Below are 72,089 nucleotides of genomic sequence, written 5' to 3'. Positions count from 1 at the left end.
AAAATATTAAGTGACATTCACATTTATATATTCAGCGTGCAAACACACCTGAAGTCGTATAAAGCAAATTTCGCAGTTTAGTCGACAGATTTAGAAAGACTACACACTGAGGTTTTCACAGATAATCCTCTATTAAAGGCTAAAATATATAAAAGCAATATGAAGAGATACTTTCTATGGGTGTGTGCAACCAATCAAATTTTTGTGTGCAACCAATCAGGTTTTTACAAACCTGTCCACTGTTCATACAGCAACAATAGTGAGTTTGTTTTGCCAGTCAGTGGTGATGTAAAAAAATCATTATTTATTTTATTTATTTTATTTTATTTTTTTATTACTCATTTTATTTATTACTCATATTATTTATTACTCATTTTATTTATTCGTATCGACTGTCTCACTGAGCTTTCTGTTATTTTTCTTATTGCCATGCTTTTGCTGCGTTGTCTGTCAAAGCACTTTGCTAAATAAAGTAATTATTATTTTAATAAAATTGCTAACATTTTAGTTTACCAGGCAGCAAAGCCACATTCTGTTCAATCGACTATATTATGTGTTAGATTTGTACCTAGAGAGCACTTTAAAAAATATATCTTCTTTAGTGTCTGTTTAGTCCACTGTTATTGTAAAACAATGAAACACCACAAAAGTCAAGAATACTTTTAAAGATATCATCAATAAGAGACGTTTTCATGGGAAATTGAGTGAAAATCAAATTTGATTTTGGTGGCAGCAGCATGAAAGGGCCCCTTGGCGGTCGGTGGAGGCAGACACAGATATGGTGTTCCGTGTCGGCCTGATAGCAAACGTTAGGAGGTAGGAATACGACTGTGGTCAAGGCTGCTCGTGTCTTCTGCTTTGTGTTCATGTGAGGGTGAACTTTAGGTTTCTGGCTTGGCAACAGAGAGGAAAAGACTGAGCTGGAAAAAGGAGTCGAGCACTCTGCGATTTCGGTGTTGACAAGAAGCAGAACAGGGACAACAAATGTCATTATCTTTGGCGTCGGTGGTGCACAGTGTCTTCATTGTGTAAGAGTGAAGGATCAGGGTCTGCCTGAGAAGAATGTGGCCTTGTTGATAAGGAAAGAACAACGGATAATGAGCAATTTGATGATGGTGATGGTGATGGTAATACTCGACCTGAGAGGGCAACCCACATTCCTGTATTGTGATGGTGTGATGTGGTCGGTCGGCTAATTTTGACTTAAAAAAAAAACCTCCCACCTGCAGATGGTGCTGTTGATAGCGATTTGAGCTGTGATGGGACAGCCAGAGAAGTTCAAGTCTTCTTCTCCTGTTTAATGATCGATCAAACGATCTACTGCAAGCAGAATAATGTCAGGAAATACTCAGCCGGGAAAATAAACACCTAAAAGTCAGCTTGAGCTCTGCTGTTGGGTGCATAATTCATAGTTTCACAAATGTACGTATTATTAATCCAAGTTACTAACCATATTAGTAAATAAATGCATGCACGTAATCCTGAAATCCATATTTCAAATGCGATAATGAGCTAAAATCCAGCCGCAAGCGTCACACTTGAGCCTCTGAATTGATCTCGGGTGTCTTGTTTGTGTTGTTTTTCCTCCAGGCAGCCGCTCAGCTTTGTCTCCCAGCCCGTCAGCTGGTGGCCGGGCTCACAGCGAGGGATCGTCAGACCTGCTGCTGGAGACTTCCTATTACAACTTCTACCAGCCGTCACGCTACCCCGCCTACTACGGCAACCTGTACAACTACCAACAATACCAGGTGACTAACAATAACCACTCCGCTGTTTGTTAATAACAGTCAAACTCTACCTGAAGCCTTTTTTAAAGGGCTCAAAGTACGGTTAACTGTAATGTTTTTATAGCTCAAGGGAGGGTTTGGTGCCACTGCAGGGGAAACGTGTGTGTTTGTGTGTCTGTGGGCCTTAACTGCAATTCACTATCTTGTTTAAATTGTCCTCAAACATGAGCTGTAACTAAGGTCTGTATATTACATTCATCTTTTCGCGTTAAACCTGCCTAAAATATTTTTCAGTATAACTTTATTGTTTTCATGGTGGAAAAACCTCAGAAGCCAAGATCATTATGAACAAAAAAAACGGTATACAGCAACAAAATATTTACAGAAATATTAACGAGCATATACAGGAAAATACTTAAGATGTACAGCAAGAAGTTAATGCTTTTCTGCAACTTTCCAATCGTGTTTTTCCGTAGCTGTGGTCAGGAAGGATTTGATAAAAGACTTGTGTCTGCACTGGGAAATACTGACTTGGTAACAAAAAAAACATTTATGTTTGCTGAAGATTGTTAGAAACGTCTGTTAAACGTCTGTTCTGTCCCAAAGTGATGTTACATACGAGTCTCTCTGCTCTGTGTTAAAGGTGATGGACTGGTGTCAAGTGTGTGTGTGTGTGTGTGTGTGTGTGTGTGTGTGTTAGAGGGGTAACTTTACATCTGAGCTGCTTCATGCCACAGAAACAGGAGATAAGCTGCTTAGCTACGAATCCCCTCAGCATGAACAAGGCTTACTTTCTCTTACCTCGTCAGATAACTTGTCACAGTAATATGAAGCGAGTCGACTGTGTGAAGGCACAGCTGGAAGAGATGGACGTCGCAGAAAATCGTCTGTCACACCAAACTGATTTGTCTCTGGGATGAAAAGTAGTCAACCTCAGACCCCTAAAACAAAGGTCCAGTCCAGTGTGGTCCTAGCCATGAGCTGAAGTGACCTCAAAATATACTTTAAAGTTACGATGAGGAACTTTCATTTTGTGTTTACTTTGGCGGCCCCTGTGGCCTAAAGCGGTAGTGTTTCCTTTAGAAAACCGCTCATTTTACTGCAGCAGGGTCTGACAGTCTGCTCCGCTCGGTCCTGGTCCTGGTTCTCTCGAGCCTCCCTTCCCTCCGAACCGACGGCACCGATGACGAGCATTAAAGAATAACTATATAAAAATAGAAACTGAGCCTGTTTCATAACCAGTTAGATCTGCGACATAAATCAGCACATTTAAGAAGCCGGAGCCAGAAAGTATTTTGCATTTCTGCTTGATAAACTGTTGATCACTTATCAAAATGTATTGTTTTTCTTGTCACATGAATGAATTGACTAATTAAAAGTCATGTGTCCTGTAACAGAAAATAACAGACTTACACAAAAAGAAAGCTAATTTTATTTTAAATAAAAAAAGGGAGGATGTGACAGTGATGTAACTGGTGCATGTGTAGTCAACGTTGTGGGCACTAGAAGTTAATTTTCTTTACTTTTTTTTTTTCCTTCGAGATGGATGAGTGTCTGCTTTAATGTCGGCACTTACGGTACAACGTAGGACACGTCGGGGAGACGGTGCCCAGCGTCCACCTCGTTCACCCGTCTGTGTATTCACACTGATTCATGCGTGAATGTATCTCTATTGTTTCAAACTGGGATGAGCTTGTGCGTGACGCAGATTAGAGCTATAACTCTCAGATGAGGTGGGTTTTTTATTTTTTTTATGAACAACATTTGTCCACCTCTGCTCTCTCCTCTCCACTCGCTCTCTCGGTTTCCCCTCAATAGCAACATCTAGTTTTGGGGTCACTGCCTCCGCTAACCTGCCAGCGCGCAGCACGAGAGCCTGAATTGCAAAGGTTAATGGTATTGTCTGTCGGCGGAGGAACAGACCGCTATGCCTCAGCGCCTGAAGGAGAAAGTGAGCACATTAATGCTAATCAGTTAGCACTCTTTAGCATAATTTAGCCATCCTCCTTTGTGATTTATGATATTTTTAGTGAAGTTGTCAGGTTGAGAGGGCGACGTGCGACGGTTATTCAAATTCAGGGACTACTTTATTTGATTTTTCTTTGCATGAAGAGCTCATTATTTTAAGATGAGTTTCAAAAATTGTGCCACAAACACACAGTTGCACAATTTTTAACTAGAAAGTGAAGTTTTTTTATTGCCTTATCTTCTGGCTAAAAGAAAAAGATTGTCTCCTCTGTCTCCTTTACCCGTCCTAAACCTCCTCAATTTAATGGCTTATATCCACTATTTGCATCCCCAACTGAGGTGATTATCCTTGAGTTACTCAATTTTTATTTTGTCTCCATATTTGCTGTTGAAGCACTTATGTCTGTGGTGTCTCTGCACCATCCGGAGAGCTGTGACGTCTTTTCTCTTTGACTTTCTGTTCACTGGGTTAGTTTCTGAAGGTGTCGCTCTTATCTCCGTCATAACATCAGGTGAAAGTGTAATTTTCATATTTTTAACAAGTATACAATTAATACTAATTTTGTTATTTAAATAGCATTTCTCACCTTCGTTATTTTGAGTTATGTTGCTCTAGAGCCTCCTGCTGGTTTCACTCAAGTGTTAATGATAGAGAGAACCGTAATGGATGTTTAGTTATGTTAATAGTTATAGTTGCTGCCGTTATCTATTATTTTGCAAGTACATCTACAACTCACCGCCATATTGTTAACACTGAAGTTTGCTCATTTATTGACTTGAATACCACAGTACGAATAGTTAATACAACTAAAACAACTGTACAGAATAAAATATAAACATTCGGTTCAAACTATATTACACACAGAGTACAACACTACACTGACTTCTTGCAAGATCTCAATTCATTGTTTCATTTTGCAATTACAGTCGATGGTTTGCAGCAGATTTAGGTTCGTAGTTTGTCATCTTCTGTCAACCTCTTTGAATAAACATTTCCTTTAAATCGTGACCAATCATTCTAATGTTAACGATAGTGATTATCCTAATAAAGTGATCTGTAGGTGTTGGGCTCTTCACGCTACTAAATTAAAAAAAAAACCCACAGGGAAACAGTGTGGTCTTTATCAGTGTAAGGCCATCTACCTCCTCTCCTCTCCTGTGCACTCAGTGGTGCTTGGCTGTCATGCAGGTGGATGATGATAATATAAGGGTGGTGTAGAGCTTCCAGACAGGAGATGGTGCCAGATAAGAAGACCGGCCCCTCTCAGGGAGGTAAGGAAGCCCCCCCAGGAGTCTGCAGGTTAGCCAGTGAGTGTGGAGGGAAGGACTGTGGATGTGTGGCAGCGTTTTACCTCAAGGCCATTTGTTTACCGTCTCATGCTCTGTGCCATGGACGTGCATTTAGAAACGGAGGTCTGAGGGTCTTCATTTTTCAAGTTATCATCAAGTCATCCATGAATCTGACAGCCGGACTGTTGCTTGTGCAGAGAACGCCTCTCAGAATTTATCTCAAGCTAAAATAAAATCCTAAAGATGCAGATATGCCGTCGGACGTTTCTGCCCTAACCACCACCTCTCTGATAATCTGTGTAACACCACACAGAATATAAAAGCTCAGCTTGGTTGTGGGGTTCAGTGGGATTTTGGAAAAGTAAGATTGAATTTCCTTTTTAAAACAACTGAACGGTGACTCACAGGCAGCTCATGGGGTAGAAATAAAGACGCTTAATCAATTGAATGAGGTCGAGAAGTAATCTAAAAGAAAACAAAAGGCAATATGTCAACAACAGTATGCGCACACACGAAACAACATTACTGTAGAGCTCAAGTACTGAGAGGGTGTTATGTGTGTTCTGTAGCATATCTGACGTGATGAACACTCCCTGGAAACTGGTATTGGTTTGGCCTTTGGCTGTTGTGAGGATGGTAGTAATAGGCTCACTTTAGAGGTATTTCCACATAATGTTACCCAACATGTTCAGTGTTGCTGTAATTTACTGGAAAACACATCACCCTCCTGAATAGTGGGTCGTACTGTATGAGAGTGTTGAAGCTTTGACTTCTCACGTGCATTCCTGAGAACCGTTAAAGAAGTACTCAAATCGTTGACTTTTTATCGTGACTTTAAATGGGCCGTCGTATCACAGCTGAGGACAAATCGCGCCAAATCTGGGACGCCTCTTGACGTCCCAACGTTGACCACTAGAAGCACAAAGCGCTCTTAACGTGCACAGCTGTAAACATGGCGAAATGAAAGAGGGCCGACGTTGCTGGTGCTGCTCGGTGGAACCGTGAACTCCGTCAAAGGAGGTTAAGTTTTCTGTTCGGTTTGTTTGTTTGTCAGCAGGATTACAGAAAACCTAATGGCCCGATGTTCATGAAACCTGGTGGAGGGGTGTATCATGGGCCGAGAAAGAATCCATCATATTTAGGAGCGGAACTGAATCACGTGTCAGATTCACAAACTCTTTTTCACTCTCCTTAACTTTACGAGATAGGTCTTTGGGCCTTGGCGGAGGTCTGAGATCATGCAGATCGTGAAAGACACTCTATGATTGGTCGGGGGACCATCATGTAGTTTGACATGGAAATAATTGATGTCTTTTTAATGGTTAATGTCAGTATGGATGGTTGGAAAGGTATATTGGTCAGGGGATGAGAATATGGATCGAATGGTTAAATAACTCTGCTAAAGCTACACATTATAGTTCAAACAGTAATCACCCCACCACGATGCACTGAGAAAGGTTTGGCATCAATACTCTGTGTGGATCTGTCTGTGAACCTTTTCTATAAGCAAACTTTCACTGGGACGGTTTTGTTTTGTCTGTATGTGTCCTGCAAACCGTAAGCTTATCGTGCACTTTCAGGACTCCAGTCCAATCTCTATTGTATTTTTCACGGCCTAATACAAGAGCAGAGTGTAGCTTAAATAACAGTTTATAAAGCTGTCGCGGAATTGATGGTGTGGACAATACGGGTGACATATTGCAGGCTGACAGAAATCAAATTCCATAAAAGTGAAATTGAAAACCCTCCGTGAGGCGGCCTGGCTGCTGAGTAGACGGCTCGTTTTAAAGTTTTCAGAGGGCTGCAGAAAGCCAGCGCTGCGTGTTGCGGCTCATTTTTAGAACAAGCCACGGACGTGTGAACTCAAACCGCTAATATTATTTCATCTCTGTCTTTCTTCTTCCCTGGCAGGTTAGGCTGCAACGTGTTGCCTGTGAATATCTGACAGCTGATTTGGAGGAACGTGCAGTCAAACATATGTGAACAATAGTGTCGGGGGGGTTATGCAGTTTGTTATAAAAGGAATACCCGTATGTTGCAATGTAAGCTAAAAATGGTAAACATTCTCTTCTTCCAGCTTCAACAATGGGAAGATGTGTTGCTTTTCTCTGTCATATGTGATATTAAATTGAAGATTTTGGAGATTTTGGACTGTTGATCAGATCAAACAACACATTTGATGACTTCACCTTGTGTTTTAGGAAATATTTCGCAATTTTCTTGTATTGTTTATGCTTAACAATTGTTTAATTGGTTGATAAAAGCAGATTAATTGATAAAATAAGTGTTAGTTGCAGCCCTATCGTAGTTTCAGTCTTGAAATGACCAAACATAGAGTCACCAAAACCCAACAAGAGTCTTTGTTGGATGTAAGAAGCTCTCCTGGGGCCTGTACTACGAAGCGAGTTCAACATACCCAGGATGTCTTTTGGTTATCTAGTTTAACTAACCCTAAGCGGCTCCTCAAAGCTGGTTATCAACTTGGTACGTCAACCCAGCGCTTCTCCATCTGGTTATGAGCGCGTTCGCATAAAGGTGCAGCATAGAATGAGTAAGAAGGGAACCTCCATCCCAGAGTTAACCCTGATCTTACGTGTCTTGTATGAAGCAGATGCCTCATGCTGACGGCCGCCTGTCCAGCCACAACATGTCCTCTCAGTACCGCATGCATTCCTACTACCCAGCAGCCACCTACCTGACTCAAGGCCTGGGCTCCAGCACCTGCGTGCCGCCCCTCTTCAGCCTGGACGACAACAACAACAACATCAACTGCTCTGAGACCATGGCAGCCTGTGAGTGACACACAGAGACACTCACACACACTTCTCAAGCCCCATAAAGTTTCACCCAGACTTTATCTACAGTGTGGTTAAGTACATTCAAGGGAGGACTGCACTCAAGTTAAGAGCGCCATAAAAGTTGTAAGATGAAATTCATCTAAAGTGAAGCTTTTTCACTTTTACTATACTTACTTTTTTTACTTTACTTCAAATGCACAACTGTGTGCAGCAGGTCTGAAAGTTGAAAGTTGCCCACTTCTTATTTACAGTAATTCATGGTTTAAAAAAGAAAATACATCTTTTGGTCTTTAATTTGAAGTCGTCACAGAAAAACTGCCCTGACAGTGCAGCTCTGTTTGTTGTTGTTGTTGTTTGAAGATGACGTAGATCTGATCTCTTGGCACTCTGCGGCCAACGACCTGAGATTGAGATCTCTGCTGAGCATGGCTGCCTGGATTCTCAGTCGCTGTGAATGGGGGTAAATCAGATTGTGTGCATTGCTTAATACGTTCAATAAAGTATTCGTGGAACTCTGCAAAGAATGTGCGTAAGTGCACGATGAGAGTGAGATAAGAGGGACGATCCTGCACGATGCAGAGACGCACACTGGGGCTGATTGGCAAGCCTGTTCAAGTGCCTTTTCTGTTTTAATTTACACTTCTGGGACACTTTATGTCCGTCTGTGGTGCAGTTACGAACGGTGTCATTCACAAATTGAAGATACATTTGCGAGTAAGAGGAGGAGCTTGACTGCTCATGTACAGTATGGGTTGCAAGTTCTGTGTGGCGTTTTGCTTTGATGAGGGGGAAACAAATCCAATGTTGAAACAGACTCCAGATCATCAGGGAGTCAAACAGTGTGAGTGACGTTGTTGTTTAGGTTTTAAAATAGTCTATAGGTGGCGCTATGTTCTTTGTCTGTGCAGCCTTGTGACGGACGTTGCTGCTCACACAAACTATCCTGCTCTGACTTTGTGTAGCTACTCTGAGTTTTAAAGGGACAGTAAGTGGGATATGGTGAAGTGTAGCGGTGTGGTTGCAGAATGCAAAGACTGTAATGTGAGCCGCCGTTTGGCCTCGCTCAGCATCCTGACCACAATAAAACCAGTTCAGGAGCAACAGGAGTCAGGCGGCTGGGCGATACCACGGTTGTTTTCTCATTCTGTGGCTCACGTTACCGCAGTTTGACAAGCGTGTGTCGGGAGAACTACGGTGGCCTTCAGGTGACACAAAAGCACGAAAGGCTCAGTGTTTGGTTTGTCCGTTCTTGGCTAGCGTAGAAACATGGCGGAACACTATGCTGGTCTTTTTTCACTTTATCCAGTCGTCCTACCCTCCCGACACATTCAGGTGTGCTGAGATATTTTTAAGTTCTGCGGAGCTTTAACTGTATTAAAATCGAGCTTTACTCTTCTTGTTATTAACCAACTCTGTCCGCTGTTACCTGGTTTGTCTTGAACGGGTTGTGATTGACAGAAGACAGGCCAGTTATCGCATGTCGCTTTTCATCTTCTATTCTATTTAGACTTAAATGAGAGTTTAGAAGCCTAAAAGGATTGGATCTTCTCATTTATTATCTTTTAATGATGTTTCTTTAAATACGTTACGGTAATATTCTTTTCAGGAATTAAAAGATGAAGGTGATTAGTTAAAGAGCAGTGGTTTTGTATATTATTACTCATTTGTGAAGAACATAGGGGAAGAGCGTCACGAGCACAACATCAACATCCTTCTTTTGGTGACATAAACTGCTGACACCACCAGCATCACAAACCTAAAGACCCCACAGCTTCCCCTTCTACCTGCATACGTTTATGACTTTCACCTGTACGTTTCCTGTGAGGGTCCCGAGTCAGCGCCCCGCCGTGAGTCTCCACGCTCCATTACAAGATGACAACACTCTCCGCGGGTGGTCCCACAACCGACTCCAAAACCAGAGAAACAAAACACCCAAATCAGTGTTTTTTCTGGCTTGTGACCCTTTAAAAGGACACAATAATTAAGTTGCAACACCTCGTCACAAGTTGCAACATTTTTTTTATTTTTTGTTAAGTGAAGTTTTATTCTAAATATATATCTTTTATTCTTTTCATTCCTGAAGTGTTTATACAATATATAAAGAAAAGGCAACAGAGAGAGAAACTCACTGGTGATAAAACCTCCAAAATAAGTTATTGTGACAATAATCACATCTGATTGTATATGAAAGGACAGTGATAAAGAGTCTTAATTAAGTCTTTGTGGTGGATTGTCCCTCTTACATCTATATTGTAAAACAGGTCAACAGATAGTAAATCAAAATGAATATTATTATTGGACACAAGAGTTTTCTTCTTTGATTTTGCATCAATTATAACTTGGAGACTCTGCGGGATAAAACTTACAGAAATAATACTTTTGAATAATCCATCTTTGGCATTAATTAGAATATTTTTGACGCCTTGAGGGATAAATTTAACTAGTATTTCATAAGAAAAAGGGAAATAATTCAGACACGGTGGAGGAAATAGTCTGTTTTGCAGTAGAAATGTGTTTCTTCTTTCTAATTCTGCTTTGTTTTACCTCCATGAATATCCGTACTGTGTCTAACACTGTAGTAATGTAATCAGAAGTAGGGCCTGCCACACAATGGCATTCCCATAAAACAATTAGTTTTCAGTATCTCTTGTCATTCAGTGAGAGGAAGTTTGTTTGAGGTTTTTATTGAGTCTAAACGTTTGGTGTCTAATTGGTAACATGTCTATTTCAGTGTGTGGGTGTGTGTGTGTCCTATCTAAACAGGAGGCTTCCACCGACTGAAGAAGAACCCTGTTGTTTTACAAGAGCCTCTGTGTCTCAGATGTCTTTTCCTTGTTTGAACAGTTGTGTGTGTGTGTGCGTGTGTGTGTGTGTGTGTGTGTGCGTGTGTGTGTGTGTGTGTGTGTGTGTGTGTGTGCGTGTGCGTGTGTGCGTCAGGAGTCCCGGACTGTGTCCTTGATGTTGTTCCAACTCATATCTTATCAGCCGAGTTTAAATCACTCTGCAGGGTTGTAAGCACGTTGTTCTTGTGAGCTTCACATAATGAACTCCTTATCTTAACTGCACAGAGGCACAGTAGCTTTTTATACTTCATTATTTTGCTACTATTGAGTTATTATAATCTGAATTCCTGTATTTCACGTTGCTTTTATCGGCGCTTATCCAGAGTGACATGGGGATCTATTTTCACATGGAGCTGAAACGGTTTAGTCAGTTAGTAATTAATTGAGTAGTATATTTAAGTAATTAAGTAAATATTCTTTGTTTTCAAAACCTTTGGGGGAGGTTGGACTTGGACTGCAATTTACGATAATTTAGTTTTCAATTAACGATTATTCTGTCGATTATTTCCTTGATTATTAATCAAAAGTTCCCACAACAGTTTGATACCCTAAAAAATATTCAGTTTCCTATCAAGGAAGACAAAAAACCTGCAAATATGAACGTTTGAGAAGCTGTAACAATTACATTTCTGTCATTCTTGTGATTAATCGATCATCAAAACAGTTTCTGATTAATATTCTGTCGATCGACTAGTTGATTAATCGACTAATTGCCTCATTTTGGACTATTGGTTGAATGAAACGAGTAATTTTAAAGACAAAATGACGAATCAGTTAAATCACAGATTAATGAGCAGATTTATTGGTAATGTTTCCAAAGTCACTAAAACAGTTAAAGCAAGGAGAGTAACGTTGATTTAATTTAACGTTTGCTTCGGCCGCATCTCCTTTTTAATCCGTGAATTCTTTCGCTCTGACCGAACATGTCGTGAACGTCCGGATCATCCGAGAGGAGGAACTACCCCGTGAGCTGTGAGCCTACCTGCCCTCCTCCTCCTCCTCTCCTCTCCTCCTCCTCCTCCTCCTCCTCCTCCTCCTCCTCCTCCTCCTCCTCTCCTACCTGGCTGCCAAACAGCGGCCCGTCAGATTTATCTCCCTCCCAGGATACGGCTAATCAGTTGGCCAAATACAGAGATCCAAATAACCTTCAGGAGTGCCACGCTGTCCTTTCTCCCCCCCCCCCATCCCCCCCCCCCCCCCCCCCCCCCCCCGCTGTCTCCGCAAAATTGCCTTCTGGAGTTAGTGAGCGGGAACAGTTAAGATTTACAAACAATGATGAAGCTTGTCATGCGTCTTTCTCCATCCGTCACGGCGGGCCGGGCGGAGCTGTGGGTAGAGCCGTCCCGGTGTTCTTCATAAAAGCCAGCTCTCTGTGAAATACGCCCCCCCGACCGGCCTGTTTACTGCCCCGCGCCCGTCAGCAGCACCGCCGCCGTAAATCGCAGAGCGGGAGGTGACAGCGCAGTCCATCAAACTCACCCCCCACCACCACCTCCACCTCCTCCTTCCTCCCTCCATATATACACACACAGAGACACACACACTGTTTCTCCACAAACACTCACTTGTTCACCATGAGGCTCAGATGAGCTGCCTTGAAAGAGTTATGGCTGTTTCAGTCTTACGGGAGAGACGGTCTGTCGGTGTTTACGTTCTCTCTTTCTTGTCCTTGTCGAGATTCAAAATTCAAAACTGCTCAAAGTTTGTACAGCGCTGCAACTTTCCTTTCACGTACTTCTTTCTTTCTTTCTTTCTTCTTCAAGATTCATACCAATATCAGACCTCTGCTGCTCCGGCTCTACGTTTGTCTTGTTTTGTTATATTGGTGTCAGCACGGCAGCGTACAGTCATTTAAATGCAAATCAGATCGTTGAGGTATTGCAGATGTTAATCCTGCTAATCGATAGACCTGTGTGAGCCCATTAAGTTAGAAATCCATTACTATCTTTCTAGATGATATTCTATTGATTTCTTTTCTTGCTTCAATCTATACTGTACTGTACACCAGAGTGAGTAACTGCGTATGAAGTCTGTCGTTTCGGGTTCTCCGCCTCCTCTGGAAAAAAAAAGGAGTAAAAAAAAAATCAACAAAGTTTCTTTGTTTCGTGTGTAAAATGGGATTTACCTGCTTTCAGATCAGATTACTTCAAACTCACACCCACACGCTCTCTCTCACACTCACACACACACGCACACACACACACACACACACACACACACACACACACACACACACACATACTCGAGGCCACACTCATTCTGGTGATGTCAAAAAGGACTCTCGCTCTTTCGGATTTATTAAACCCGAAACGAATCGGTACTTCCAACTCAAGAGGTGACCTTTTGTAAGGAAGTGCTGTTTCATGTCGTGTAGCAGCAAGAGTTCATTTCCTTTGGTCTCTGACAGGCTGAGAACATCACTCAGCTCACTGCATCTACTCTGTGTCGTGAGGAAAGCAAAGCTTTGGGGTTTGTGGTGTGATGTTTTCTCAGCAATCTCTGCAATTAATACTGTTTTACTACTCATATCATTACGCTGTGGCGTCTCTAGTAGGATGGCAAAGTTTAGATTTAAACACGTTAATGTGACTTATATAGAGACAATCCCTATATATATACTAGTCGTCTAAAAACAAGTCATTTTTCAACCAAACCTAGTCGGATTTTAACTCGTAAACAATCCCTGTGTTCATTGGGATTCATGCATACTAGAGACATACTTGAGATTGGTTTAGTGAGATTTCTGCTCAGTGTTGACTTGAGGAAACAGAAAAGATGCACATGGGAAACACCTTTGTGCACTAAACCACTGGTTCTCTCCCGTTACACAAGAGCTTTTATAAAACGATTCTTATTCATTATAATTCATAATCAATTAATCAATGTTCTTTTGATTTTGAGGACAAAAGAAGACGCTTGGAATTCCTTACAAATTATAAAAGTCTGCAAGTTCTCATGTTGATGAGACGGTGTGGCGGATAAACAGATCACAGTTTTTAGTTTTGAGTGCTTTATATCACCCTTTTCTCAGATAAAGTTCAGTACACAAACCCAAAACCTTTAAAATGAGATTTGTCTCATAGCTTAATAAATCCCAGAAAGTATCCCCAACAAAGGAATGCATTCTGTTTGAGGCAATGACTCGATTCAACCTGTAAATAAGAGCCGGCAGCAGAGAAAGTGACCCTGCTGGGGGCCCGTCGGGGCCTCATTGAGCGTGTGGCATTGAGATTGAGTGTCTCTCCTGGCTCTTGGTTACAGTGGAGAAGTCCTGTGTGGCCCCTCAGATTGTCTTCCCTTCCCTGCTGTGCTGCTAAGTGCCCTGAGAGCCTCCGGGGCCCGTGGATGGACTAAATACCGGTGTAATTGTCTGCTCAGGGCACAAGCACCGGTGTAATGTGTTGTACAACACCACCATTAACGGGGCCTGGGGCTGTACACGCATTAAAGGGCCGGGGCGGTGTAGTTTATGTCCTCTTCCCTTCACTCTCTCTCTCTCTCTCTCTCTCTCTCGCTTACACCCTTTCAGGTCTCTCACAGCTGGACAGTGTGAGAGTGACATGAAACGTGATTCCATTAACTTCTGTTTTATCGTATGGATAAAGTCCCTCCCCTTCCGATGGACCACCATGGGATCTTATTTGGCAAAAGACAATGTACCGTAATTGACGGCGAGAGACGAATATTTATTTTAATCCTGTTTGAATTGTGTCATTAATTACACTTAAGATGTTTGCCGATTTAAAAGATAATTTTGCGCGTCAAGAAAGTCCCAGTTTGTCGTAGATTTGTTGTAGTAACATTTGTTTTTTTGTGAAACTGCTCAGTGAACTACATCTCTCGGCTGCACGGTGCACGTCGCCAACACGGCGGTTCCCTTAGCTATGTTCCACAAACACCAGGCGTGTTTTATCCAGCGACTCTTTTTATCACGTACAAAACACACAGGCATCGTAGCTTCAGCGAGAGACGTCTCTTCCTTGACTTTTGGGCGTGTAGTCTTTCTCATTACATATTTAATATCTTACTCACACAGTTTAAGACAAAATGTGACTTTCGTGACGTGCAAAATTATCTTTTAAATTGACGAACATCATACTTGGCAGGATCAAGAAATGATTCTCTTTGACTATCGTTCATATTTGTTCCCGAAATAAAGTCCCACGTGGTCCACCGGAAGAGGCGGGACTTCGCCTGCTGCTTTTTGTGCAGGCAAAGATAAACCAAACACAGTTATATGTTTGTAGGTACATGTATATTTGTTTACACAAGTAAATAAACATATCTAACCCAGAGCTTAGCTTGAAAACTTCATATTTTTAATGACGCAAGTAAAGCAGAGGGCTCGTTTTAATTAAGATGCAATGTTAATTAAATTAAAATGTAATGGAATTAATTCCCAACCACTATTATGGGAAGTAAAAGAAAACAAATTTAACTGTAACATGTTATTTGCTAATTTGCCAGGTCTGCATCTCTAAACACACATACAGTGGATGTTCCTGACGTCTCTTGTTTAAAACAAACCCTGCTAGTTACGGTGCGTTCCTACCTAATCGTGCTCTCGTAGTCACTTTCCTTGCGTTGCTTTGAGCGCTGAGTGACGGATGGCGTCGCCTTGGCAGCTCTCTGAAACAGCTGAGCGCCTTGGATAAACACATCAGGCAGCGTTAGCCCCCGCGGGACGCGTCCTTCTTTCCATAGCAATATATTTCACTCTTCCTGTGTCCTTTACTTTGGCATTTTTCTTACCCTGTCGACTCAACAATGAATCTCTGCTTTAAAAAAATAATGTAATGATAGAAAAGTCCCGCACACGTATTGATCGGGCCGCCTCAGCTCATTATTGCATATCCATAACTTTTCGACGAGGCGCGTCAAGAAGCCCGGCGATGGACTGACAGGCCATTTTGTGAGTTGATGGGGCACAGTAGCCGAAATGGAGATTTAGCATGGCGACGGGGGGGGGGGGGGCCGTGTCACGCCTCTCCGGCAGTCATCTTCATCGGGGACAGATTGGTTAACAATGCGGGAGCAAAGGTTCCTCTCTGCTTAATTAGCCTTTGACCCCCCCCGACACCGACGCCTTCTGTCAGCCCCGCGTCGGCCCTCCGCTCCACGGCAAACCGATAATGAGCGTTTAAGTGTTTTCTGACCCCAGTAATCGCTGCATAACGGACTGCATCGCTCCGAAAAAACAACTGTCTCAACAGATCTTCATTTGCGAGATGAAAGAATGAGAAATATGTGGAGGATTTAACTCGCACACTACAGTGGAATGAGTCGTCCTTATACATGATAATGCAAAAGCTATTATTTTACTCTTTGTTCTGTTCTCCGATTAAAGTGTTTGATGTTGCTTGAAATGAGTAGAAAGCTCGGACTTCACTGTGCGAGCTCTGTTGCGTTTGCTTTACCAGCAGCAGCAATACGTCAGAAGCCATAACTCGTGAGTAGGAAAAATGCATTTGGTCGGTTTGTAAAACCTCAAGTGGAGATTTTTCTCAAGAAGAAATGTTGCTTCGCACAGCAGCTGAAAACACCAGATCGGATGAAGGTTTCCTTCATGTGACATAGATCATCTTTGACATTTACATTTTAAACCAAGTCAGCGGCGAGCCTGTAGGGATGGCAGTGGTGGTCCTGAACATTGTGTACAGATATTCATGGTACCCAGAGGATGAACTGGAGTGGCTTTGATGATCTCGTCACTCTAGACGTCCGTGGTGATGAATGAATGAATCCTTGGTTGACATTTTGTGGCTGAGGGTGAAATGTCTCCACAGCTGTTGGATGCTTTACTGTGCATATTGTGCATTTATTAAGTGCTTTATTTAGTGTTTTGTATATTGATTTGCATCACCAGCATAATGAGGAAATGCTTTGAATGAATGTTATGAAACTGCAAAATAGTTACACTGAACATATCTGCAAAACTAAATAAAATGTGTAGCAACTAAAGAATAAGACAACAAAGCACTTGTTTGAGATAAGGGAAAGATTATTGTTTTAGTTAAATATTGACAAAAGACGGGTCGTATCTACTTTTACTAACCTAATCTTAAAGAAGAAGAAGTTTTGTAGCTTAAAACCAAAATCTTCTGCGTCAAAGCTCGGTGCTTTATACGACCACCTTTAATCAACTAGAATAAAAGGGACAATAAATCTAATCTCCAAAACCTAATGTATGTGACAAAACATGAGATGCCGTAGTTAATTTAACGCACATACGATAACAGAAACGTGTAGGAAACAATTGAAACCTCCTCTTCTCTGCTTTGCTGCGACTTCACGCTGTTATAAAGACTCGCAGAATTAGTACTCGGCTGTGAGCAGTGATTTGAAACTGAGGGTGAAGGTCTGCGGTGTGAACATCAGCTGAGTGGCATGAGCCTCCGCTGTTCAGCGCTCAGTATTTAAAGCCTGTCTGCTCTTTGACGGAGTTTTCTGGACCATTAAGTCCTGCTGCCGGCCTGATGATGAGCAGCCAGACGCCCGGGTTCGTTTCTGGAGAGGCTGAGCGTCCCTCCGTCGGACACCCGCGGGACCCGCTCACTCTGACCGGGGCTTAGACACACCTCGTATCATTTTAATGGGAGCCATTTAATCTCAGGCCAACCTTGTCATGTGACAGGCAACTCTTCATTCTAAAGATTGAATTTTTTTGTTCCCGTGATGATGGCCTCCAGTAAGTGCTCTCGTCCCTGGACAGCACTGGCAAATTCACACAGGTGATTGCTTTTTGTTTTGGTCGTGCATTGAATATTGTCACACTTAGTAAATTGCGGACTGTGAGACACGGTTGAAAGCTCCAGAAAAGGCGAGTAAATGGTCCTTGAGTTAAGATTACTTTGTCAAACTTTATAATCCCTTTTAATCTGGTTTAACAACGATAACAACACGCAGCCAGCCGTGAAGTGTGTCAGCGTAATGAATTTAAATGAATGAGACTTGATTTCATTAATTTGAAATGACTCAAATTATTATGTTTCATACACTAAATGTCAAAAAGTATACGGACACCTGAGCATTACACCTATGCAAAGATTTGTTAATATATTTATTTTTCTGCAGCTTTAACAGCCTCCATTCTTCTCTCGATGTTTAAACCTTTCTTCTACTCAGACACGAGAGCATTACTGAGTCCATCACGGATGTTTGGTCATGAGTAAAACCATTTCTTTACGGATGTGGCTTTCTTCATGGGGGTATTTGTCGTGTTGGAACAAGTAAACGGCCTTCAACAATGAATGACTTACTAAACTATCATGTTTATGCCGGTGGCAGAATAAATAGTTACATGCTAAACTAAAGGGCTCAGCCCAAATCATGAAAACACTTAAAAAGTAAGCGCTTAAGTAAAGGGGTGTCAATACTCCATGGTGTATGTTTCAGTAAATGAGTTAGAGCTGAAACAATGAGTCGATTCATCCATTACTATTTTGATTATTAATCAAATTAGTCATCGTTGAAGCAAAGTTGCCAAACATTTACTACTTCCTGCTTTTAAACGGTGTTGATTTGCATCTTTTGTAGACCGCCGCACCCACGAGGGTCACTGTGACCTCACAAAACACGCTTTTGGAAAAACCTCAAGAATGAATATGCAAATTCAATTATGACAATTTCACACAAATGTCTAACAGCATAAAATGATGACATTTTGCATTTATCTACGTGGCTGGTGGAGACAAACAACCGCAAGACAATCATTTTACTTTCTGTTTTATTTCCTTCAAATTTGATGTCTTTTGGTTTCAGACTTTGATGTTTTTTTTATGGATTATAACAATTTTCTGACCTTTTTAAGATTAAACAATAAACTGAATAATTAAGAGGATAATCTGCAGATGAATGGAAATGATCGTTAGATGCAGGACAATGAAAATACACATCATGGCTACATATTCATGACTCTGAATGATTGTAATATGTTGAATTTTGACAAGTAAACAGAGCTTTTTAAATGTTCTTCTAGATACTTCAGTAACTCACATCACGTACAGTTTAATGCAGAGTCGTGTGTGTGTGTGTGTGTGTGTGTGTGTGTTTACTTAAGTGTTATCTACCCCTATGACCCTTGTGTACGGTGGATGAGTGTAGAGTATGAAACCCACAGAGAGAGCTTATCCTCGCTGCATCGGACTGAATTACCGTCTCTGCTCTCACATCTGGGCTTTTGTTCCCCTCTTTGGCAGCAGCAGAATGATTGCACCTTCATTCACTCCCTCCCTCCCTCCCTCACTCGCTCACTCCCTCCCTTCCTTCTCTTAACAGGACAAGTGGGAGGTTAAAAAAGCTTCCTTTTGTTATTCCACACAAAGACTGTTTAATAGTTTGGAAATCTTATATAGAGTGCTGAGTGACTGGGAAAAGGGCAAAAGTTCACTCAGCAGAATAAACTCTCTTTCAACATGACCAGCAGGTTAAGTTTGTCTCGTTACGAGCTTCTTCTTCTGTTTGTACACAGTCTGAACCAACCAGTAGACTGTGTTACACGCTCCGTGGTGTGGAGAAGTGCAGTTATTACCTCTCACTGCTGTAACAGGCAGCGTAACAGCTGTCAACTCAAAGATACTCATTTAACTCAGCCTGTACTTTCCAGAATGTGGGTTTTGGCAACAACTTCAAACTGTAAGTGACTTGTCTGCTGAGGGTTTTGTCCCCAAAGACATCGCTGCTTCACTCTGGTTTTAAGTGTCATTGACAGTAGTGGAAGTGTTTTTTACTCAGGTACTTGTACTGTACTTGAGTATTTCCATTGTATGCTACTTTATACTTCTACCCCACTTCATTTCAGATGCAAACATTGTTGAATATTTCCCTCCCTTGAGTGTTTTCAAGAGGTTTTATTGTTGGCACCACTGTCAGCAACACAAATCGTTCTCCTGAGAGCTACAGCAACTAACACAACAACAACAACACAGGACGCACTGCTTTTTGTTTTCCAGCGTAGAGACAGCAAAGAACTTCCATTGATGTTCTTCGGTAACTGCGGATAGCTACCGATAGCAATGGTTGACGCACTTCCTTTGTGTCGTAAATGAAGCCTTCATCGTGCCCATCGGCAGACAGAACCACAGAGTGAAAGTGACGCTTAAAGGGAACCACATTGTGCAATTTACATTAACTTCATGAGGACAAATTAAAGCCCAAATCTTGTCTATTGCCTTTTTAAGATTTTACACATTAAATAAAACAAATGATCAGCTGATAAAATACAGTTAGTTAAAGAGTAAAGTTGTTGTCTGGACTTTCCCCCTCTAAACTGTTCAGATGGTTTCTTCCAAATAACCTAAAGAGATCAATATTTCACAGACATTCAAAGAAAAGAGAGAATAGCCAAAAATATGAATAAACATTTTACTTTACATTCATCAGGTGACCTGAAACACGGCGACTCCAAATAAATGATGTTTCTCCGTAACTGCTGGACGTGTAAATATGCAAACACATTTGCCTTATTCACTTAAAAGATGGAATCACGTGGCTGCTTTTCTTCATTTATATAATTGTAAATTAAATATTTTTTGGACCAAACAAGCCTCACTTAAAAGATCTGAGAACTCTGTTTTCTCTTATTGAAATAGTGATAAATCAAAGATTTACTACGAAATGTAATTGACAATAAAAGTAACTTGTTAATTATCTAATTAGCTGCAGCCATAGCGTCAACAACAGGTGCTCGACGTTGTTTCAGCAACATTAATCTGTATTAAACAGGAGAGCAGAGGACGGCCGGAGGCAGCGGAGAACATGTGTTCCAGCGGTGGGTCGTGATTTAACATCTCCAGTGAGACTAGCGCGTCCAGTTGCTTCCAGCCGTTAATTACACGTCATAGATTTCCTGCTGATGAACAGAGAATTAACAGTGAACGGGGCTAATTCACAGCTGCTGCTCTCCTCTCCACCCACATGCTGTTATTGCCGTACAAGTGGACCGCTGAGAGCCGGCTGCACTTAGCTACACAAACATTAGTATTAACGATTGGGCTGCCAGTTTGGAATTGGTGACAAACTGCAGACGGGCAGGAATTGGAGTCCGAAACCAATCAGGAAGTTAATGGGGAGAAAAATTACTCCTCTTTTTGTCCCCCTCCCACCACTGCTGAGGAGGAGAGAGAGGGAGCGATGGTGGAGGGCGAGGGATGAGGGATGAGGAGGCGAATCAAGAAGTCAAGAGGATTCTGGGAAACGCTGGACGTCAGCTTTTGTTAATGTTGTCTTCATCAGGAGGTTATTCTGAGTAAACATGTATTTGTGAAGGTCTGCAGACACATTTAGATATTTCATGCTTTGACTGGAGCACATTTAGACATTTGTGGGTATCATTTGACAATGTTCATACTCAAATATCTGTAAATACAATTGTTTTAATGTCTTTTGTGAGATAATTCTCCTTAAAACACAATTTCCTTATTTATCTTCTACATTTCTGTCATTGGTCAGCTCTCCTTTTGAGAACTATTTAACTCTCTAATGATCAGGGCTGCAACTTATGATTGTTTTCAAGATTCAATCATCTGCAGATCATTTTCTTGATTCATTGATTAATCATTTGGTCTATTAAAGGTTAGACAGTGAAAACATATGTCTTGGTCTGTTGACCGACAGTCCAAACCCCAAAAGGATTCATTTAAAATGATATGAAACAGAAAAAAACAAGCAAATATTTAAATGTAAAAGCTGAAATCATTATTGTTATTATTTTGCATTTTTGTTTATAAAGTTGCTTCCTTAACACTTTTTTGATCATGGCCACAATTTGTTTTTAGCAAAGTATTTAAATCTAGCATCAAATGTGTTCGTATATTATCGTTTTCTTATTCATTGATCAGATGATTACTGATTTAAATAAAACATTAGCATAGTAGTAATAATAGTAATCATAGTATTGTATTTAATTGAGGCAACGTTCTGGTACGGCTGCTTGTGTTCAGACAATATTTAACATTTGAGAATTTTGGCCTATTTTGTTCAATGGAATTAGTATTTATCATAAAAATAAGCTTTTATTCCTCAATGTAAGGAATCAGTAAGATATTGTTTAGGTATTGATACAGAATCTCAGAGAAAAAGGTCAAAAATTACGTAAATAATAAAACCTTTCTTTGAAAAATAATTGATAGATTAAACAATTTATTGTGTCGCGCATAACATTTCAGAAATAGGAGGAAATAAAGCTGAAGAGATTAGTTGATTCATTAACAATCAATCCACAGAGAATAATTGACAAGCAATTCGCATTTTTAAAGCAAGAAAACCAACAAACAATAATTAGCTGCAGCTCCTCAAACGTGAGGATTTGCTGCGTTTGTGTTTCATATAGCAAACTGAAAATCAATCATGTGACAATATGTTACCTATACGGGTCTTTATCACGACTTTCTGCCTTTATTCTTTGATCTTTGATCGTTAGTTGCAGCTCTACTATTTGTTCTACTAGTCAGAAGTTCTTAGTTGTTTCTCTGGGAGCTTCCACACCTAACATGTTTAGTTCGGTTCAAACAAACTCGTTAAAAACGCGACGACGGTCCGCAGTAGTTATTAAACGTAACACTTGAATGCCTGTACAACCGGCCTGATGTCCTCACACTGTTATATTGGTGTGTGCAGTGGCTGCAGACGAGTGTTAAAACGTCTGGGTGCACACACAGTGTTAACTGTGAAAAGATCTTTTTTGCTTTGTGCTCGGTGTCTTCCCTTTTTGCTGACTGATTCAATTTGCTATAAATCGTGAAGAATCATTTAACCGCGCGGTCATATTTATATCAGGTGAAGACAGAGAGGAGCATCCATTCTGCTGATGATACGACTCTTCTCTGTCTCACTATAGTATTTCTCTTCTCCTTTTTTATTTACTCGCCTTACAGTACGAAGACATCTTTTATTTGATGTGTGCTGCTGCGCCTCCAGAGGCAATATGAATTTATCATATTAATGACTTTGAGGAGTATCCAAGAAAAAAAAGATTTGTTGCTCAATACCTGAAAGGGAAATGAGAGGTTTGAGGTTTATTTACATTTACTTTATGAATACGTAGACATACTTTACCGTAGTGTTTTGCATAATCAAGAAGTAGATATTACCCTAGTGGTGGTATTTTACCCAAAGATATTTCATAATGGCTCAGTTTGTGGTACAAATGTTGCTCTCGCATGGGAGACTTCCTGAGTCCTCCTGTATCTGATGGGGTTCACCAGTTCACTCTAACTGGTGTCTAATACAGCGTGTCCTGTCAGTACCAGCACCAGTACCAGCACCAGTACCAGCACCAGTACCAGCACCAGCACCAGCACCAGTACCAGCACCAGTACGAGGTCTTTATGGGTTTTATGAGAACACGACGGACATGTGACGACTAGAAGTTACTCCGGATATAAAAGTCAAACATAGCCAGTGGATCCTGAGAGACTAAAGTAGTTTCATTGTGCATGAACATTTCAAATTGGGACAAAACTGGTTTAATTTTAATATTCCACATAAACATATGATTTAAGTTTGCTTCAATAGTAATGTCACAACCCTGCTACCAAAATAAAAGCTTTTAAATGCTCTAGTTCCTTTTGGAGGTTTGCCTGTGTAGTGAAGATCAAGTGGCCAAAAAGACAAAAAAACAACACATTACCATTGAGACAACCAGGACAGGATACATGGATCATAAATGTTTCTACAAAATGTGATCACAACACATCCAAAGGTTCTTGAGATATTTAAGTCTAGATAAGCGGTGGAGCGACCGATCGACTGACGTCCATAGAGCCCGGTGATAGCAAGACAAAATGTTCTACTTTTTCAAGATGCGATGAATTGCACAAATCAGACAGTTCTTCGAGGCGTTATTGTACCCGTTTGTTCACATGAAAATTGTAGTAAAAGTAGTTAAATCTCTTCCTACTTTCACACCTCCAATCGTTGAGTGTTGGATTGTCTGTTTCCGAAAGTTAGTTTGAAGCATAGAGGTTTTAAAGGGTCATTTGTCCCCTAAATCAAAAACATGTTTCCTCTTACCTGTAGTGCTATTTATCAATCTAATTGTTTTGGTGTGAGTTGCCGAGTGTTGGAAGTATCGGCCGTAGAGACGTCTGCCTTCTCTCCAATATAATGGGACTATATGGCACCCCAACAAAAATCTACTCCCGGTGACTCAAGACAATCCACAGACCTCGTTGTGAGCAGTTTCACTTCGGAACTATTTTCTTTCTAAACTACACCCACCAATCGTATCACCACGCAGAAATTAGCATCATCTCAACCATCTAACAGTACAGGAGGATACCATTAATGTTTACTTCTGACGCTGTCACATCCTTAGACTCTCGTCCATTGAGAAGATGCACGCGTCCTTCTGCGTTATTCTTCAAGACCGTTGGCGGGTGTAGTTCGGTAGAAAGAAAATAGTTCCTACATGAAACTCCTCACAACGAGGTCTGGGGATCATCTTGACTCACCGGGTCATGATTTCTTAAAAGAGACATTGCTGTTGAGTTTTTAAAATGTATGTTTTAGGCGCTTTGATCACCACAAGTGCCATATAGTCCAATTGATCTCTGATCAGAACTCTGTTGTCTGTCTCGTCCCTGCAGCCTTCTCACCCAGCAGCACCACCACAGGTCACGACTCCTCCATGACCTGCAGGTCCCTCATGGTTAACTCGAATGGCAACGAGTGCAACGCCGAGACGCCAAACTTCTCCGTGGGCTCCATCATCGATGGCGACGCCACCAAATAAGCAAAGCTAAGGACGATATTATACGTAAACTTGGACGTTCTTGGAAAAGCATTTCATGGTTCAGTGTTGCTGAAAGGTTTCCCTGTTTCTGTCCAGGAGGCACGATAACGTCTATGGTTGTCCAGGTTGTTTTTCCTATTTTTAGTTCATTTTTAGCTGTTAAATATTTTTGTTGAGGCCAGTTAAGCAGCATACAAAGGTCTCAGAAAGATACTTAAAGAAAATACATGTACAAGTTCACAAATACCAACATGCACGTACTTGAGAAGCACTTTCCAGAATTTAAAGATGACTAAAAATACCATAAATACGTCTCTTGATTATTAGTTATCAAGATTGGACCAAATTTTTCAAACTAGACGTCGACTTGTTGTGTATTTGTAAAGTATGAAGTGACCCAACATGCAGAATAATGAGATTAAAATCCTTTCTAGCACACAGTGATGTTGACCGCTGCAGTTCTCACACAGTGTGTTTCGTTAGATATTAGTGGAGGATCTTTGGACAATCAGAACACAGGCTTAGTGTTCGCTAAGATATATTTTTTGAGCTGAAAAACTGGAATCACTGTTACATCTCAAGCGCTTATTTAGAAAATGTCGAAGGCGAAATGGAGCGAGTGAGTGCGTGCCCTAGTTTCATGTCATTCTCCCCTTAGTTCACATGCAATACATGAAACAATACATGTATTGTAAGTTATTGTTCGTTTTTATGAGTTTGATATGTGAGGTTTTTAATCACTTTTATGGAACCAGTAGATAAAGTTGAATCCGTCCTTTCCAGTAAACACTGATTTGGTGATTTGCAGGTCAAAAGATGTGGAGGTTGAACATGAACTTAACACTGAAAAGCAGCGTTTAACCGCCCTCCATGATCGAAAGTTTCCTGTGTGTTTCACCTGTGTAGCCACACCCAACTGTGATGTCACGGTGTACCAACACACCCTGGAGTACATCTCTACATCACCGCAGCAAGCTGAGAAGTTAAACCTCCGCAGGTCAGCAAAATAGAGACTTTAGTTACATAGAATAGTTGTTTCAACAGAATTTAGATAACTATACTGTGTTAGAAAACACTAACTTCCCTTTAAATATGTAAATATTACAATTATGGTTTTGTAGAAACTATCGCCCAACAGATACTGGATTTTGGAGGCTGAAATATTGATATTTTAGAGTTTAAAACTCTGATAATTAGACATACGATGTATATATTTTTTCATAGACACATCACTTTCGATTAGCATTCCTTAAATTAGTTTTTAAAAACTTGTGACCAAGGCAAGATAGTTTATTAGACATTAAAAACCTGTTGACGTATTCACCAAAACGAATATATATCTGCTGAAACATCGGCCTGGATTATTTTTTATCGATCTAGCTCTGTTAAAAACTTTTTGCCCAGATTTATGCCTCGATATCTTTTGACCTGCATCTCTGGAATATACAGTACGAACAGCAGTCAGACCCTTTCACACGAGGACGTCCTCCTGCAGGTAGAAACCCGGCCGGTTAGCCATGAATCACTTCTCCCTCCGCTGCGTTGTTGGCGTGTGATGAGCACCGGCTGCTTATTTATGGCACACATCCAGCGGCGTTGTTTATGCCGCATAATTTGCATGTCTATTGTATATTTGACCCGTTCGGGCCGGAGGTTTTTACTATGCACACGGGTTACTGTTGACACGCTTCGGCACGGCCGTGTAGACACAGCGGAAGGCTGAGGAGCTGGATTTGTAGCAGTGATGTGTAGAGCTGAAACAATTAGGTGATTAAGTGATCCAGAAAAAAGCAACCATTTTCATAATAAGTTAAATCATTTTAGGCATTTTTCAAGCAGAAATGCGGAACATTTTAAGGTTTTAGCGTCTGAAATGTTTGGATTTGCAGATTTTTCTGATCTTAAATGAAAGTAAATTGAATATCTTTGTTTTTTGTCACCTTGGGATCTGGGTAATTGCCATTTTTTTGTTGTTTTTCTCAAGCTTTATTCACCAAATAACTAATCCATTAAAAAAAAAAAGGATGAGCAGATTAATTGATGATAAAAAACGATAATTGTTGTGTTTTTTTAACAGATAAAATACCTGTTCACAGTGTTTTTTTGTGCAATTAATTACCCCCGCACGAAGCAGTTTTTTACTTCATGAACTAATGAAAGTAACGTTGTGTTGCCCACTTTTGAGGCATGTTGTTTCAGTGTTAATTAAAAAGAAAACCACTCTGCTGCCTCTGTGAAGTCGACCTGTACGCCCCTGCGCCGCGTACACACCGTTGATGTGTTTTGTGTTTTACGGAGATTCATCTCCAGCTGCATGCTTAGAAAGTGTTTATTTGTGTTTGTGTTTGAATAAGACAGCAACAAAAGTAATTTGGAGTCCTGGAGTTTATGTCGCTACAAGTTTTAGGTGAATAAACCCGCTCTGCAGTGATGGAGTGTAAATGTGATGCTGGAAACAACAATATAAAACAGACAAAAGAAAATTACTTGTATTTTCTTTCTGCTGCGCTGTGGGAACATTCATTGGATTCTGCCCCATCTGTTGTAATCAATAACGTGACCATCTTGTTTTTTTATGAAACGCACTTACTCTTAATTTCATCCACCAGTGGTTTTAGAGAGAAGAATGTGGAGTTACCTATAAGGCGTTGACATTATAAATCACCTCTTGAGACCAGATTGTACGGCAGTATCGATTGATCCTGATATATCACAGAAATTTACTGTCACTTCTGTTTTCAATTAAAGATACAATCAGTCAGATAATGACTTAATTGGATTTTACAGAAGATTGAGTTTTATTGCCGCGTGCTTTACGAGTTTAGTTAAGGAAGGCCATTTTATCACGGCTGTCAGGGGCTCGCTTCGTCCTTCTGTAGCTGCTGCCGGTGTACAGCACAGGGGAGAAAGTGTCACAGGATTGGTTTTCCTTGAGCTGCCTCCGCCTCCCATGAATCACGAACCTCCCCTTAATAGATAAAATCTGCCGGGATCCCACCGTGACACCTCCGGGTGGAGTGATGGCCGCTCGGTACAGGCAGGAAGTGTTGGGAGGAGGACGCGGTGAGCTCAGAGGTAGAAAACTTAAGACTGCTTAGATCATTCTTTTAGATTATGTATTTATATCTGGAGAGTAAAGTACATTTTCTCAGATTGGAGAGTCCGCTCACCTCCTCGTGTGCTAAAGATAATCTGACCCTTTAGGAGGGAAGTAGAGTTCATTTTGTCAGCTATTCTTGAGTTTAGTTTTAAACCCAAATCATAGTTTCCGTGAGTGCGCTACGGTCCGCGTAACCTAACTTTTCATCATCAGAGGATGTCGGCGTAGGCTCTGTTTGGAAGTCTGCGTATAATTTATTGTAACCGTGCGGACTCCAGAAACTAGCATGAACAGAAATACTACGTGTCCACTTGTTAGTATAACTGAAACTTATGTCCTCTGTCAAATGTCCTTGTTAGTTATTTTCATATTTAGTCGACCTCGTCCTTTTTTCATCACGTTTTAGTTGACTAAGAGACATTTTCTGGGCGTCTTAGGCAAAGAAAACTAACTATTTTCACATAGTTTTAGTCAATGAAAACTGTTTCAGTGTTTCTATTTTGTATCTAGTTGAGCCAAAATATCACAGTGTCTTTCTCCCAAACTGTTGCCGGAACAGGACAAAAATAAATAAAATCTTTGATTTGTCTCCTCTGTTTTGTAAAGAACAATAAAGAGAAATTTTGATGAAGATACATTTTAGTCTCGTCTTTTTCCGTCGGCAAACCTGAAAACGACATTTTGACTGGGTGGCACCAACAAGGATTTATTTAATCTAAGATTAGTTATAATCAGAGTTTAGCAAAACTGGGTTTGAAATAAATATTTACAGATTTTAGATTGATCAGAGCTCGGTCGCACAATTAAAAACTAATCTCTGATTCGTAAAAACCAAGTTTAAACCCAAATTAAATGGCGTTTAATCGACATGTAGCTGAAATGAATGAATACATTGAGGTGCTGTTGGTTCTATTAAGTAGAGCTACAAAGAAAAGAAAGGACAAATTATTTACAAGCAAACCGGTTCAGTAGGTGGCGATAGAGTAAATGATACGTCAAATACCAGAGAAGAACCTTATGAGCCTGTGTCGTGAGCTTATTTTATTTTGGCAGTAGTAACTTAAAAACACAAACACAAGTAGCTAATTATTGATTTATTTATAGTTATTTAATACCTATTTCTTCGTCTTTCATTTGTTCTCTTTCTATCGCCTGAAGAAGCCTTTAGCTTTCCTGTTCCTGGAGGTTGGGCAAATATTTTCAATAAGAGAAAATTGATGTGAAAAATGTGTAGCTCAAACAGTCCAGTTCAACAATTTATCTTCTTATCCTCACAAAGATGTGCAGTATAATTACCAGGTTATTTGTGTTTTCTCCCTATTTTTCCTTCAATAATTTGAAGAAGTAAGTTTCCAGAGAAAGCAACTTGTTTTTCATCCATGATGTTGGAAAGCTTTTTATTCAGCGTAGCTGTAGGTGGAGATAAATATGTTCAAAAACACAAACAAAGCTCAAACAATGTAGTTTAACTTTGTCTTGAATCTGCAACACAATTAGCATCTTATTTGCATATTTCCCGGTTTTCTTCTTCATTTAACCTGAAACATTTCTCAGTTTTCATTTGCAGCATGAAACAACTTTTGGATGATGAAGATAGGAAGCAAATCTGTTTAAATCAAAGTCAGTAAATAAAATAAATGTCACCGTAGTTGTGTCCAAACTACAAAAAATAATATACTAATGCAATAAAGTATATGTGACACTATCTTATAATGTTGACAGAAACCTTATTTAGCAGTTAAGAACAATAATTCTCATTAAAATAATTTATTTAACTGAGAGGAAAAAAATACTTTTATATTTTTCAATAATTTATCACTTTATTCAAAAACATAAATTGCTTTTATGAATTTTTACGAAATTTGTAGTTTTTGGGTTGTATTTTTAAAGATGTTTTTTTCCCCCAGTGTGACATCGTGTGTTTGTTCAGATATTAGCCCCAAAACAAATATCACAGGATTCATTTTATCCACATTTAGTGCGACATATTCTGTTGTTGGTTGAAACTAACTTTTCTAAATAGCATGGTTTTGTCATGATGGATTTGTCGGGGTTAAAGAACTTAAATCATCTTCTATATTCAATGTTATCATAAAGAAACACATCATTTGGGTTTGTAAAATGTTCAGTGGTGATTAATTATTGTCAGCACACTAATAGTCCCGGCCTGATTGATCCAGGTGTTGCTAATCTCACCAGGTGATAAAGGAGTGTTTCTGCAGCTCGATCACTAAAGAGGAGCATTGAGGAGAAACGTCGGTTTTCTCTTTGACTTTGAACTTCACTTTCACACTTTGTTGGCTCGTCTGAGTTTAACGTTTTGGTTCAGAAATTTGATAAGCAACTATACTAATAATAAACTTTAAATTATAAAACAGTACATAAGACTGAATAAGTGTCATTTGGTCATACTGTAGCAGCAAATAGAAACACATTTAAATAACAAAGCTCAACTATACGGATCGTGAAATGCCTCATGGGGCTAAAATAGAGATTAAACTTGACAATCACCTTCAGTCTTTGTTGTTGTTTGATCACTGATAGCAGCAACTTAACCAAACTAAATCACTAAAAGGATCTTTTCCACATTGAGATGCAGATTTTTATTCACAAAATGTAATTATTGTCGACATGTTTGAGTGGAATTCAAACATTCTCCTAAAACATCCGTTATCTTTTGCTTTTCTCATTTAAAACCCGTCATTAAAACATCTTAGACCTCCTGTCTGGATACATATTAGGCATCATGTGACCGGATTATTTCGGGGTGATAAACACGTAAATAATTCTAATAACAGCATTTAGTCTGAGCAGTAGTCGAAGGATCGCGGGGCTGTCTGAAGGACGGGCACCAATAAACAGGCTGAACTAGACGGACTAAACCAACTGAACAGGCCGCTGTGACGCTGTGCACCCACCACTACTCTGAGGACGTTACCCATCGTTTGTCTTTACGCCTGATCAGAGAACAGCACAGCGGCCTTCTGGAGGACCACCCTCTTCTCTATAGTTGACTGAGACTTTTAAATTCCTCTTTATGTCCATCGTGACCCCTCAAGAAGGTATATTCTTATAGCTGCACATAAAACCCAACAGAAACAATATAAAACACAAATGGTAATTTGGAGAAGAGTATGCTCGATGTATTAAATCATCCACCGTGTGTTGACAACTCTTATTTCCTCCAATGAATGCAGCTAGGAGCTCCAAAAGTCCCTAAATCTAGCGTGAAAGTCTGCAACACAGGCGTCAACTTCCGCTTCTGAAGAGTGAAGCTCATGCGGAAGTGTCTTGAACGTGCATTCTCTCGACTGGCCAGCAGGGGCGACTCTTCGGGCTGCTAAAAGAAGTCCGATTGTATAGAAGTCTATGAGAAAAGGATATGAGAGAATGTGATCAAAGAGAAATTCGGTGTACAAAAAATGTTTTTTTAAGAACATAACCAACCCTAGCTTTATAATTATGTTGCCATAAACATGTTCTCACTTCCAACACGTCACATAGCGTCACTTTGACAAAAGTAAAACGTGTTTGTCTGCTCTTTCACTCAGGAGACCGACGTTTGTTCGCCATGTGAAACGAGACGTCAACATAGATTTATTTGTCACGTAACTTCCGTACTTAGTTATTTTAATCCAAACAACGATCTGTTCCTAAACCTAACCAAGTAGTTTTGGCTAAACCTAACTACGTTTTTTGCTGTGAAGAAGGAAGTTTATTTTGAAAAGACTTAATAAAACGTAAATAACTTTTTGTAAGATGTCATAAGAACCGTTTTATGAGGATACGTTGAACATTTAACTTTAATCCAGGACACCGCTGTCAAAACTAAGAAGTTTGAACCTGCTTTATCCAATTTTCTGATTTATTTTCTGAAAATGTTTGTAAATTGAGTTAATACCTCATTTACATCTTTAAACATAACAATTTAGAAAACGTGTAATACAAAAGCTAATTGTTTTAATGTAAGTAATCAACTGGGGAGGTTTCATGGTGATATAAGTAAAAATGATTACCCTATTCACCCCCGACTGCCAATTGGTTGAGAAATGTCGCAAAAAAGTGGAAAAACTGCCAAAAACAAGCTTGTATAACGTGTCAAATTAAAAAAATGTAGTAGAATCTTCTTTAAATGGTTCCTTCCTCTTCTTTAGTAGTAGCCTAATAAAACCCAGACTTTCCCTTTTTCCCTGGAGACCGGTGCTCGCTGACTGATGTTCTCACTAATTCAGACGTCGGGTCTAATTCCTCTGTAGGAGCTCAGTTGTCCCACCTCCCCGGGGAGACTTAAATCAGCGTTTCTGTGACAGGACTTCTGAGTGGCGGCACCGCCCCCCAATCAGCGCCTCATAATAACTCCACTCAGCAGAGGTCAGCTCCTCCTCCTGCTCCTCCACCTCCTGAAGAGAGGCCCTGCTGGAGGAGTTCCCTCTGCTCATATATAAACATGAGGCGTTGAGTGAGCGATTGAAATGTCTCTGATCCTTCAAATTAAATGCTAACATGTTGAGCTTATGCTTCTTGCTATATACGGTTCGCTGTAGTCACTGTGTTCCTTTAGCCTGTCAACATGCTAACATGTGCTAACTAGCGCTAAACATGAAGTACAATTGAAGCTGACAGGAAAGTCATCAGTCTGCAGGTTTAAGTTTTGACCTGATGATGGTTCTGGATGAGACGTTAAGGGATCAACACAGTTATTGAAATGTATCCTGAAGGAAACATGAACGTCTGAACCAAATTTCCAGCCAATTCATCCAGTAGTTTGAGATTAGGAATTTTATCTCACATCAGGATAACAAAAACACTCCATTATCGTGATAATGTGGCAGGAGTCCACGGTCCAAATACATCCTCTGAATACACTGGGAGACATTTTCGTCCCGTTAGCGACCAAGCTAACGTTAAGCAAATGAGCTAAAGAGCGTGCTAAATGACCGTTAGCACGATGTTGGCTCAGAGAGCTTTATGTTCCCTATTCTATAACTGTGTTACTGAACTAAATAGTGTACTATTCTGATCAAAAAGTAAATAAACAGAACGTTAACGGGAGAGAAAATACAGAGAAGCTCCAGGAGCTAACGACTGAGCTAACAGTTAGCCAGAAGGTTAATTATGCAGCAGTTGAACACTATGATGATTTATAATGCTTATTCTTGGGAGTGAAATTCCAAAAATCTAAAAGTTTGGGAATAAAAGCTGTAATTTTCAATATTATTCTATTATTGTTATTGTCATCATCATTATTATCCATTTTCTATTATATTTCATTTAAACTTATAGTTTTCACTTTTCTTCCCATTGTACTGAATTCAGATGTCATATGTTTTGATAATAAACCTCTCTATTAAAGTTATGTGTTAATCATACTGTCTTCTAACATCTAATAAAAAACGTGTATTTCTCATAAATTCAAATCTATTTTGTGTTTTATAATAAATGCACATTCAGCATAAGGTATATAAAAGAGTTTTCCTGCCATCAAATCAAAGCCTTATGTCTTGATGCTTCCTGCGGTATAAACTTTTATTTTCCGGTTTGTGTTTTTTTTATCAACGAACAACATGAATAAATTTATTGTGCGTTGTGGTGTGAGGCGTTCACGCGCCGCCTCCCACTCCCCACAGATCTACTCGTCCGGCACAAACTGCAGAGCCACTCTAGTCACCTTGAAATTTCCTCTGCTATTTTCCAATTAAAAGCTTAATAGCCCTGGAGACGGGCTTCACGTGGGGAAGTTTACCGGGCTCTTATTCTCTGTAAGCCGCGCGAGGCTCGGATCCCATTATTTGCTTGAATAAACCTTTTTTTACGGTCAGAAATGGGCCCCGGCTTTGTCCGGTGTTATGTTTCAATGCACCTCTATTAGTCCAGCAGAAGGGACGTATCAGCGTCCTCCACACAGCTCCCAACAGGGCTTTTATACACGTAGAGACCTAATCATCTAAGTTATGTATACGATTGTGTAAAAGGTGCGAGAAGCTGCGAGCACTTTGTCCAAATTAAGTCTTATAGCCTGCGGGGCCTGCAGGCAACGGGGAGGGGGAAACACACACACACACACGTGTCCTGAGTTTTAAAATCTAATTTAAATGATCTTTGAATGTGTTGTGCTGGTGTTACTTCCTAAAAGAAATAAAGATATTTATCTAAAGAGTGTTGGGTCACAAACACATTGTTTGTTTTTAAGTATTTATGATTCTGTTTTCAGGTTAAATGTTTCTTTCATGTTGAATTAAAAGAAACTGACTTGTGCATTAAGTCTTTTTTAAAGTCCTATAAATGTTTAATTGGTTGTTTGATTCACAATTTGGTATTCAGTTGATTTTATGACGACACTTTTACAGTATGGTGTTATTATAAGTTTATATTTCTGACTTAAACGCCGAATTGTTTAAATGAGAAAGGTGCGCTTTATATTTGATAAATCTACATGCGGGTGCCAAAAAGGCATTAAGTCCTGCCGTTTGTCTTTTAAACATTTTTAGCCCTATACATGTTTAAATGGTCATCTTGTTTCCTGCATGAAGATATAATGTCTCATTATGGGACAGTTTTGACAGCTGGGACGGCCAAACTATTGAAGTTTAGATGAGTTTGGACTCAGACTTATACGAATCTTTAACATTCTTAAAGCTGTTTGAGTTTCTTCTTTTTCATGTTGATGATCTGTTACATATTGAGTCACCTTAAGTTTGTTTGTCCTGCATACAATCTATAAAAGGTTTGATTCTATATTACATTAAAGGCTTACACATCTTAACACTATTTTCTGAGTAAATTCCATATTAAGTCTTATATTGAATTATTAAAACTGATCTTTTGAATTGATAAAGCTTATACATTCTCATACAGTCTTATAAAATGTATTTTTCTTTTGTAACTTGTGAAGATAACGTTGCATCTTCTCATGGATGAAGCTGTAATGTGTCTCCTCTCAGCTGCAGGATCAACTCTCTAAATCTCTAAATGCACGGAGAGAATCTGTGTTTCCCTCTTGAATCTTTACAGAAACTGATCGTTCTGTTTCTGAAGGAGACTCTCAGAGAAATATCTGATCCAAATACTGGCAGCTTTATTTTTTGTGGACATTTTTTGCAGCGTGCTTTGACGCGAGTGTCAGCGTTTGGTTACTAGTGGTCTCCATGAGCGTGTCAGCCCTGATGCGTATCTGTGCTGTCAGCTGAGGGGGGAAAGGTGGATCCTCCACAACGAGCCCACACCTCTTCTCCTCGTCCTGTCATGCGTGAGGCAGAGCGGCTCCATCCTGCGCTGCTGCTCACAACCACACTCCCGCCGCGTCCTGGGACACTGACAGAATGAATGGCTACGGGTCCCCGTACCTGTACATGGGGGCTCCGGTGTCTCAGCCCCGGGCCCCGCTGCAGAGGACCCCCAAGTGCGCGCGGTGCCGCAACCACGGCGTGCTGTCGTGGCTGAAAGGTCACAAGCGCTACTGCCGCTTCAAGGACTGCACGTGCGAGAAGTGCATCCTCATCATCGAGCGGCAGCGCGTCATGGCGGCGCAGGTGGCGCTCCGCCGGCAGCAGGCCAACGAGAGTCTGGAGAGCCTCATCCCGGAGTCGCTCAGGGTGCTGCCCGGCATCGGCATAGCCGTAGCCGGCGAGGGGAACCAGGGAGCCCCGCCGAGGACCGAGGAGCTGGAGCTGAGGTGGAGCAGCGCGGAGGCGGTGCAGGCCGGAGCGCAAACATGCACAGGTGGGAGGAGAGAGCTCCGCTTTAAGTTTACATTTCTGATGAATTAAGATTTGTAATTGATGGAAGGAAACATTACATAACTGCTACATTATTACAAGGATACTACTAATAATAAAGAATAATTAATAAATCACAAAGAACAACATTATCACAGGATCATGTTTTCATTCAATCCTGCAGGAAAAACATGGGAACACATATTTAAATTGAAAACATTGCAGTGTTTTCCTAAATAAATGCAAAAACAGGAAAACTGGGATTAAAATGTTTATTTAACATCTTGTAAACTGTTCTTTACCGTCCAAAAAATGTCCAAGATTATGTTATTAGTGTACATATTTAGTTACACAAAAATCACTCAAACACATTTCCTCAAAATGTTGCTTTATGTGGGAATGACACATTTGCTTAATTACAGTTTTTCAAGATAAGATAAGAAAGATGAAACTTTATTTATACAGCAGCACAAGTTAAAGAAAACAGATACATGAACTTGTGATGATATTACAAACAAAAAGACAAGAAGTGTTTGTAATGTGAAATATAATTCACATTTTGTTTTGTGACATTTTTATAAAATGTTTTTTAAATAAGTTGAGGAGGAAAAAAGTTCCATTTGCAGATATTTACGTTTATATTTATTTTTATGAATCATGGTTGTTTTTTTTTTAAATCAAACTGGTTTATTCGTTTTAAGAAAGGCTTTAGAAATTAGCTCCTCGTTCTGGTAATATTTGGATTTGATTAATGTTTTTTATTTATTGAAAATAGCAAGACTTTCTTTTTTTTACAACGAATGATTTTTATTTGGGTTTTCCAAAAATATAAGTTATTCTGTCAGAAAATAAAAGTTGTTTTGCTATTATTTTGAAAAATATCTCAGACATGTGGTCATTTTAAGGCTGTAAAACTACAATAAATAATAATAAACACTTAGATTTTGCTCTTATAGTTTCAGTATTTCTAAGGTTTTCTCCTGTTTGTCGTCGATCAAATGATTGTTTATTTTATTTTATGAAAAGGTAAACTGCTCATCATTCCTCCCCAAATACTGGCGTGATAATTACGGAATTATTGTAATATGTCACAGTGCAGGTTGTTGTGGCTTTTCACTCCTCTCTGGCTGTTTGTGTTTTTTTCTGACACTTAAAACATTTGGACACGAGCCCCGATCAGCTGACTCCACATCAGCTCCATCTCGCGCTGACAGACGGAGCTGAGTGGTGTAAACAGATTACAGGAGCGATCGAATGTAATCGCCATATCTCCTGCAGGAGGTCAGCTCCAGATGAAATGTTACCGAGAAAACAAAGCGAGCTGTTTGCAAACATGTGGTCAAAAGGCATCGACGGTAGATTCCTCACCGACGCGCAGTCAGCACTTTGGAGGGAAGGAAGTCAAGTAAATCCTCACGAGCTCCTCTGTGTTGGAGACAAGTTGACAACACATCAATTGTGTGTTGCGTTTAGAAAAGTGCAGATTTAGTTTCTTTAATTAATTGTTTGCCCTTTTCCTGGAAGATGAGTTTTTTTCTGCCTGTGTTGCAGAACCGACAGATGACGGTCCTGATGAGGGGTCCGGGGCTGAAAACGGGGGGAGCTCCAGTGAGAAGGAGCAGGACCCGGTCAGCTCCCCCGAGGGCTCCAAACCGAACTCCTGCTACACCCCGGAGCCCCCGGAGACCCCCACCCAGCCGGAGAAGAGCTGCTACAGCGTCCCTAAAGCCGGCAGCGCGGAGAAGGAAGCCAAAGCCGAGAGTCCGCAGAAGTATCCCGTCAGCCCCGCGGAGCATCAGGGCGTGCTGATCGAGGGCCTCGCCGGCTCCATCAACCTGCCCTTCAGCCTCCGGGCCAACCGGCCTCCGCTGGAGGTCCTCAAGAAGATCTTCCCCGCTCACAAGCCCCCGGTCCTGGAGCTCATCCTCAGAGGCTGCGGTGGGGATCTGGTGGGGGCCATCGAGGTGCTGCTGTCCAGCCGGAGTTCCGAAGGGAGCGCGCACCCGACGCACGCAGACCCGCACACGGACGCCCTGTTGTTGCCTGCAAACGGACACCTGTTCGAGCACACGCTGGGCTCCTACCACCCGGTGTCCACCTCCGCCAAGTGGTCGGTGGGCTCCGCTTTCCGGGTCCCCGAGTCCCTCCGGTTCACTTCGGACTCCGCCTCGGGCGTGGTGTCCAGCCTGCAGCACCCGTCCTTCCCGCAGCCCACGCGCTACCCGCTCATGCTGCGCAACTCCCTGACGCGCAGCCAGGGCAGCCCCTTCGTGCACAACGACGTGACTCTGTGGAATACCATGGCGCTGCAGCAGCAGTACCAGCTGCGCTCTGCGGCCCAGTACGTGTCGCCGTTCTCCCCCGCGGCCCCCGCCGGCTCCGTGTTCCGAGGGTCCCCCATCCTCCCGTCCAGACCCTCCGAGGAGCAGCAGCAGCGCATCGGCGTCCAGGAGGAGAGCTGCGCGCTGGGAACCAAACCGGGCCTCTACTCCCCCGACGAGGAGTACGAAGAGCGCTCCGACTCCGCAGACTCCCGGACCCTGAACTCATCCAGCTAGAGGAGCTGATGGACTGAGAACAGCAGCGGGACACCAAATATGTATTATTGTGAATGGACATCCGGCGCGCGTGTGTGTGTGTGTGTGTGTGTGTGTGTGTGTGTGTGTGTGTAAAGGGTCTTCTTTTTTCCGTCTTGTTTGAATCGAACTGTGTCAAGCAATCACCCTTTGATAAGGTGACCCGCTCGTGCTCTCAACACGTCACGTGGACACATAACCAAAAACGGATGAATGTAACAGGACTCGTCTTTATTTCCTGCAGCATGTTTAGAACTGTGAACACTTTCGATGTTAAGGATCATCAATGCATGTGAAGAGTCTATGCCAAATAAATCTGAGTTTCCAAAAGGATCAGATTGTTGTCTCTGACTTCTATCATTGAATTCATCATATTGGCTGAATTTATATTTAACAAAGATTATTAATAAATGAAATGCTTGATGCAGCAGGTTGCTCATTGATTAACAGCAGACAGAGAACAGCAGTGATGGAAAAGTAATTAAGTACATTTACTCAAGTCTTTACAGATTTAAGGTACTTGTAGTATTTTCTGCTACTTTATACTTCTACTCTATCTAAGAGAGAAATATTGTACTTTTTACTCTTTAATTGATGTAACACCTTTAGTTACTTTGCAAATTCAGATTAATGATGTAAAACATAAACAACAAATACATGATGTATTATTATTATTATTCTAGATTAAACAGCTGTATATAAAGTAGTTAAAATAAACCCCATTTTTAGTGACGAAACACATGAATGCATCAATAATTATAATGCAGTAAAGTAATATATATGATTAGCCATTCTGCACAATGAGTACGTTTACTTTGATGGTGATGCTTTTGTACTTTTACTTAAGTCAAGTTTTGAATGCATTTACTTTGCTGTAACAGAGTATTTCTACACTGTATTAGTACTTTTACTTATAAGTAAAAGATCAGACTTCCACCACTGGAGACGAGGCAGACGTATAACGTATAAATATAGATTTAACAGTATCTGGTCTTCTTATGCTGCGACTATCTACGAGCAGTTTGCAGAATATCTCAAGTGTAACAGCGTTTCACAGAATCAAACAAAACCTACAAAGACAGGTTTTATAAGGTCCAGTGTGTAAACACGCTGCTCTCATAAACACATCTGAGCATGAAGGATTTGTTAAAGGCCCAAATATTACAACACAATCATAAAAGTATCCATAGATCATCATAAAACCCCCCAAAATGCTGTGAACGGTCTATTTCAGATCTTCTGCTTTATCTGTTTCTATAAAGTGTGAACGTGAATATGTGTCGACATCAATGTTCGGCAGCGCTGGAAGAAGTATTCAGATCCTTTACTGCAGTAGAAGTACTAATACCACTGTGAAAATACTCCACTACTGTATAAAACTTTACTTCAGTAAAAGTATGTATCAGCAAAATGTGAGTGTGGAAAGTAAAAGTTCTCATTGTGCAGTAAAGTGTTTCCTGTTTTAATATTATATGATGTTTCTGGATTGATATGAATGTGTCTTACTGCTGTAGATGTTTCAGGTTTAACTTCTTTACATCCTGTTATTACATCGATGCTTCACATTCTATTAGATCATCATGTTCCATGACCAAGACTGTGATCTGTAAAGTAACTTAAGGTGTCAGATAAATGTAGTAAAAAAGTACAATGTTTACCTCTGAGATGGAGTGGAGTACAAGTATAAAGTTGCCATAGATGTACCTTGAATATGTTTAATACTTGAGTAAATGTACTTACATATATACGTTCCACCACTGATGTTCAGTCTAAAAGAGTCTGTTGTATTAAATAAATATTGTCACATAATTCAGAGTCTGAAGTCATCTGATCAGGTTTTAAAACAGTGATTAAAGAGTTAATAATATATATATATATAGTTTTGTGCTCAAAGGCTGAAGCATCTTTTATTTTATTTTATTTTGCAACATCCTAAATTATAATTATTATTAAAGTATCACGTTTTAGACTATCACTCATTTATTTAACAGGAATTCCTCAATTCAATAAGTACATGTACTCAAGTACAATACTGAAGTACAAGTTTGAGGTAATTGTACTTTACTTGAGTAAAGTTCCATTTTCTACTTTATTCTTGTACTTCAACACTTCTGAGAGGGAAATATTGTACTTTTTACTAAATTTGTTTGATAACTTTAGTACTTTGCAGATTCAAATTAATATACAAAATATAATCAACAAATGAACGATGACGTAATATTATAAAATATAAATCTTTATTGGCCCCCGGGAGGAAATTCACAAGATGTTTTACAGTTTTTAATTTTCTGTGTGTGAGTGAGAAATATAATTTGTGGATTGTAAAACAACAAACTCATCTCTTATAACTTAAAGATAAAATAGTCTGAGACATGCAGCAACACCACATTTTACTGATTATTTGTAAAATGTATATGTTTTAAAGAGGAGCAGAAACTGAGCTGTCCTCTTGTCATAACCTTGTGAATGCTGCCATCTAGTGGTGAAACACATCCACGTCATCTCAGAACTGAACATAAAAACAGGTTTAGAACTGAAAATGTGTTTAAATACAAATATATGTTAGAAATAAAATGTTTCTTTAGCAGTGACATATATATTTATTTCATATCAAATTAAGAAAGCTCTAAAAAAAGCCTAATAAAATACAGAAACACTTTCTAAATACAATCTCTAATCGTTTTCTTTCGTTCATCACTGAAAGCTGCTCAAGTCTGCCCCCCAGTGGCTCAACTGTGTATTGTACCTCATCGTCTCTGGGCTACAGTACAGAATAAACAAACTATTTAATTTCAACATGTTTGTAGCAGCAGCTGGTGAAGCTTCTTTAAATGAAGCAGGAAGTTCATGCCGGGAACATTGTTGATTTGAATTCGGCCAATTCACACGTGCATTTTTCACATAAAACGTGTCTAAACTCAGTTTATTCATTATCTTTTATATGAAGGACTTGTTGCCGGCAAACATTGTATAAATGAGAATATTAAAGATTTTAGGATGAAGCCTAAAGTAATGTCTTCCTGGAAGAGTATTCCATTTGTTTCCCTTTATACTGCCCTCAAATTTACCACAAAATACTGGAAAAATAAGTACATATGTACATATTTGAGGTACTTTTACTTTACTGGAGTATTTCCTTTTCATGTTGTTTTCTAGTTCTACTCCACAACAATTGAGTGAAATATTGTACTTTTTACTTCACTACATTTATTACACAGCTTTGGTTATAAATTAAAATGTTTGCACACAAAACATATGAATAGTTTATAAAATAAAATAAAATAAAACTACTCTACCTAATGATACATGCAATTAGAGCTGATATGATTAGTTGATTGATGGAAAACTAATTGGCAACAATGTTGATAATTGTCATTTTTCCTGCAAAAACGTTTAATGGTTCCAGCTCAACAAATGTGAAGATTTTCTGCTTTTCATTTTGAATTTTTTTATTATTTATTTAAAATAATTTAGAGATTCGGACTAAAAAATTCTTTTACATTTATTGTTTAAAAAACAAAAAAAAAAGTTTATTATTTCCACAAACCAATCAATGAATCGACTAACGTATAAAATAATCAGCAGATGAATCCATAATGAGTTGCAGTCTGATTAGCATACATGCGTGATAATAATCTGATAATATGTGTGATAGGACAACAGTCACAGGGGACGTTTATCTTCATTGAGTACTTCTACTTTTAAGACTTTAAAGCAGGACAGAGTATTTTTTGTACATTGTGGTATTAGTACTTCTAAGTGAAGGATCTGAATACTTCCTCGGCTGGAGGACACGTCCTCCTGTTTGCAGGTCGAGGTGTCAGACAGAGACAAATGTCGTCCCGCCTGGTTTTGTATTCAGCTGCATGTGTTGTCGGTCCATCAGAGGCTAATTAACATAACAGGATCCCCCTCAGTGATCCCAGTGATCCCAGTGATCCCACTCTGCTCTTCTGTCTATACACAGCTCCTGTTACACTTTTACAGCCGGCCCAGCGGGACGCTTCCAACAAGATGCTGTTGTTTCAATCAACCCGGAGAGTAAACTGGACAGCGTGTGAGAAAGTGTCATTGTGTGTCTGTGAGCTCATTAAAAAGGATCAACAGGAGTTAAAGTCCACAGACAGCAGCCTAAATGAACACTAAGGAGCTGATGACACCACGTCTTCAACTGATATACCCTCGTTTAAGAGATATGAAGGGTGGAGCTGTAGGCCTAAATGATAAAACTGTGTAAAGTGTATTTAAAAAGTCACAATAAGAATATCATAGTGGCTCCTTTGGAGATAAAAACTACTGTAAATTCTCAAAATGTTTATTAAATACAGATTTCAGACGATGTCTTGGATCTGTGCAAACTTTCTACCCAACAAGGAGCCTTGAAATTCCTTCAATAATGTCTGGAGCCCCTTGTGGGATCCCTGGAAAATACTCAAGAGTCCCAGGACCCCCCCTTGAAATCACATCAGTAACACCTGGAATCCTTGCAATGATTGAAATACGCCTGCAAAAACTCCTCTAACGTCCATTCAAGGATCCATGATCCCCTAACCCCTTCAAAGTTCCCTGAAACTCTTTTAGGGATGCCTGGAATCCCTTTAAGGACCCATGGACCCCCTCAAGGTTTACTGAATCCTCCTCAAGGATCTCAAGACCCCTGCAAGGACTGCTGCAAGTAGTTCAATGAAGCAATATTTATGGTTACTAATAATACTTATGGTTCCTGTCAGTGACTCCAACTCACTCAGTAATGCCTGGGATCCGTTCAAGGAGCCATGGAAACCCGTTGAGGATTCCTGGACCCCCTTCAGAGACCCTTGAAACTCCCGTTAAGTTCCCTTGAACCCCTGAAAACTTGCAAAAGTTCCCCGACACCAGGAGACTCCTCAAGGATCAACAGACTCTTTCACTCGAAAGTCGCTATCCAGAACCTGGAAAAAAACCTGAAACTCATTCAATAATGCCTGGAATCTATTTCATGATTAAAGGAAACTCCATTGAAAGTCCAATCCTCAAGGATTTCCAGAATTCTAGGAGTCACTTCAAGGAACATTTCAGAATTCCAGGGGCCTTGGGATCTTTTAGAAGTTTCCAGGGTCCTTGAAGAGGTTTCAGAATCCTTGAAGGAGACCCAAGGACCTTTTTAAAGGGTTCCAGGGGCCATTAAAGGTTTTCCAGGCAATAGTGTGTGGGATTTAAGGTCTATGCAGGGGTGTATGGGATCCCAAAGGGTTTGCAGGGATCTTTGAATAGTTCCAGGATTTTAAAGGGGCCCACAAGGAGCTTCCTTGAAAGGATTCCAGGCGGTATTGAATACCCTTGGAACCCCCTTAAATACTCACAACCACCTATGAGCCTCCTGTGTAAAGACCCCCTGACATACCAGACCCCCCTGGATTCCTTCGAGGGACCCTGGACGATTCAGCCCATTCAAGGACCCGTGGACCCGTGGAGCTCCCCCCCCCCCCCCCTTTATCGAGTCGGACACAGACAACACTTTTCACCTGGAGGGTCCCAGCTCCGTGCGGATCCTCCTGTCCGACGGTCCAGCCGGCCCTCGGCTTCAAAGCATTCCTGGTGTGGAAGCGGCGGCCCGGGGTGGCCGCTCGTAACCTCCGCAGTAAATTAAGACGAAGTGGCGAATAAAGCTGCACCTGCAGGCCTGACGTCTTCACCTCCAACACATGGAGGAGCCGTTAAGAGGCACTGTCCTCATCTGGAGAAGGACTTACACGAGGACAAGAAGACACTTTTAGAATATGTGCTTCTCTATTTAATTAAAGTCTAAAACACGCCGTTGTCCTGCCTGAGGGTTAATAAAACATACTGGTATTATAACATAATGTAATTAATAGGGTTTAAATATAAGATCTGAATTGAAGAATATAAAAGTTAGACATTATGCAGTTTTAAAATGTCACATAGGCCTGCAGCACTATACAGTAGCTATAAATTATTATTTCACAGCTTTGACACTAATTTGGAGCCAAGCAGGACAGACAGGTAGCCACCCCTCCCTGACTCTGAACGGAATATACAAAACATCCTCCTTTTAACGTCGCTTTGTTCGTTGATTTCACATCACAAAAGGGTTTGAGTCAACATTATTTCCCAAGCTACAGTGGGGCCATGTGTGTGTGTGCGTCTATTGTCCCGTTGTCAGTCCCCATGGAAGTCAGTTAACACTGAGTAAATGCTGCGAAGCCTCTCTGAGAGTCGAGCTTCAGTCAAACAAAGAGACCAACATAGTTTCAGAGGTCACCAGTCACACCGCGAGGGGGAACTAACGCTGTCACAATCAGGTTTAATTAGACTTTTATTCATTTGTTATATGAGAGACACGAAATAATTCCTTTATTCAGGCGAAATATCATAAACAGTGTTTTCTTGTGCTTTTATTATTATTATTATTGGGTTCGTGTGGTTAAAACAGGATTCAGTGTTTTTAAGCACAATAACAATGGGATAATAATAGGCCCATCATTTTGTAATGTTTTTTGTTTTTAGGAGTTTAAGGTCTGAAATGAGGGTTAAATTAAAGTTGTTTTTTAATTGTATGTTAAACGTGACGCTGTGTATTCTCGGGGTGTTGTGTGTGTGTGTACTCTGCTGACGCGGGGTTTCTTTCTGTCAGGTGTGATTGTTGTGTAAACACTGTATTAATCTGGCAGGACGGACTGTAACAACCTGCAGTACACATTCATCACCTGTTGATCTGCTCCGTTTAATCTGTGACCAGTGTAAACACTGAACCCTGTATGCAGGATGTGATGTGCATCACTGGGATATTCTGCTTTTTTACTTTGTTGTTGTTATAGTAGGCTATTTATTCTAGTTTAACTGTGCAATAAATTAAAAATACATATTTGGGCTTGTGAAATAGGCCTCTAGGCGACATGGAAATCTGATATGAAAGTTTTTTCCCCCCACTCTGTTATTTTAGTTGTGACCTAATTCATGTCTAAATCTAGAGGATAAGGCCTATCATCAGATACAAGTTCAACTCGGCTTTTATTGTGAAGGTATTATCGCTGACTTTTGATTATTTGTCATTTTTAAGTTGTCTCTGCCACATTACTCATCGTTGTTGATCAATATTGTCTATTTTTTCTTTATTATTCACAATTAAGCTGCTTACGCTAATTAAACACAAAATAATAAAGTAGAACAACTCAAGTGTGCTCTTAATCAATAAATAAAACTAGACATCCATCATTCTATATTCATTCATAACAAACAAAGACACTACAAGATATTTGTCATTTAGCTCTGGCATAAATAAACAATGATTTAATAGTTTTTTTGTGATGGAAAAGGAGCTTTAATATAAATGTAGGCTACTCTGTTAAATAAAGTTACAGTAACAATATTTAATTATGTTTTTTTTTACTGTTTTTAACGCTAAAATCAGGCTCAATTACCTACAAGTGAGCTCGTTGCAAAGGAAAAGTAATCAAATTACTGTCACCCGTCCGTTACTGAAGACTCCCCCCTCCCTGCTAACTGCTCGCGATCCTATTGGCCGGCGCGTGTTTGTAAGCAGCCAATCAGAGGACAGAGGACGCAGCCCGGAGCGGTTCATAGCAGCGTCGCTCGGAGTTTCTTGCTCAGAAGAAAACTTAGGTTCGTCCGGAGTGAGACACTCACTCATCCACTCAATTAGCGGTTAATTACGAACCTGTGCTGGACTGCGTGTTTAACTGCGTGTGATTCATCACGGGGCTTAACGACGGCTGTAAAAAAAAAAACTAAAACCTGGACGAGACCGCTGGATCCACCTCTGGAGGTAAACTCAAGTCCTCTCGTGTCTTTATGTAGATTTATGTGGTTTGACCAAATCCATGCATGAAATAACCAATTAAATACCGGACAAGCCAACTGGGCGATGACCGAAGAAGTGTGGTGAGACTCTTCATAGAGTCATGTGATCAATCATAATAATGGTTATTTATTGTAGGCTTCCAATAATAAGCTGTATTTGTTTAAGTCTACTCATTTGTGTTCCTAACATGTGTGGTCTACAAAATTAAATAAAAGTTAAAAGCAATCATATTGATATCTGCCTCTATTGGTATTTCTGCTGCGCACTTTCTAGATTTAAGGAATATTTTTTTCCTCTTTCAATTTTTTATTCAGACCATGTTTTTGCAGATTAATAAATACAAACTAGGCCACTATCTTTATCATCCTCGTGCATGGATCTTTCTCTTGTGCCAACAAATTAAGTTTAGCAAAAAAAATAAAAAATAAATCTCCCGCCAAAGAAGTTAATTTAAATCATCATAAGATTCCAAAAAAAGTTTTTGGTGAATTTATGGAAGAATATAATGAATGAAATCTGCTATTATAGGCTAAACATGGTAGCTTCTGGGAGATCGTGTTGATTGATTATGCTATGTTATTAAGCCACTATTACCGCATAATAACTAGAGACTAATCCTCATATGTGTTCATTCAGAGATAAACTGGGTGTTCAGACAGCCGGCGGAGGACTCGGGCAGACATGTCAGAAAACGCCGTTTGCGAGTTTGAAATCGACGTGGAGAGCCTGGAGACGGAGAGCGACGACCCGGCCGCCGGCCACGCCGCCGCCGAGGACGGAGACGGAGACTGCGACAAGGCCGACGATAAGCCGGCCCCCAGCGGCGTGTGTCCGGGGGACCAGAGGAAGCTGAGCCGGACGCCGAAGTGCGCCCGCTGCCGAAACCACGGCGTGGTGTCCTGCCTGAAGGGACACAAGCGCTTCTGCCGCTGGAGGGACTGCCAGTGCGCCAACTGCCTGCTGGTGGTGGAGAGACAGCGGGTGATGGCGGCGCAGGTGGCCCTGAGGAGGCAGCAAGCCACGGAGGTACAGACCCGGAGTGTGTGAGTGTGTGTGTGTGTGTGTGTGTACAGGCTGTATGGATGTGTGTGAATGCTGTTCTTGAACGTTAAAAGCTGGAGCAAAACCTTGAAAGGTTGTGATGCATTCAAGTGCTTTTATTCAGCAACAGCTAGAGAACCAATTAGACCCCACAGTAAAATGTATTTCACTTTGTTTCTGTAGCGGCCTACTGGTTATTCTAGATATTAACAATAAAACAATCATCACATCCAGTGACTTATCTCTAGTGTATTCCCTCAGACCTCTCTGCTGTGCAGGTTTGTTGTTGTTGTTGTTGCTGTAGCTGTAGGGATTTCCAGGAGATGTTGATCTTGCTTCTCATAAGCCAGGAGCATTTCTTTCCACCACTGCTTTATTTACTCTGTAAATCCAGAGGCTCAGTCACTGCTGTCCTCGGCTTTAAAGGAGAATCCATGTGAAACGTGCAGAACTATGTGTTTAAAACAGTAAATCTGTTGGAAGTTAGACACACATCATCATCAAACAGCATGACATAAATCATACATATTTATTAGCATTAGTGTTGGATTCAAAGTGTAGGTTCATATGTTATTTATGTTTTAATTATGGAATTTCCAACAGCACTCAGACAGTCTGTTGCTCTGATTATTACAATGACTTTTGACCTAAATGTAACTTTAAGATAATGCGCCTGGCTTCATAATCGACCCATTATCTTCATATTCCAGTCAAACTTGTCTTTAATTGCTCTTTTTTATTTATTTGAGCCACAGTGCAACATTAAGGGCCATCGTTTCTGCAACGTGTTTTTCTGACGTATCAGCAGAAACACAATTCTGGTTTCTTAAACTGGCGTATTTATGTAAAAACAATCCGGCCTTCATGTGACCTAAAAAAACCCAACAGATTTTTCAAAGTCAAGTTTGAAGTTAGCCACTTCATACAGTGAATACTGTGACACTAAATACAGTTTAGTTTGTCCAACCAAAGCAGGTCTATGTTTAGTTCTGATCTGGTCTGGTTGTGCACCGGCTCAGATTAAAGGATCGGGTTATTTAATGTGTGCTGCGATCTCTCTTTGTTTGACTGAATGAGCATGAATCAGTGGCGTCCATGAGGAGTTTTTAATGTCTTCCCAGCCAACAAACAATCACTTTAAAATAAAAAGTAAAAGCTTATTTACACAGCTTCATTAGAGATGCATGTCTCACTCTTTCCCCAACGATTAGACATTTACATCTTTACTAGTAAACAAACACAAGTCAGCCTTTTTAGATCTCCTCCTATATATTTCCTATAAGCTCTAATATATGTGTGTGTGTGTGTGTGTGTGCGTGTTTTGACTGTGGTGACATTCAAATATTTGAGAATGTCTGAGGTCAAAATAATGAACCACGTCAGCTGCGGTATTTTAAAGATGATACCAGATGGACATTTTTTTTCAGTTTGAGTGTGAAAACTTAATGTATAACCTTTATTACACAGACTTGTGAGCATATTGCAGTTTGAAGTAACGAAACCAGGCTTAGTTGTAAAACCCTTGTTTAAAATGTCTGTATCTTTTAATACAACGTATTACACTTTTAATCTAGTGTTTAACGGATCCTGCTTTATTTAAAGACAGTCGTTATGACGGTAAAAATCATGAGAAGTTGGACTTGAGCTGTGACAAATCTGGTGTTTTTATTAAAGGACCAAGGAAAACATCCCGACGGCACGTTTTAAAGTCGCTCTTTGTTTTCTCTTTTCATCAGGATAAGAAAGGAATATCTGGGAAACCAATCTCAGCAGAGCGGAGGACGATATATCAGCGGCACATTCGACCGTCCACCATGCTCGCCAAAAGCATCCTGGAAGGTAACGAGGCAACAGGCCTGACAAATAGAAACACGTTTTATTGCTTTCTGATCTTTTGGCTCCTTTAACGCTCAGTTTCTCCTGTAGCTTGTATTGGATTTCTATCTGTTCCCACTAACAACCATAACAGTGACTTGTTAACATTAGTGTGCATGCAGTGACTTGATGAACGTATTTGTCATGTAATAAGTTCACTGATGATCATCTCCAGCATTGTCGCAACATACAAATAGGATTTATTTATTTAGCATGATTTATATTTTCTTCAAACCAGAGTGAAAATTCTTCTTTATTTCATGTTTTGCATGTTTGTCAGCGTGAACATTTCTGCCTGCATGCTTGACTTCAGCTGTAATCCAGAACACATGGACTGTCATAGACCTTTGAATTAAACAGGGGGTTCTTTTGATGGCAGGATACCGTCCGGTGCAGTCCGATCCCTTCCTGGCAGCCAACGCGGCTCTCCCCCCGCCGCTGAGCGATCGCATGAGGAAGAGGAGGGCCTTCGCCGACAAGGAGCTGGAAACCATCATGCTGGAGCGGGAGTACAAAGAGCGAGAGCTGCTGGAGAACAGCCAGGCGGCCTCGCTCATCTTCCCCAACAGCATGGCTCACCACGCCGCCGAGTACAACTACAAGACGTCCTACTCGCCCGCGGCTCCGGCCGAATCGCAGCCCAAAGAGCTGTGCAACTTCCTGGGCCCTAACTGCCTGGATCTGTCCATGCAGTACCCGGCCGGCTCGGCCAACGTGGAGCTCATCTCCTCTAACGTCAGCGTGGCCACCACCTACCGCCACTACCCGCTGCAGCCGTCGCGCGGCGGCTACATGGTGTGGCCCCGCGGAGCGGCCAACCTGGGCGACGCCCTGCTCTACCAGCAGTGCCTGTTCAACGCCACGGCGGTGCAGAACATGAAGCCGGGGGCGGCGTGGGAGCCCAAGGCGGTGCCAGCCGAGAGCCAGCAGCCGGAGCAGGAGGCGGCCGCGGCCAAGCTGGAAGGATCCCGAGCAGCTGCGCTGCCGGACTCGTCGGACCCTCAACGGGCTGATCCCAAACCTCACGGTGTCGCCCAGGGGGGGCAGCGGGAACGCTCGGCCTTCTCTCCACCCAAGAGGAGCTTTGGACAATCCTTCCCCGGCAACCCTCATTCCCAAACCTCCGGCCAGGTTCTGAACAAGCTGAGCAAGGACAGCGCGAAGCTGTCCATGAAACTCAACTCCTTTCACTCCCTCATCCAGCACTCGCTGGGTGAGAAAACCAGCGGCGGGGCCGGGCTGGAGCTCAGGGCTCCGTACTGCAAAGAGCTCCTAGAGGAGGCCGCCCGGAAGTTCAGGGAGGGCTCCGCCAAGGACATTCAGGCCGTGAAAATCACCGACAGGTACGCCAAAGACTTTCTGTCAAAGCCCGTGGGGACCAAGATGGCGTCCAGCGAGTCTTTGTCCTTCTCCGTGGAGGCCATACTGAAGAGGCCCACGCCCGCCATGAGTCGAGCATTCCATTAATTTCCATTAAGTGTCTCTTCTTGCACTATGAATGTGAGGTTTGTCTCAGAAGGCGTCTCGAGTTGTGGTTTTTGGGGTCAAACTTAAATCTTAAACACACAGGCACTGCATTAGAAGCTAGACCAGCTAGGAACAATTTGGTTTCCCGATGTAATATTTATGTACAGTATATTATATTTTCCATGTGCATGTCTTAATAACTTTATTGTGTAGAGTATTTAAACATTATCCCAATGTTTTCCTCATGTCAATAAACTTTAAAAGAATGAACTCTTTCCATAAAAAGTCTTGTATTTTATTTTATGCTCGAGTTATGACATGTTTGACTGTGAGCAGGTTTAGGTTTAGGTCAGAAGTTAGTCTGCACCCACGAATAAATCACGGCAGCTTTTTACATTCATAACAGTTCACAATAAAAAAAATCTGATTTAACTTACACATGAAATACCAGCAGAGAGAAAACAGATTATTAAAAATAAATACTAAATAAATACGGTCTGAGGACATTTTATACCATTTATCATTAAAATAAAAATCAACATTTTACATCTTATTTTGAAAACTTGAATTCTAACACATTTTGTGAATAGTAAGATTTTCAAAATTAGTGCCAAATATTCAGTTTGCATGTGTGTTTTGTTGGAAAAGTGCCAGTTATTAACATCAAGATGATAAATCTAACAACAACTCCTAGAAATCCAACAATATAATAACAACACGCAGTAAATTTAGATTACTAAATATAGGTCAAATGTTTTTGACTTTTCATATTTGCAAATCTTCCAGAAATAAGTGCCTCATCTTTTTATTTTCAATTTTTTATTGTGGGGCTCATTTAAATGTAACTATATGTTGAAACCTGATATTTTAAATAAAATATATAAATTATATATTTAAAAAAAATAAGAGCAGCAGAGAAAACTACAGACTTGGGATTGTATTTCAGATTATTTACAAATCGTTGGGACAATAATTTAAATTAAAATATCTCGATAATAACTCAATAAAACCTAAAGGTGTTTTACATAAATTCAACAAAACAACACAAAGCTATGAACTCAGACTCACTGAGAATCATAAAAGTATTATTGCCGGGTTGTTTTTTATGATATCGTGTATTTGCATAAACACAAATCACACAAACAAAACACATAAATGACGAGTTGATGCGGACTAACCGTGTTCTGCAGGGGTTTGAAACACGATATCAGCTCATAAATCTGTGAGCAGCATCATCTCATCCGTTCAAGATGCATTTCTCCACTCATTCCTTTGCACTTACGGACTCTCAGCGCGCGCGCGCGCGCGCGCGCGCGCGTGTGTGTGTGTGTGTGTGTGTGTGACGACGCTGAAAGACAGCTTCAAACATGGGTTTCACTTGAGCTGCAGAACACTGATCCGTGTAATAATGAACAAGACGAGAGGTTATATAAAATAAATAAAGTCACTAATCTCTTCTTTCTGGCTCAAACGTTCACTTTCCATCGGCGTGAATCTGCAGCCGAACCACTCAAAAGCTTTTCTTCTCACTTTTCTTTGTGCGGACGTGTGATGGTTTCAAAGAGAGGCCTGTTATTGGATTTGGGCTGATGATGACATTTTGTGTCACCAGAGAGAGCAGACGTCATTTTAAATATGGTGTCATATGTTTTTTACAGTGTGTGTGTGTGTGTGTGAGATAGAGAGGCAAAGGAAATAACGTTTATTCACTGTTGATTTGAGTAAAACAAAGTAAATATGAGCTGTCATAACTTTTCATCTGAAATTGTATATTCTACTTTTTATGGTTTTCTTTTTGTCTTTCCGAATAAAAATGTGTATTTCTAAAATCATTTTTCAATTTTTTTTCGGTTTTCTCACTCTTTATGCACTCACTTCCATGAAAATATCTTTTTTTATTTGTTTTTGACTTAATCAATTGTATAAGTACATGACACAACTCACACCTGAGGAGGTCTAATAACACCTGTGAGGGTGTGTGGGGTCTTTTTGTCTACAACAATCTTATAAGTTGATGTTTTCTATAAGGTTGTAAAGTAAAATATAGAATATTTCCCTCTGAAATGTATTGGAGCGGAAGTAAGTAACATATACTTAATTAAATATCTCAAAATTGTACTTAAGTAAAATACTTGAGTACACGTAGCCTACTTTCCGCCGCTGCTGTCCACACCGTATTGTTGGCACGATTAAAATTATAATTGACGCTTTGCGAAGACGCAGACTGGCCAATCGTAGCGTAGCATCAGCGCGCTCCGACCATCACGCAACCGTTTGATATTGTTCTTCATGTTCAGGCTGGTTTAGTGGATTTTGAGCTAGTCGTGTTTAAACGTTGTGTAGCGATACTCGTTAGCCAGAGAGGTTGGAAGAAGTTTCCAAAATAGTTACGTTTCTACGTAAACACCTGTGGCGCTAACATTTAGCAGAGTACGTTAGCACATTTAACTGGCGTTAGCACGTATATGCTACGCTAGCTCCCTGAAGGTACAGGGCAGCGTGACGGAGTAGCAGAAGGGGGCGGGGCTTAGTGACAAACCTAAACATGTATAGCCCTGATGTATCAAATCTTGAGATAAGAGCACAATGAAGACTTTGTTTTTTTTCTGACTTGACTATCTGTGTGTGTGTGTGTGTGTGTGTGTGTGTGTGACAGCAGTTGGCTGTGAGCAGAAGGTGACAGTGTTTGTCTGCACTAACCGCCACTGATAAGTATCTGCTGAGGTCCTCACCGAGGCCTCATTCCCAAAGTGTGAGATTTAACATGTCAGCAGAGTGAACTGGATTGTTGACCCCCCCCTCCTCCCCCCCCCCCCCCCCCCCTCCACAATCCTCCTATAAACAGTTGTAGTTCACACAGTAGCATTTTGTTTGGGGTACGCATGTGTCGTTTGCCATTTAGAGACTTCAATGACTTTCCTTCATGCTGTGATGTTGGGAACACACACGCAAACACACACACACGCACGCACGCTCGCACACACACACGCACACACACACACACGCAGTCTGGGAACTTTGTCTTTCGTGTCTCTTGTTTCAAGGCTCAATAGGGAGACAACAGGAAAGAGGTCAATAATAACAACAAAATCTGTATTTTATCTAATATTCTATGACATGCTGCTGAGCTTCACTATATATTACGATATTCTATCTCATACTATGTTATGTTTATAAGTAAGTATTTCTAAGTATCCTGCTATTATGCATTTATGTCTTTATTTCTTTTTACTTTTCTCTGTTTTTCTGTACTTATTTTGGTCTTTGTGATACTGCGACATCTGACGATCAATATTATCGTATCCTCTTAATTCCATTCAAAGCTTTATTGTATGTACTGTACAGAGAACGTACAGACTAAACATTGATTTGTTTTAGTTTGATGTCATCTCTGAGTGCAAAACAATAAAAAAAAAACGTAACAAATAAAGTTATAACAGGAGATTACACACAGAACAGTAATGATCTGGGGCTGTTTTTGTTTTTAGGTGAATTAGCAAAAATTAGCATGTTAGCAATTCAGCTCAAAGCACAGCTTTAATCTGGTCCTAATCATGTTTATCAGTGAATGCAGAGACCAGTCAGACTGGAGAACAGGTCAACAGTGATCACATGTATTCATTTGTTAAACTTAAAAACAAATGAAAATAAAATGGTGTGATGCCCGCGTAGGTAATTCCCCTGCTACATGACAACAGCTCCATTCTTCTCCTGCCCATATAGTGTCGGGCTGCCCTGCCAGTGACTGTGTGGTTGGTTTATTGCTTTATCGCAGCCCGAGTCATCTCAACCCGTAACACACACACACACACACACACACACACATACACACACACACACACACACACACACACACCTATGATGAACCCTTCTCCAGGTGTTGAATCAAGCCATCCGTTCCACTGTTGCCGTTGTCACGCCAGTAACTTCCCAACACCATCTGATACGCCACAATCCTGTTTGCACATTAAGAATCTATTAAGCACCTCAGACTCAAACACACACACACACACACACACACACACACACACGGTCACAGCAAAGTCCCACGGTGGGTTATTTTGACTCGACAAGTAAATGGCACATGCTGTATTTTGCATCGGCGATCAGCGGGCGTGAAGGAAACGGTGGAGGATCTCTGTTCATGTGTGTGTCTACCAGCAGCAGCAGGCGGAGGAACACCGGCCGGTTCACGCATTCCCTCACATGCACCTTGTAATCCAATAAGAAATGTGTTGCACTGCAGCTTTTTGGACAAGTAGCTCCCACTTAATTACCATGTTGTCAGGGCTGACAGGCCTGGGGGGGGGGGGGGGGGGGGGCCGATAGGGGCGAGAAGGCTGGCGGTTCATGGCTGAAAGGGGCTCTGGGAATATCCTGAAAACACACAGTCACACACACACACACACACACACACACATATACATACATATATATATACACACACTTGTAATGTGTGAGCTGGAATGATTCGACACACACACACTGGTGGTTTTGGTTGTTTAGTTGAGGCAGAAAATGATCTCGTTGTTTTGACTTTAACCTCCATGACCGATATTCTTTGTAGCAAATGTTATCTGAAAGTACAATAGAGAGATAACAGCGAAGGCAGAGACGTGTGTTCAGACATGTGGGAAAATTGTTTTGAGAGTTGAGTTTGTTTCTACACTCTGGTCCCCCATGTTTGAGTGAAACGCAGTAAAAGTGCCCTCTTGGATGCCCCTATTGTAAGACACTTTCACACATGCAGTCTATCCCTGAAGTGTTCGCTTTTGCCATCACGGGGTTCAGGGGAATCTGTACCTCCAGTAACCCGCCTCAAGACCTCGTAACATCGCAGGGAGAACGCCGGTACGTCTGCGGCTGAGTCCAGACCTTCCACCGAGTTCAGAGTCAACGGATTTGTTTTGCATCGTGACATGAAAACAACACTGACGAATAATAGAGAACCGCTACAGACGTCATTAACACGGCTTCAAGATGTACCGAGCAGCACTTTGATGTCTGGAAACATTCATTTTTGTTCTGCTACAAGACGCCGGTTTAAGACTCTGACCGTCGTATCCTCAAACAAAGCCAGCAACACGTGTCAATTTCCGCTCGCTACATGCAGTCTTTTCCAAATAAACCTCCGTCTTCTAAGGAAACTTAGTTAGGTTTAGGCAACCGAACTACATAGTTATGTTTCGGTTAAAACAACCTTGGAAGTCACGTTACTACGTCATGCAAGTTACGTGACACGCGACCGGATCTCTGGCTGAAAGATTGCTGTTTGTTGGACCCATCCTCTTCCCCTCCTGCCATTCGTGGAATATCTACGAATTAAGTTGCACTATTTTTCATATGTGAAGCTCCAAACTCTGGATGAGGTCAACCTGCTCTGGCACATCTTCTTTTCCCGTCTTTGTTGGCGAATCACGGCGCCTCTTCTCAACTCTTCTTTATTTGTGTCCCTAACCGTATAACCGAATAACAGTTTAGATTTTGATATAAAACTCTTGATTCACAAATGAATTTTACATTTACAGCATGTCTTCTCAATCGCAGGCTAGTTCTGTCTTAACTCGCTCTTAACTCCACTCTTAAAACAACGGCAAAAATGTTTTAAATGGCCACACATTACCCGTCGACTTAAAACGACGTTAGAGTCAGGCGGATATGTTGGAATGCTGCAAACCAATCACGAGAATCTGACGGCGTATTTAAATTGCGGGTTTAGCATTTACACCGATGCCTTCGCGGGTCATTTCATAACTAACACATCTCACACACTTTGTCGGATATTTAAAACATTACAAGAACAGTGGCACCTCGCCCCCCCCCCCCCCCCCCCCCCCCCCAGGCTCCTAAAATAAATTCCTGCCTCCAAAGCAGCTGTACCATCGACATGTTTTTATATCTGCTGAGTTTACACAAAGAAACACAACGCTGACACAATGGGTCCATTGTACAGTGTAGCGTTGCCTCCTGAGGCTCGACAACGATTCATTCCACCAGCAGCACCTGTGCTCTTGTGTCTGTTGTTGCGGTAGCTTCCAGCATCGCTCCAAACTTCTGCTCACAGCGTGGGGGGGGGGGGGGGGGAGACACTTCTGCAACACAAACTGACATTTGGAGCACTAAAGAAGACAAATGAACCAGTCAGCTTGTGGCTCAAAGTAAACAGTAAACCTTCACCTCAGGGCCATAAAACAATCAGTGCCCCCCCCAGGGAGAGACGTAAGCAGAGGTTAATATCACGTCTGTTTTGCGGCTTTGTTTCATTCAGCGAAGACTAAATGTAACCAGGGACTCAACTTTAATTTGCAAGTTGAAGCTACTCGAGGGTGTGTCGCGTCTGCTCTCGAGTCATTTTGAAACATTCGCCCAAGGATCGAGGAGAAAGGCAAATGCAGCCACTTTCGACTCCAGATGATAGCCACATTTGCAAGTTAATGCAAATAATTGTAAATCTTTTGAGCAGCCGGAGTTTGAGACGGTGAACCTTGAGAGAAAAAAGAAGACGGAAACAGTCACTTTTTACTTATTGTGACGTCTGTTTGCGATGGCGGTTTGTAACATGTGACGACCCACGCTTCTCATCGCTAAGCTCCTCCCAAAGAGTTCTTGATTTACCCAATTATTGTTGAGACAAATGTCTTTATTTTGTGACTTACACAAACATTGGCGTCTTCTCCACCTGCTGAGCTTTTGCAGGGAATTTGCCAGTCTAAACATTCATGTAAATGCTATGGAAAAACGCTTTGTGTTGCATTGTCGCCCAAAGAAAATATCGTGATTGTCTGCGGCGTACTGTCACACGTGGGGCTTGTGCACAACTTATCACAAATGTTATTTCTGTCAGGGTTGTTGTCTTTGCTGCGTTCTGCAGTAATATCTCTGAGTTTGTTCACAGCTCTTTGTAGCTACAGTACGACTGGCGGAAAAATAAATTAAAAAAAGATCAGTTGGCGGCTTCTGCAGCACCAACGCCGCACGTAGACGCCAGTGCAGCTGTAACTCTGCAGTGATAAATGACCACCGCACCTGGCTCACGCTAACTAGAGTAAACACCAGGATTGCTGACACTTAAAAGCTCTGATTTGCATAAGGCCAATAAAAGTGTATTCAAATGTACACTCCTTATATACAGCCTTCCCTCAGGCAAACAAGAGCGTCTGTGTTTAGACTGAGACGTCTACTTGTTGTCTTTTACTGCTGAGTCAAAAAAAAGGCTGGGTGAGAATGATTGGGTGGAACAGGATCAGGTCGGTGGAGCTCTTCTGTCGAATGACACGTTCCTAGGTCGGGCTGGTCTGATCCTGCATTCCTGGCAAAAGCTACAAAAAAACTATTCGTAGATATCCCACGAAACTATTTTGCATGTTATCCACAGGAATCATGAACGGGAGTGGAGGTGGATCGGCTGTTGGTTCCCCGTGTGAAACGAGAATCCAGTGTTGATGTTTTTGTCATATGTAACTTGCGTACTTCAGTAACGGCACTTACGTTGAACCCAAACAACGCTGATCTCCTAAATCTAACTAAGTAGTTTCCTGTGAAGACGTACATTTATTTTTAGAAACCCGTATGCATGTAAGGAGCAGAAATTGACACGTGTTGCTGGACGTTTTCGGAGGAAAACGCACGAAAAATGAAATCAAACGAACCGCTGTATTGGGTTACTTTGCCTGGACAGAGCAGATGTCAATTTTGAGGGAAACCCAATGAACCGTTGTATAGTCCTTATACATTCTGACTTTTTTTTTTTAACCCTGTGTTCAATATAGAATAATTCCATAATAAAAACACAGTATTACAGTATCCATCATGTGAGCTAACACTCTGGTTTAGAGCCGTTTATAGGCTAAGTTGATGCTGTCGTTGTTGCCTGTGTTTTGAGTACAGTGTAGACTTACATTATAAGTTTCAGAAGACATAGAAAATATATAGTTATAAGAAAAGGGGCTTGAAAATGACAGATCAGCTGACAAAGAGGGGCGTCTTTACAGTGCACTTCTGAACCGTTTCTCAACGCTACCTGTATATTCTACCCAAGTTTAAAGTCCCCCTCCTGTTTTGATTTCTTCACTTGGATGTTTGAGCTTCACTGTGCAGTGATTCATGTGCAGAGTTTGGCACTAGAAGGCTGTTTTCACATTCATCTGACGCAGGAAAGTGTCTCTGAGCTTAAATCTCAGTTTAACATGTGGTTTGGAGCCAGTCATGGTCCAATATGCAACATACACAGGTGTGATGTGTGTGTATATATATATTTATGTATATATATATATATACTAGAAATGTGATCTCCACCAGGTGCATCTGCAACGGCCGCTGCTTTAATGTTTGATGGAATAAATACAACCCACACATTGTTCACCCGCACATCTCACACAACAGATACGCTAAAAACTTTAATCTGTGCGGCTTCAAGACTACTTTTTTCGACAATATTGTTGTAAACGTTAGGTTGGTTCAAGAATAAAAAGGCACAGAATAACTGTGTCTCTGGCCGCAAAGCAGCAGCTGAGCGGCGGCGATGCGCTCAGCTGTGTGTGTAGTTCTGTTAGCTGTTAGCCGTTAGCCGTTAGCCAAACACACCGTCAAAAACAATAAAATTAAGCAAACTGTTTTCCCTCCTCTTTGGCGGCTGAGTAGCGAGCGAGTGTGCCGGCGATGCTCTCAGCTTTGTTCCTACTACCTACAGTCCGGAGTCAAGGTTAAGAATAGTGAGTGATGAGACTGAGCAGTCAATCAACGGCCGCATCGAACACGCAATAAAAAGGTGTTTTGAGAAAACGTGAGTCACTGCAAACCACGAGAGGTCCTCGGACATGCAGCCATAAATGAACACTCAAAATGTTACGCAGTTTAGTGAGGCAGAATGCAAGATTAGCCGCGGACAGACACAGAGATGCACGCACTCACGCACGCACAAAAACGACGTGAACAATAATCAGTGTTTTTCACAATGAGTCTGTTTCTCTTTAAAGGATTCCAGGCGGTTTACTTGCAGCATCTTTTCAGTTGTGAGCGCTGCAGACGGCACCTTGCCTCTTCACGTCGTGCAGCCAGCTGTCTCTGGAGAGCAGCGTGTATTTCCACAGTGAAAGATGGATTTAATAATCTGTCCTCAAACCAGAAAGTCGATCTCCAGACTTGAACTTCCTGCGTCTGCTTGGGCAGAGCGGGACACGTTTTACTGGTCCATCTGGAGGAGCCGACGGTGCTTCACATGTGTTGAACGGAGGGTTGAGACCGGTGGTTTACTGCTACTATTAACACTATCGTTACTTCTTCTTCAGTGAGTGATATCCGGCATGTGTGTGCCTGCTTTAGTACGTGATATTTAATCCAGTTGCATTGTTTCGAGTTTATTGCAGGATTAAGTGTACCGTTTGTGTCGTGTGGCACAAAATAATGATTTGTCTGACGTCTCAGAAAAACAATTTATGTAGCCTTTTTTTTTTGTCAGTTCAGATCCTTCAGATCCACACAGATTTATTGCTCCTATCCGCTCATTGTTTTGGTTTTCAAGTTGGCAGCTTTACTGTTCTGGTTCACTCTCTGCTTGAACGTTACGTAATATAATGACGCGTATAAGAAGCAAGAAAGTCGAGTGATGAAGAGATCAAACAAACACAGGACTTTCACGCAGGAGACCTTTGTTCCCATCAGAAATTCTATTATTTAAATAATATTTATTTACAGTATTTACGTTGTGGCGTTATTATTTTAACACAGACATGATCCTTTTTTTCTAAATTCAACCAAGCAGCTTTATTGCATGTTAACCACGTTGACATTCAACATAAAATGGCAAAACATTTGGGTTGTTACGTCCATGTTTACTTGCTCGCAGTCGTCTTCTTCTTCTCTGCCTTTGCTGGCACATTGCTGCGTATCTCGGGACCTGAAGGTCAGACATGTGCTTGTGTCATCACAAAAGAATAAACAAAACAGGGATCCACTCACAAAACCCATTGCTCTACTAGTCATCACAGAGTCCTTAACTTTCTCATATCTTAAAGACACACCGGTTGTAATTTGCTATTTCCATGTCCTTGACTCCTCTGTTGAGGTGTGAAAACTTGCACTTTTTTACTGCTCTTGTTGTTGCATTGAGTTTTGGTGACCTGACCCTCCAGGTTTTCAGCACAGCTTGGCCCCGTTTTAACCTGAGATAGAGGTCTGCTCAGCAACAATAACTAAAAACACCTGTGCGGGAGCCTCCCCCGCTATTATGTAGCTGCCTCGCCAGAATGTCGTAAAACAAACAAATGAAAAAACATGGGCGCCGAGCGTTCTGCACGCCGAACGTTTCGTTCGCTGACAAAAAGGGATCCGTCCCTCCATTTAGCTGCTTCTGTCCTTATTGAAACAATAACACAGTTTCAGCGTTTTTTTCTTTCTCTTGTGGATGTTACCTGAATAACATTTCACGTCGGTGGGAACCTGCTGACCCGCTGAAGGTTTCAGGGCGAGGCTTTAACCTTGGAGCTGGTCTGACAAAACCTGTTGCCACTGTGACACTTTGGCCCTGTTTAGTCAACACGGCTCTGTGCTATTCTCTCTGTTTTCCCGTCAACACATTTTGTCTCCTGTACAATACAGTGTGAAGAAACTGGTTTCCATTTCTTATCTGGTCCCCCGGTGTTTGAAGAGGGTGTTTACGCTTGTCGCTGGATGGATTTAATTTTTGTTTTCAGACAAGGCGCCGACTCTTATCTGATGAAAGTATTTGTCATGTTGCTGTTTGCTTGAATAAGACAGAATCTGCTCGCCCCAAAAAACTCTCTGTGTGAAGACAGAGAAAGAGATGATCTGATATAAACACAACCTTAATAGGAATAACGCTATTGTAAGGTCCAAAGATCAGGGCTGTTAAAAAGTGTATCTTTACCAATGACGTCATGTTTTTTTGGTTTAGTTTGTTGGTTTTTCAGCAGGATTGCGGAAAAACTCCCGGCTCGATTTTCATGGAAACCTGGCGGAAAGGTGAGCCGAGGAAGAACGCATTAAATGCAGGAGCGGATCTGAATAAATTATATTCCACTTTTGCTAAAATTGCGAGATATGATAGGATAGTCATGAGGGTCGTTACCTTAATTTGGTCGCACCTGTCTCGGCCTCCACCGAGGCTGTGAATGCCCGCCTCTTCTCATTCCCTCTCCTGGGACTCACATGGTCCAGGTTTCTGTTTGGTTTCAAGGTTTTGAAGCCTGCAACAGTTACACATAGATATTCCCCACGCAACTGTCCACTGATGTAATTACTCTCCACACCGCGTGCTCTTTAGTAAAAAAATCTGAAAAGTCACACAGAGCTGAGTTTCTGTAAGTTTGACGCCACAAAACCTTTTTACAAAGTCATGAGATCTGCTGTTGATATAGAAAATAGCGAGCGATGAGCGTAACCAGGACTTGTTTCTCCAAACATGCGGCTTCACTTGCTTCCACACATGAAACCGTTAAAAAGTGTTGTTCGTGATCCATCCAGGCTGAAAGATACTTCGTGCTCCTGCTCACGTAAGTGAATTATTACATAGTTTACACGAGGAAAGTCTCGTCAGCGATACCCGTCCCAGTAGGAGAAACTGAGCGAGTCGGACTCGGGGGTCAAAAATGAAATCCAAAACCTGCAGATGAAAAGCAAAACCCTCCGTACATTTGACTCCACCTTTACATTTTTACAGGACTTTAATTTTTCTTTTTTTTTTACGGTGCAACATGAAAGTGTTTTATGGGGGAACCTGCGTGACACAGGAGGGAGGATACCACCTCTGAAGTAGAGTTTGGACACTCGACTCATCCAATACATCACCTGTAAGTCTATCTTTGGGGAAAGACGGTCAAGCTGCCTTTGATCAGGGCGATTGCAGAGTCAGTGCCTTCAGTTTCAGGAGGGGGGGGGGGGTGTTATTCCATACTGTAGTGCTGTACAATACAAATCACATGTGTCACGTGTTAGTCAGAGTCTGGCCTCACTGTAAACAGAACAGGTAGTTATGAACTTTATGAATGTTCTGTAATCTTCATGTTTAAATTGCTCTTAATCTTTACGTCATTGACGAGACACTTTAATTATAATATGATGTTAACGACGTGGGAAACTGTCTTTGGCTTCATCACTCAGGAGCATAACTTAAAGAATAAAAAGGAAACTGAGGACGGACATTCACAACATTCCTAAAAACAGGAAATGAGTCAGCATTTTTACACTTCTGTTTTTTTTTTTTTTTTATGGCTTTTTGGTGAGATAACAGCCTGAAATAAGGTCTGTGGTCAACACAAGGTGAAGAGATTTAACGGTTTGTTCTGCAATATAAAATGTGTCAGTAAATATCTCACTCCTGAATTTTAGAAGTTTTAACGTGTCCTAAAAAAGGCGGTTGCTAACATGCGGCTAAATGAGACGACAAAACGTCATCACGCCGACTATTCTGTCTTCGGCTTCATCGCGGTGACGTGAAGTCGCGCGGCCGAGCGTTAGATTTGTACTTCTGCCGATTGCATTCACACTTTGAAATGATCATAAAAGTGTTTTTCATTTGCGAAGATGATCTCGCTGAATAAAACGTGTTGCTATCAGAAACGTTTGTTTGCAGAAGAACTTATTTTCTGCAATAATTCAAAATGGAAAAATCGAACCGAGGGAACCAGAGCGATACAAACTTCAGGGTTGGGCCAAAAATATGTCGTCACTCCTCTTTATATATGTGTAAAAGAAAAGTATCAATACAAAGCATGAAGGGGGAAAGCTTAACAATGTGTGAAAGAGACATGTTTGTTTTCAGACCTGCCCGGCAACTCAAAATACTGTTTGGTAATTCTTTTTTTTCTTTGTTTGTTTTATGTTTTTTGCTAAAATGTGTCACTTTTAAAAGACTCGTCAGCTTGATGCAGCAGCTCTCTCGCTACTTTCCATCTTTTTCTTATCTTTTTTTTTTAACTTTCACTTTGTGAATCACAAGCTCTTTATGATTATATTCTTATTTTAGTTCATTATGTCTATTTTACTTTCTCTCTGGGGATCAATGAAGCCTTTTTGTATCTACATACAGAGCAGGGTCTCTTCGCGGAGTCCGCCATGTTTCTACAGTTGCTCAGAATTAACTTATTTAACGCCGGCTCTGGATTGGAAGTTTCAGTCGGTTGCAATCTGCAAACTCACCCCTAGATGCCGCCAAATCCTGCACACTTGGTCTTAAAAAGAAAATAATGTAGAAGTTCCCATTGTGCAGATTAAAGTATTCTATTGTTACGTAGATATCATATTGGAATAATATAACGTTGCATTAACGTGAGCAGCATTTTAATGCTCTAGTTCAGGGGTGGCCAACCCGCGGCTCCCGAGCCGCATGCGGCTCTTTGCCCGGTTTCATGCGGCTCTTACGTTCATATCGAAGTTTGTATTTGTGTTTTTTTAATGTGCGTGTTCGCTTCGCTTGAATTAAATACGGTATTTTCGTCAAACGCGCATGTGCGGCCACAGATTACGTTCCTCGTCGACCCATTTAACGCCGAGACGGACTGTTTGAAAGCCCCGCTAGTCACAGATGAGGATGCGGCTGAGTTGGAGATGATCGATCTTTGTGAGGAGGACCAACTCAAACCTGCTTTAAGGGACGGGACCATTGAGTTCTGGAAAAGTGTGCCAATGAAAAAATACCCCAATGTCAAACGGGCTGCGCTTAAGATACTGTCAATGTTTGGGTCAACATACGTCTGCGAGTCTGTGTTTTCTACCCTGAAACACGTGAAATCAAAGCATCGATCTGTTCTGACTGACACCCATGTGAAAGAATTGCTTCGAGTGGCAACAACGGAATACAAGCCAGATTTGAAGAGGATTGTTCAAGGCAAGAAATGCCAGAAGTCCCACTAAGTAACATTCATAGTAAAAGAAAAACACTATTGTAAATTATTATATTTTTGTTTGTGGACTTGGTTGAACTGAGAGTTTGTCTGTGTGACAGTGCACACAATGTTCATTGTTGAAAATGACTGGCCTGTGGTCTTAGGAGTCAATTTCTGTCATTATCATATTGGTGTGTGACATTTACAATAAATCTGGCTGAGCAAAGGTATGTGTGTGTGTGAGGAAGGGATAGGGTGATGTTCATGTGTGCCCATGTGTATGATGTGGCTCTTTGCGGTAACACAGTAAAAAATGTGGCTCTTGGTCTTTGACTGGTTGGCCACCCCTGCTCTAGTTGGTCAAAATGGAGCCAATCTTAACAAACGCATGTAGTTTAAAGTATAACTTTGTAGCAGTTATCAGAATCTATAGCTGTGAGATGAATGTAGTGAGTTCAACATTTATCTTTAAAATGTAGTTGAGTCGAAGTATGAAGTAGAATAACATGGAAACACTCAAGTTCACTACGATATTTGAGTAAATCTCTTTTTAGATCAGGATTTGATCTCTTATTGAACTGTCCGTTTTACTTAAAAAGTGCCGTTTAACTGAAAGTTTCATTTAGTATTTCGCTCTTTAATGTAAAACAGATGAGCAAAAACACCTGACAAAAAACTTGCAGTGCAGAATATTAACACTGAAACAGGATCTTCAGTTTCCTGTCCAGCACGGCGTTTAACAGGAGGTGTGATGTGGATTCACGCTGCAGAACTCATTATCAAGAACCAATGAGGCTTAAAAATATTCTCACCTTGTGACAACTTGGACTCATTTTTCCTGCAGAACCTTTTTATTTTTTTAACTTTTGAGTGCATATGAGAACAAACAAGGAAGAATAAAATGACATACAAACATTATTTATCCACAAATTTGCTGGAAATGAGCAGAAGTCAGGCTGACCATCAAGTTGACTCTCTAAAATGCCATAAAGTGTACGTTTGGTAAACCGTTCCACCTGTAGGAAATTCATCAAGCGGGTCTTTGGAGGACCGCAGGAGGTCTTTCAACATGTGCAACTCAGCTGCTCTCCTCATGGAGGAAAACCTGCTGCACACGTTACAATAATGGAAGGCAAGATTTACGTCTCTGCTCGGACGCAAAAAAAGGAAAAAAACAACAACCTCCAAGCCACAAAATCCTACGGGGTGATTATTGCTCCGAGTGTATTGTACTCACTGATGTAACAGTATATATCTGTAATACTAATGACTCTTGTGCTTTGCGTGTGGAACAACTTCCCAAAGTCCTAAACTTCTCAGGTAGCAGAAACCTGCTGCTGCGGTGGAACATATCGCCGCTCCATCACTAGTAATATATGTGTGTACAGAGGAAAACCTAGAGGCAGGAAAAACCTCCGCTTCCTCAGGGCCCGAGAGGGAAGTGTCGACAGCGGAGGCCCTCGTGTGAACAGGCGGCTGCTTTTACTTCTCCAGTGAAAGATGTAAAAAGAAAAAAAAGGCCCTCTGAGGTAAAATATGTACTTTTGAAAAACGCTATTAGGTGACGGCGTGTTGATGCGCTTAATAACTCCTCGTCTTGTGGATCGGTTTAGAAAGAAGTGAAGCCTCGAAATGTGAAGCGTTTTGATACGACAACTCAACGCCGGGATCATTCACCAGCGTGTCAAAGAAGTGTTTCCTGTCTGCAGGTGTTGCTTCAAGTATTTATTTTATTTAATCACAAATACAATAAACCCATTTCTGAAAAATAAAATAAATAAAAAGTAAAATATTACACATAAAGGTTCACCAAAGAATTATTCAGAGATCAGTCAGTGATATTGTTTGTAGTTCAAGGTGTCACCAGTTTTACCAACTTTAGAGGTGAAAAGTAACAAAGTACGTTTACTCAAGTAAAAATTTACTCAAAATTTACTAAATTTTGACTTACTTGTACTTGTACTTTACTACATTTGAGGGGTAAATATTGTACTTTTTAATTCACTACATTTATTTAATAGCTTAACTTGTTACTTTGTGGATTTAGAGTATTTATACACAATATAAATCAACTAATACATTATTTTATATTATCATTTTAAGTATAAAATGTAGTTAAAATTAGCTTCACCTTTACCAGCTGCAACATTCAAGTGATGAACATATGATATATATTATTCGACTTTTACTTTTGGTACATTAAGTATATTTTGATGCTAATGCTCTTGTACTTTTCTTGTCAAACATATTTGTGTACTTTTAGTAGGTAAGGCAGGTTTATTTATTCAGCACATTTGAGTAACAAGGCAATTCAATGTGCAAAAGACATCAGAAGACAATAGATAAAGCGCAAAAAAACACCTTTATAATTCAAATACAATTTAAAATCCGTCATCAAAGGAGATTATCAACAATTAAAGCAAGCTGAAATAGAATAAGACATGTTTGAAATACAAGAATAAAGTGCAGCGTAAGAAATTATTTAGTAAAATCATTAGCAGAAACGTCTTCAGCCTTGATTTTAAAGGAGCGAGAGTCGCAGCAGACCTGCAGATTTCTGGAAGTTTGTTCCAGATATATGGAGCATAGAAAGTGAACGCTGACTCTCCGTGTTTAGTTTTGACTCTGGTGGACAGAAAGCAGATTTGTCACAGACCACCTGAGGCGTCCGGATGGTTTTATGATGTAGCAGGAGATCACAAATAAGCCAATCAGTGCTTTATACACCAGCGGTAGTATTTTAGGAGCCAGTTTAGGACATCTACTTCTTCCACCAGGGGTGGTCAACGGGGACAAAGCTTTTTGGCTGGTTTCAGTATCGCTATTATTATTATATTAATACGTCCATGACAGAGTCAGCTCCTGTTGCAGCAGTGATTACTGTAGAAGAGGTCCATCATGAAACTAGGCTTCCACGCAGAGAATTATAAAGGTTTTAACTGCTCGTATTACTCGAGTACTCGAATGATTTCTTATCTTTTGTCCACCTGTTACATTTATTAAATTGTCCCATGCGGTCCATGCTACATGAGACTGGAAATGTTTAATATAATTTAGCAACATGGCTCCATGTGGACCAGTTTGAGAGCCCGGGGAGGCAGGAGCTCTGATTTCCTCTCCTCTATAAGCGTTACCTTATTGCCTCGTTCCCCCTCTGAGCCTCAGGTGAGCTGAGCTTCGTGTCCCGCCTCCGCCGCACACTCACAACAGCTGCAGGTTTCACGTACGAACACTTGATATGAAAAATGGAAATAATCTGATCTTGAGCCCCGTCGGCGCAGTAAAGACTCCCAACGTGGAACCTTCAAAGATTTATCTGGATTAGGAACGAGCTGTAATGGTATTCATATTAGTCGACAGAAGCACATGCTGTGTTGTGTCAGCCATGTGTTGAACAGGTCATGATTACTGGATGACTTTTATTGGCAATGTTTCCTTTGTGGAAAGAGAATGTACACAAACAAAAGCAGCATTGGAAGTAGTACTTGTACCTAGTACCAACATCAAAATGTAAAAAATACTCTATTACGAGTAAAAGTCCTGCATTCAAAATCCTACTTTCTACCTTAAGTGTCAAAAGTAAAAGTACTGGTTCTGCAGTAACATGTCACATGTGACTGATACTCCATTATATCTGCCATTATTAGACTGTTATAATACTGATGCATTAGTGTGTAAGTATGAAAAGACACATTGTAGAATTCGACCTCTTTGGGCCTCTGAACCGTTATTTAAATAAAAATAATTCACTTTGTTGAAACTGTTAACGTCTCATGTGTACATCTAGACAAAACCTACTTAAACCTAAATGACAACAAGTAAATCCATTATACTCTATGACTCTTAAAGCAGTGGTGGAAAGTTACAAAGAATATTAACTCAAGTGCTATACTTAGGTGTGTAGATTTTGGTGGCAGCTAGCGGTGAGTTTTGCAGATTAAAACCAACTGAAACTTCTCCCGTGTGTCAAGAATGCAGGAGACCTACAATGGCCGACGTGAAAACACGAATGGTTTGTCCATCCTGGGCTACTGTAGGAACACGGCGGACTCATTCTAAAGGTAACAAAAACAAATCTATTGATATTTGCAGGTGATTATTCACCTTAATCATAATACGTTCCATTTCTGCAAATACATCCCCCTAAATTCTACACACTGTACCTTCTAAGTAAAAGTTAAATGCAGTACTTTTACTATGTAACTATGTATTTCTATACTGTGGAACTGCTTCCTTTTACTTTGAGTGCTTCTTCCACCTCTGTCTTGACGTGACAGCATTGTTGAGTACCGGACCCGGAGCCACCGGGGTGTCCGTCCACAAGGATTTGATGGGAAACCCAGACAGCATGTGTGGTGTTTTACTGTGAGCTGCTCTTCTGTTTTCTTGCGGAAACCCCCCCCCCCCCCCCCAAAAAACCCCCCTCACATCCATGAAACACACGTTTTTTAGCTGCCCGGCCGACCAGGAAAGGGGACTATATAGGCTATAGCATGACATGTGTAAGCAGATCTCGCTGCATTTGAAGTTTTAAAAGCTTCTGCCTGAAAGATTTAGTATTAAGAGAGGGGAACTGTATACGACACCGTCCGCAGGACCCCTTATAAATTGGAATCAATTTTTCAAAGGAAACAATAAAATCCCTTTTTTCCTTTTCCTCTCTGGCCGGGGCCATGCTATCCACATTCTTCCATCATTACTGCTAAGCATCCGCCTCGAGCTTCACCTTCACTGACAGAGCTCAGGTTAGAGTTGGAAGTTTTAACGGCCCAATTTGAGCCATTTTTACATTACATCAGGATATGTTGTGGTATTGTTTGGGGCGGGGGGGGGGGGGAGAATAATACGGGGCCGTGGAGAACGGCAAAGCCAGTGACTTCCTGCAAAATTGACCCGGCCTGATGATGAGAAAAGCAAAGCTCCCATATGTTTAAAGAGGATGGTTTCTAGTCCCGTCACGCTTCACTGAGAGAGCTTGTAACAAAAAGAAGAAAGGGGGGGGGGGGGGGGGGTCGCTCTGGAGGTATTGGTGACGCAAGCGGCTCCCGTTCGCTCTTCACCTCCAGTCATCGCCGCTTTTCATCGAGATCCACAAAGTTCGTCCAATAACGTTTATCGCTTCGGTTTATTGTTTCGGCTATTCCTTGTTGAGAAAATGTCACAGCGTTGTGTAAAACTCTCACATGAAAGGGAGGCTTCAGGGGGACAGGCGACCCTTCTTTATTTTAATGGGCTTCAGTTTCGGTTTCCCCGTCATCCATGAACTGTATATGCTCTGGTTGTGACATCCACAGTGTCACAAAGCTACATCACTGAAAACTGTGAGTTCACGTCAAAGTCACAGCTGCACTGCATGAGTGATACGTAGAAACACAAGTTTACAACATTGGTTTAGATGTTTTTAACGTTGTTTTTTGTTGATGAGGAGAGGACAGTGGTGGAAAAAGTACTCAAATCCTTACTGTAGTCTGAAAATACTGAAAATTATACTTATATACAAATACAAAAGTATCATCTGCATAATGTATTAACGTAGCAAAAGTAAAAGTACACATGCAGAATTCTTCAGTTTCATCACTAACAATTACATATTAAGAGTATTTTATATACTTTGTTTGATTAGTAGTTTCTTACTGCATCATATCATGTAAGCATAAACTGCATCATGTTTATTTATGTTATGTATCTTCAGTACCTAAGTAACGCCACCTCCGTAGTTATTTTAACCCAAACAACGATCTCATCCTAAACTTAACCAAGTAGTTTTGTTGTCTAAACCTAAATGAGTTTCCTGTGAAGACGGAAATGTATTTTTAAAAGCATGTAACTAGCGAAAATTGACACGTGTCGCTGGACTTTCTCAGGAAAATGTATAAGAAACGAGGCGTTACTTCTTCATAAGAGATCATACAAACCGTTGGATGAGGGATTAACTCTTTAATGAAGTTGGTCCTTCTTGCCCTTTTTTCCTGCAAAGCAAAGCAAAACTTGCACCTTATGCATTTTTTTTAAACTATTCATATTTTTGCATTCGTATTCAGAGCAGACGACAGTCATAGTGGCGTGAAATCCCTGCATTATTACAGTACGGAGAGTCTTATTACAGACATCTTCTGGTGTTTTAAGTACTCAGAAAAAGGTCAGTCTCCTCATTTCCCTCCTGTTCTCGTTCCCAGAGGGACGTACCAGTTAAATGAGGCAGACGATGAGCTTCACCTCCCTGTAAAGTGTGTTAGTGAGATGACTCGAGGGTGGTCTCTGGAGGGCCCGGGTCCTTGTAAAGACGAGGACCTCCCCATCTGTACGCCGCCCTCTTTCTGGGTCTGGTCTCTCTTTCGGCTTGATGACCCGCCCAGCTGGAGCTCTCGTTGCGTTAACATTTACTTCAATGGAAAGTTCAGAGAGGGAAATATATTCACGTTTTAAATAAACCGTCTCGCTTCAGATCAACTCGAGTGCTTTCACGTTATCAGGGACTTTTGTTTCCACAAGGTTTTGCAGATTTCGAGACACAGCAAACACTTCATAAAACCTTCTAAAAATAGAGTTATTAATTTTCCCCTGAAAGAGAGTTCACGTTCACATCTGGGAGCTTCTTAGTGCAGCTAATCTTCTGCTGCTGGACATCAAAGAGCTCCGCTGGAGCAGCAGATGTTTAAATACTGCAACTCATTTCTGCACTTTGACGTAGAACTCATACGTTCTAATTGCGTATTCACATGAAACACAGTGGTGCCCCAAATCAACCGTTTACTTTTGGCTTCACAAGGGACATGGACAGCGACCTCTTGGGTGAAAGTCCTGTGTTTGTTTGGCCCGTCCAACACCCCTCCTCCCACCTGCTCTTTTTGGACATTCTCACACTTTAAACGTATTATTATATCACATTTCAATAACGGGATTTCAATGCTCCATATGCTTCCTCACTTGCTCTGCGCGTGGCTCGTTGTAATGCGCAACCTGCTCTGCGTTACTGATTAAAACGTGGGATGTTGCTGGTCTACATTCTACTGATATTTACTGGGTTTGTGTTTAATAAAACTGGACGTTTGCAGGGAAGTCTGACTTCAGACCAAATTAAATCGAAATACTTGTTTCGCTGCAGCTGTGATTTGAAAACCACAGCCCTCAGACATTCACTCCTCCTCTCTTCTCATCAGATGAAGGATATCTCCTCTTCTCTCGCTCTCTCAGACTCACATACTTTCCAGCGTGACTCCCTGAGGTGCCCAGCATGGTGCCAACAGATCTGACCAGTATGGGCTGATGGTAACCAGACCTCGGTCTCTCTCCTCCTCCCTCATTTTCCTCAATCTCTGTATCGCATCTGTCAGTTCTGCTCATCCTTCAGTCTTTTTTTGTCTCAATTCAACCATCCATCTCCCTTCATCTCTCTATCCACAGCTCTTAAAAAGAGGTAACGTTCTTCCACTTTTTGTCTCTTACTTTTGTCCGTTCCTGTAGCTCAGACTTCTTCTTCTGTCAAACTGTGTTCTTTCTTCTGACTTCCAGAGAAGTCTTGATAAACAAACGGTATTAATCTGGTTATTCAGGATAAATCAAGAACCTCGCTGCAGAAAATTTTGATTGGGACTCTTTTCAATCAAAGAAATATAGTTACAAAAGTGCCTTTTTTCCATTATTGTGGTTAACTGACCCTTTAAACTGGTCAACCTGTTCGAGGTACTAAAATCGGTCGATGATAATATGCAGAGATCAGCATTAATGGTTTCTTGTCGCTGATTTCTGATTATGCTACATTTTGAACAACAAATCCTTGTTGAAATTGACAAGGAGGCGAGCTAGTTAACGTTAGCTGTTAGCAGCAGGTGGGCACTACAGTCCAGCTTCGCTAAATAACGAAGCTTGCTCACGTCAACGGAGGTTGCATTGAGTTACATTATATTGCGTTCAAGCTCTCCTCCGTATAAACGAGCATTGGGCGAAAGTAAATTCTAAAGCTATCATGATGTGTTCAGATGTAATCTTTGCCGAGACCTTTGTAAATAAATACAGTTGCTTAATAGAGATGTTTTCAAATCAACATAAAATGGGTATTAGAGAGGGATCTATGACCTGTTTAAATATGCAGAAATACACACAGCTTCACAGTAAAACACACCAGACATTTCCCTCTACACTGCAGGGATTATCTATCCTTCTATACTGTAGTGTCAGAGATATGTAGAGAGATATCAGCTTGAATGCAAAGTACGATGTTGAGATTCAAGTCTGTGCGTTTCTGCTGCTATTCAAGCATTTTCTTGACTTGTTTATTCCCTTCAGGCACCTCT

At 41.0% G+C, this 72,089-nt stretch overlaps 3 protein-coding genes across 3 annotated transcripts in view; all 3 read left to right on the top strand.

The window, feature by feature from the left end:
• The window catches only part of dmrt1 (doublesex and mab-3 related transcription factor 1), a gene marked incomplete at both ends in the record, with an annotated part of 25,907 nt that extends 1,549 nt beyond the window's left edge, over positions 1-24,358 (top strand). The window contains 3 exons of the mRNA XM_079160830.1: positions 1,591-1,748; positions 7,594-7,777; positions 24,213-24,358. Coding sequence (XP_079016956.1) covers positions 1,591-1,748; positions 7,594-7,777; positions 24,213-24,358 — 488 coding nt within the window. The remainder of the gene's footprint in view (positions 1-1,590; positions 1,749-7,593; positions 7,778-24,212) is intronic.
• A 10,419-nt stretch (positions 24,359-34,777) lies between these two features.
• dmrt3a (doublesex and mab-3 related transcription factor 3a) lies at positions 34,778-37,731 on the top strand (the record flags this gene model as incomplete). Its single annotated transcript, XM_079161112.1, has 2 exons — positions 34,778-35,177; positions 36,725-37,731. 2 exons carry the CDS (start codon positions 34,778-34,780, stop codon positions 37,729-37,731), a joined length of 1,407 nt encoding a protein of 468 aa, XP_079017238.1.
• A 7,683-nt stretch (positions 37,732-45,414) lies between these two features.
• dmrt2a (doublesex and mab-3 related transcription factor 2a) lies at positions 45,415-50,096 on the top strand. Its single transcript, XM_079161105.1, has 4 exons — positions 45,415-45,535; positions 46,208-46,597; positions 48,349-48,451; positions 48,867-50,096. The coding sequence occupies exons 2-4, from the start codon at positions 46,253-46,255 to the stop codon at positions 49,952-49,954; spliced, it is 1,536 nt and encodes a 511-aa protein (XP_079017231.1). The 5' UTR covers positions 45,415-45,535; positions 46,208-46,252; the 3' UTR covers positions 49,955-50,096.
• The last annotated feature ends 21,993 nt before the right edge of the window (positions 50,097-72,089 follow it).

The sequence above is a fragment of the Pholis gunnellus genome (genome assembly GCF_910591455.1).
Source record: "Pholis gunnellus genome assembly, chromosome: 6".
Classification (NCBI taxonomy): domain Eukaryota; kingdom Metazoa; phylum Chordata; class Actinopteri; order Perciformes; family Pholidae; genus Pholis; species Pholis gunnellus.
This window is presented reverse-complemented; position numbering and strand designations above follow the sequence as displayed.

Coding starts and splice junctions, on each gene's coding strand:
- dmrt2a (XM_079161105.1), top strand. CDS start 46,253: ATGTCAGAAAACGCCGTTTGCGAGTTTGAAATCGACGTGGAGAGCCTG. Junction 46,598..48,348: donor GGAGGCAGCAAGCCACGGAG/GTACAGACCCGG, acceptor TCTTTTCATCAG/GATAAGAAAGGAATATCTGG. Junction 48,452..48,866: donor CGCCAAAAGCATCCTGGAAG/GTAACGAGGCAA, acceptor TTTTGATGGCAG/GATACCGTCCGGTGCAGTCC.